Genomic DNA, 67,074 nt, shown 5'->3' with positions numbered 1-67,074 from the left:
CGCTGCCAGGGGCGCTGCCCCCGGACCCCCGTCCGTTGAGGGTTATAATTAGACTAGAAAAGCGATGTGGGTAGTGATAGATAATTGATACGTGTAATTGTTATACAGTTAATCGTGCACAACTCAAGAAAGGAATAACTATAAACGGCGAACGTAACCGCATTCAGGTGAGTTTCTAGCCCCATTCCTTGTTATGTTTTCGGGGCTGTGCGCATACTCGATGTGATTAGTAAATACACTTATCCTAAGTGATAAGTGTATGCTATATATGTATTATGTAAAATGTATGAATGATTTGTTGTCCGTACATGAACGATCTTCGGAATTGCATGTGCTGCCAGGAAATGGTTGTTGTTATATGTATGTTGTAAGATGAAGAATGAATGATGTATGTATGTGCGAAACCTACGATTTTGTATATATAAAGTATGTTAAGGAGTATGGAAGAAAGGGTACCGGACCCTAATAATATCCGAGGATGGAGGGTACCTGATCCTAATAATATCCAAGGATGAAGGGTGACGGACCCTAATAATATCCGAGGATGGAGGGCACCGGACCCTAATAATATCCGAGGTATGTAGGGCGAATGCTCTTTATAACATAAGGTTAGTTATGTATGTGTCTGAAATATTGATGGACAAGTTAAGTATGTAATGCGTACCTTTGGGCACGTGTATGTGTATGTAAAGTAAGTTATGTGATTAACTAGAACTCACTCAGCGTAGCTGACTTTTAGTATGCACGCAGGCAAATAGGTTGAGGCAGCTCGCGTGATTGAAGACACATGGCATGGAATCGAAGATACTGGCATCTCGAAGAAATGTTGTGATGTTTTAAAGACTATGTTTTGTTTTAAATGACTATGAATATTTATAAGACAAAATTTGGGGGTTATGTAATATATTATGGTTGAAGTTTTATATTCCGCGTAAAGTTTTAATTAACTCTGATTTGTAGAACTGTGTTTATGAGTAAATCCAACACCAAATGTAGGGCTACCGGTAACAGGGCCTTACAACAAGGCTCAACAGTGGCCGGCGACAAGGTGGTTATGAACGAGCTTTTGCGGGTCAAATTAATCCGATTAACCAAGGGGGTTTAGTTTGCGCAGGGTATAGGATGATGTAGGTGCGATGAATTGAATTTAAACAAACGATTACATGTATAATGAGTTCGTCATAGGGCCGGCTAGTATAAATCAAGAAACGTGAATAATAATTAATTGATTAAACATATTTAGAGTGTCGGTAAGCCGCAATAGGTAAGTATAAGACGATCGCTGATTCAGTTTGTATAATAGCTACGAAAATTGAGGTCCAAGACATTCGGATTGTTGATCTGGTTCTTAATACGGGTCATGGGTTTGGGTTAGGATACGAGTTAAAGGATCCTGATGGTGAATTAATAATATTATATAATATATCAAATTTGCATATTAGTCCCTAGACTAAAGAGGTGGATACATAATAGGATTAATGTATGGTTTAGGGTAAGAATCATAGATTTTTCAAAGTTTTTTTTATATTTAATAAATAAATATAATAATTAATTAAAATAAATTAGTAATTACTCGATAAACGCGACATTTTTTATTGAGAAAATTTCTCGAACATGAAACGGGTCGGGTAGTATAAACTGGTAAAACCGAGTTGTTACAGTCTCCCATGCTTTAGAGAATTTTATCCCTAAATTAAAGGTTTCCATAACAAGTCCATTAAGTTTTTGAGGAAATGAAAATTTTAAATAAAATTTAAAATTTTATCATAGTACAGAACATTGAGTAGTCAAAAGAACGCTCCAAATGTAAATTCGATAAGGATCACTTATATATAGGATGTACCAGCAGCGTATCCACCATGTCCTTTTCATATTTACGTTTTGTACCGTTATTCCAACCACTTTCAATTCTATATTATGTCACACAATATTACACATCATGATTTACATGCGAGGATTTGATAATTATGTTCCGGACCATAATTATTTTCATCGTCGGATGGTCCACATGATTCGTCCCTTCGTGTGGATTTACAAAACGATTGATTAAAAAAAACATGAATTTGGGGTAACAAAAGTTTTAAGAAGTTTTAATTTAGAACACTAGAAAGTCACCAATGTATAATTTCAAAAGTTATAATGGATTTTAATAAAGCAAGAAATTTTCTAAAACATCGCAAAAATTTAAGTATTTAAAGTTGAAGAAAGGATAAGTTATTACTAGTTAAGGGTAAGATAGAAGTAAACTTTAATAAAAAAATCTATTAAATAAAAGGGGCTTTATTCATAAAATAGAAGATAAATAGTTTAAACGGGGAAATAATTCAAGGCCATAAAGAGGCGTTGCAATACGTGATTAAGAAAAAGACAAAATAAGGTAAGGTAGATAAAGGGAACGGCAAAGGTCTTCATGATCGTTGAGTATCTTAATTGGCGTAACTTAAGGCACCATGAGGAGTTGCAGGAGTATGAGCAGTTGAGGTAGATTGATTCGGCATTGCTTGGAAAACTGGAGCTTGAACGGTTTGCAAGAGAGTAGTTTGGTGGAAATATGTCTGGTAAACTTGAGCTTGTGGTTGTGGGGTTTGGTAGTGTTGGGTTAAGTAAGGTTGACCTTGATTGATGGGAGGAGCTTGAGGGTCATAAGGTTGATGAGTTTGAGACTTGTGAGCATGGGTCAAGTAGTAGGGTGTAGTCGTAGATTGGGCTTGGTGAGCTTGGGTAAGTTGAAGGCACGCATTACGAAGGTGATTTGGGTTTCCACAATGGTAGCAACCACATGTATTAGGAACACCGGGTTGAGCAAGAGGGGTAGGTTGTTGTGGAACAGTTTGTGCAGTAGGCGGGACACGACAGGTGTTAGCAAGATGGCCATAACGGCTACATTGGGTGCAATGACGGCATAGGGATTTAACTGGGTGATGATGGTTGCAAATGGATCATAACGGGTAAGGACCGAGGTAAGGTTTCTTGTTTAAGGATACTTGCGGGTGGTTAGGATTTGTTGCAGCAAGGTTCTTACGTTTCTTGTTGTGAGGATGAATAGATGGTTTATAGTCACCAGCAGAGGTATTAGTGTCAAAAGTTGAATCGGTTGCATTGATGTTTTGAATTTGCGTCACTATCCTAGGGATCGCATCAGCTATCTCTTTGGCGATACAGGCAGCCATACGGTGGTTGTGAGAATTAAACGAATGATGTTGAGAATGACGTTGGTTTTTTGAATGAGACATTCTATAGGGACAAAAAATGAGGATTTATAAGATGAAGGATAAATTGAGGAATCATAAGAATAGTAAAATGTTTAACTATGTAGATAATTTTGCGTTAAGAAGTAAGGGGAATTACGTCATGAGGCTTAAAAGTAAAAGCTTATAAGATGAGGGGGTACGTTGCGTAAATAGTTATTAAATAATGTAGTCAATAAGATTAATGTGTGATGACTACATGAGGAGTTAAGTCAGTTTAAAATTTAGATTATTAAGTTTACAATAAACTAACGAAATATAAATTGTGGATGTTGGCCTCCCATGAGCTTTCCATGGCAATTTGAATGGCCCAACGCACTAATGAAAAACAACTGAGTTGGACAACCCATGAGCGTTGATTGTCCTAACTAATTAACGAATTAACAATGCAATGAAGTTTGTCGGCCCATTGAGCGTTACACGACGTTTTAACTGACCAAACTAAATAACGAACTATCGAAATAAAAATGGGTAATCTGAGTATCTTGTGAATCACCACGTTTGATTACTCCAACAAATATACGAAAACAAGTTAAGAAATGGATAATAGGAGTGCCCATAGGTTCCATGGATTTTTCACCCAACTAACCATTTAAATAACGAAACACAATAATCGGGAAAACCGAGTTTAGCCACGAATCACCGTGAATTCGGTTAAAAATATTATACGGATGCAACCACTAATGTGGTCACGGTTGACAGCCTAGGGTGTCGGTCATATGGCGTTTTGGGTCTCGCTTGGGTCCATGGGGTTGAGTATTGTGGTCAGGTTATCACCCAGGTAAGGAATAGCGTCTTAACTTTGGTTCTTGGAACCGTTTTCCCAGTGCCCAACTCATAGTTTCTCTTCCCCTTTCATTTATCGTAGGTACATACCACATAACCTAGCCTTAAGGTGTACGAGTGAAAACAACAGATGGGAATTCTTAAGGAATTTCCCGAAAATAAAAAGAAATCTAATTTTGAAAAGTTTTCTTTGAATGTTGAGGCATAGCCTCGGAGTTTGTGTGTGTGTGCATAACAATACAATAATTAATAAGTAATTATCTAGGAAAGCTGTAAACAATTTAAAATTGAACACATAAAGGTAAACAGATAGGCACGTATAGGGCTCTTACACATGGGTCTAAGGCAATTTCTAACGACCTATCTTAAATCTTCGGCTCTGATACCAATCTGTCACACCCCAACCTACGGCAGAAATGCCAGGGCATGAACTGATTGTCACAACACTCAAAGTACTATCATACGATATTTAAATGACAATTTATATTAATTAAATTAAGTTTTCAAATAAATCAAATACAACAAATACATAATCCAAAATGATCCTGATTAATTATTTTCTAACTTAAATTCTTCACTAAGTCTTCACCAACCTGCATTAGATTCCTACGATAACCTGCATATGCGTATAAAATATAATTTTGTCAACAACACATGTTGAGTGAGCAACACACCAGTTTAGTTGTACATATAGTATATATAACAAAATACATACCTGCAACAAGTCATATGAGAATAACAAATTAACCAAATGAGCAAGTATAACTGAGATAACGAGAAACACAAAGGCTAACGACTGGCGTATGATCATACTAGACTGAGATTATGTTGGACCTCTCTGAATGCGGAAGCATACAAAGCAAATAAGCACATAAACAAGTAAGGTATAAGTTGTTAACACATAAGACAATAGTTGTAGTTTTGAGTATAAGTATATATAAGAAATATAATTTACGCATATGCTCCCCAAACGTGAGAAAATTAGTAAAATAGGGGAATGTGGTACGCACCTCAAAGACGAACAAAAGACGATTTCGATAAAGAGAAGACGAGGAAAGCCACACGCGATCATTAAAGCCTAAAAGAAACGAGAGTAACGGATACGCTTAAGAAAAGTACAATATTTACTACGACGACTAGATAAACAATATTAAGTTAATATTATAATAATATAATATCATGTATAAGATAAAATAATTAGTTTGTTTAATAAAATATATATCTTGAAAATTATTACTTTTAATTTTTATAAATAGAAGTATATATATATATATATTTATATATATATATAGTTTACTTGATTTTTATATTTATACAAATATTAGTTTATAAGTTATATATATATACATATTGGCTTATACGTGTATACACGAAAATGAAAATGAGAGTTAAACGAGTATTAAAAAGTCGGTTTTTATTAAAATAGTCTTACTTGGTTATTATTATTATTATTATTATTATTACAAATGGATGAAAATTGAAAATTTGAAACTATTGAACTAAAACCGTAGATTTAGAAATCCACTGGGATAAAAGCCGTAGTTTACTCTTTTCTAATTTATGTATTATTTTTTATAATGCTAGTTTTTGTATTTTATTTGATTTAATCTACATTTATATAGGGTATTTTGGTCATTTTATTTAAACTTAACAGAAAATATACGTAACGAAGTTAGCCAAAACAACGCAAATAGATGAAAAATAGAAACCTTTGAGCATTCTCAGCCCATCCTCATATATTTGTGGGTGGAAACTGCACATTGTTTAGAGTGGTTGTGATTGGAGAAAAAATAAAATATAATTACTTATCAGTATATTTGGGAATACACTTTTCATTCCATTAATTTTATGTCTTTCTTTTGAAGTATTTATGTGTTGAGGAGAGATAAAAAGTAATAATAAATATATAAAAATTATTATTTAATTTATAATGAAAGAGAATATATAGTTATTTTTGTTGTAATTATAAAGATGAGATGATGAATGAAATGTGAATACTCTTAAACTTGTACTATTTTTACTCAACTAGTTATAGGGTCTTGGACGAAAAATATTTTTTTTTTATTGATAAATAGATCATGAAATCATGAATGTTAATAAGTCGAACTACTTTGCAATTCAAAATTAGGATAGACTTAACTTTTAATGTACTAATATGCACTTGTAAGCAAAGGAAGCAATGGGAAACATATATGTATTTAAGAATAAAAAGATATGCTTATTCACTATTATTTCATCATATTCATTTTTGTTACAACAAAACGATATGCTTATTCATTATTACTTTACCATATTCCTTTTTTTATATTAAAAGATGATAGTTAGCAAAAGCTAACCATCGTAACCGATATAACCTTACATAAAGATAATGGGATTTGGGAATTCACTTAGTACAAGACTAATATTCTTATTTCATCATACTCTGGAGTCCATTAAGTGGATTTTAGCTATTATATTGTTTATAGGCGATAAGTTGGTATAGCTATTAAGGGCTTAGCTCTCGGCATGCTTAACCCAAACCTCTCACTCATGTCTAAATCACATACCATTTGGTAGATCCCAGTTGAATGAATGAACCAAATTCGAAACAACCAAACCAATGTTAACTAATTCCAGATTCATTCCCGGACATCCTCTTCTACCGGATCCAAATGGGATAAGCTCAAAATCTTGTCCACGAAGGTCAACAACTTTGTCAAGAAATCTTTCTGGAAGAAACTCATCCCAATTATCGGACCAAACTTTGGAGTCACGTCCAAATGCCCAAAAGGTAACCAGAATTAGTGTCTTCTTGGGTATGTTATACCCATTAATCAGTACATCTTTTACAGATTTTAGTGGAACCAGTAATGGTGCCGTTGGGTATAATCGAAACGTTTCCTTGATTACCATGTGTAAGTAACATAACTTTGGCAGATCACTCTCATCCACAAATGTCTTGTCACCAACAACTTCTTTTAACTCATGTCTTTGCTTCTTCATAACTCGAGGATGTCGAATGAGTGCAGATAAAACCCATTCGATAGAAGTTGCTGAAGCATCAGCTGCACCAACTATCAGGTCAACTAGAACTGCTTTCAGGCTTGTCCTATCAATTGAATGGGATATGTCATCGGTCGTATTTGAATACTGGGAGTTTATTGACAGTATAGCGTCAGTAAAATCCCTTTGATTAGGTTCGTGAATCCTGGTATGAGTGTCTTGTTCGAGGTCAGCGATTATGGACTCGAGCATATCATCAAATGCCTTGCCTAACGACTTAGTACGCCGAGTCAAACCCTAGAACGAAAAATACAAAACAGATTAGAAAGTCACTAGATAGTACAAGTACTACAAAGTAGTTGTTTCCACGAACGATGTTACCTAATTATCGTACAGTTTTATTGTTTATCAACCTACGAACTGTACATTCTGGTGTTGCGATATATATTTCTCATTATAATACATTATTATGATTTATGACTATATGTTTTTGGCTCCTTTCATATACCATTATTGCTTTATGATAATATGCAGCATATTGGAACATTTAAAAAAGTTGATAACCTGTCAAAGCATGGTCATAACTTATTAGTACTCTGAATTTGGAAAAATAAAAAAACAAATTGGTGATCTTCAATTCCCAAACAACATCACTACCACCGCCACCCCTCCCACCACCACAACCACCGTCTTTGCCGCCTGATCGCCACTACCAGCACTGTCGCCAGCACCATTTTCGTCGCCAAAAGTTACCAGCACCGTCGCCATTGCAGTTGTTTTGTTTTTTTCCTTTTCTTTTTCTTTTTTTTTGTTGTTTTTTTGATAAAAAAATTTACTTTGAGATAAGAGTGTTTTTTTTATTTATATTTCATTCATATAATTTTTTGGATACCAAACAACATTAATTAATAATTCATTTAATTCCCATAGGTTAGCCAAACAAGACAGTAATGGTAATTATTCATTTCATTTCCTTATTTATTCCATTCATTCTTCATGCAAATTTGTGAATGAGATACAAAAGTTAGTAATTTATTGCAAATTTGTGGAGAGCTTGTTTGTCTCCATTTATTTTTTAATATTTGTTAAAGTTAGTTATAAGTAGAGAAGGGATAAAGTGTAATGATAAAGGGAAAATTCTTAAAATAGATATTTATGAAAACAAATTTCAAATTTTCTGTAATTTTTTCAAAAAATTTCAGAAATATGTATTATAAACTAATTGTGGCAAGTAGATTATGTTAACATACGAGTAGTTTGTAGAGCCAATTAAAACATGTCACGTGGCCATAAACTAACCTTAACGAGCACATTCACTAATCATTTAGTCCCCACGACTAAAGAAGTTGCATGTCTCATAATCAACTCCCACGAGTACTGCATAATCGTTTAGTCGCGACGACTAGATTACAACTTTTCGATACACGTGTAGTTTATTAAACTACCGTGACGAGTTATTTTGTTTATCAAATACATCGAACTGGTTAGTTTTACAAGAGAATGATTGGATTGGTTAGTTTGAAAGCTGAATTAGTCATATAACGAGTAGATATTGGTCACCGACTATTTCTTTATATAAACATTTTCTATACGAGAAGTTTATTACTAGTTAACTCGTCGCGACTAGTTTGATCTTACAATCTACACTTGGCTTCTCGTTTTAGCGGTAATCCGAAATATTTAAAAAATATATAAAAATATTATGTAATCCCTTATTTTTATGTCATATATAAAAAAATATTATGTCATGTCCTTATTTTGTGTGATTATCTATTTTTATGTCATTTTTCATAAAAATTATTATGTCATACACCCTATTTTTTTTGTGATCCATTATTTTTATATTATTTTTTATAAAAATTATTATCTCATGACCTATATTTTTTGTAAACCCTTATTTTTATATTATCTTTTATAAAAAAATATTATCTCATGTCCTATATTTTTTGCAATCCCTTATTTTTATTAAAATATACCACTAATGTTGTTTACATGCAAATTAAAGTTCATATGTAGATGGAAATTTGCGAATGAATTATTTAGATACGATTATTGGTTGTGTTCAATTTTTTTCAAAGTTGTATCAATTTTTTTTAATTATTTTAGTCTAGTAAATGATATATATTATATTTTTTAAATAAATCAGATTACTATTAAAATGAGAAGCCACGAGTAGAATGTAAGGTCAAATTAGTCGCGACGAGTTATGGTAACTACGATCATATTGGAAATGTTTATTCGGAGAACTAGTCGTTGACCAAGATCTATTCGTACTGACTAGTTGAGCTTTCAAACTAACCGGTCCAGTTAGTTTCTCGTAAAACTATCCGGTTCGATGTATTTGGTAAACAAAACAAATCGTCATGGTCAGTTTAAGAAATTACTCGTGTATCGAAAAGATTTAATCTACTCATCGCGACCAAATAATTTATGAAGTACTCCTGGGCCTTTATTACAAGGAATGCAACTTATTTAGTCGTTGCAATTAAATGATTATTGAGCATGCTCGTCACGGTTAGTTTTGGCTACATGGCATGTTTTAAATGAATCTGCAAAATACTCATGTGTTAACATAATATACTCATCACGACTAGTTTATTTTACATATTTATGGAACTCTTTGAAAATGATACTTAAAAAACTTGAAATTTGTTTTCATAAATACTTATTTTGGAAATTTTTCCAATAATAAATGTATATAAAAATATTATTCAACTAAACCGGAGAGAAATGCAGTGTATTTAGTGTAACTATAGATATGGAAATGAGGACGGACTAAAAATGCTCTTAGAGGCATGGAATCGCTTAATAATTTATTTCAAAATGAAAAGGTGTAACTGCATGCCTGATTATAAAATACATGTATTTCTTCTAACTAACACTAAGTACATAGTGAATGATCTCCCACTTGTAGATTATTGGTAGGAGGCTTTAGTTTTTTAGTGGAGACTCAAGTTCGATTTCTATTTGTGTAACGCTGGGTGAATATTGGCAACATAGGATTTGAGCTAGGCCTAGTGTTTTTTAGAATTTGATTTGAATTCGAAACATTCGACATTGAAACATTCAAAATTCGATTATTAAAATTCGCATTCGTTTTTTAAAAATTCGAATCGTATTTTAGTATAGTAATCAAATACAAATTTATAATTTATAATTTGATTCCATTCGAAATTCGAATTCAAATGAATATATATATATATTCGAATCGTATTTTAGTATAGTAATCGAATACGAAATTATGATTTATAATTCGATTCAATTCAAAATTCGAATTTAAATGAATATATATATATATTTATATGTATTCGAATCGTATTTTTGTATAGTAATCAAATACGAATTTATGATTTATTATTCGATTTCATTCGAAATTCGAATTCAAATGAATATATATATATATAATATAAACGAAAACCCAAAAATCCTAGGTGTCACGATGGTCGCTCCTCCTTTTTTGGAGTCACCAGATTTACTTGATTTTTAAATGGAGGCTTCTCATACATTTGACCCAAATTCACGGGTATGGGTCTTATCAAACCCAAATATTTCTTAAACGGGTTATAACATCTCATTAAATTAAAAACTAATCTCACCAAATATTTTATTTAAAAATCCTATAAAGTGGGGATATATCCAAAATTAATATCTGATTAATTTAAAAAAAATTATATATTATTTATAATTAAAAAAACAATTTTATAGTAAAAAAATAAACGGGTCTTGGGTCTTATCAAACTCATATAGCTTTTAAACCATATTATAACATCTCATTTATTTATGAAACAATTTATCATCAAACCATAAGTATATTATTAACTTTCATACAATAATAAAAATAATAAATCAAAAAATAAATAAATATTATAAACAAATAAAATAAAACAACCCCCGTAATACTGGGATAAAAACTAGTATATATATGTGTGTGTGTGTGTGAGTGTGCGCGTGTGCATGCGTGCACGCGCATTACAAAGTATTTAAACACAATAGCGCATATTATTATGTCTGGGTCAGGTTATTCTACAAAAATGAGAATGATAAGAAAGATTTGTGGCCACAAAATAAACATCCTCAAAAAAGTTATTAAAAAAATCATAACTCAAAATTCAAAAAAAATAAAGTACAAAAAAACAATAATGTTTCTCTCGTCTTTGTCGTTAAAAAAAATACATATATTGGATTTTAATAATCCAATCTTTGACATAGTGGTCGATATTAATCTCAACTTAAGAAATTTCCTAGGTTAATCCAACTTTCACTTTATTAGCCTCCACTAAGTCTCATCTTAGCAGGAACTAACCTAGTTAGTTTTAAGGCAAAATATGTCATTTCTTTAAGTTGAGGGGGACAAATGAAAAATGTAATTTAACTTAAAAACTCACAACCACGGCGAACCCACCACCGCTGCCACCACCACCGTGACCTCCGTCGCTGCCGCCACCACCACCACCCGCTGCCTCCCCCACCACCACCAGGTGGTGGTGGTAGAGGTGGTGGTGTCAACGACGGCGGTCGCGGTGATGGCGGCGCTACTAGTGGTGGTGAATTTTAAGTTAAATTACATTTTTCATCTGTCCCCTAAACTTGGAGAAATGACATATTTTGCCATAAAACTAACCGGGTTTGTTCTTGTTATGAAATGACTTAGTGGATGCCAATATAGTGGAATTTATGATTAACTAGAGAATTTGTTGAGTTGGGATTAATATTGGCCAATATGCCAAATTTTGGATTATTAAAATGCAATATCCAAAAAAAACACAATGTCGAGGAATATATATCATTATGCATTTTTGTTTATCAATGTGTTTTTTTGTTTATTTTCGTCATTGATTGTGTATTTTTTTCTTTGACATTATGTCTTTTTTATTTATTTATTCTTTTTGATATTGTGCCATATTATTGAACATGGTGTTATATTTTGTTTCACATCGTGTTATATTTTGCGATATGTTGTATCTTTTTTTTTATTTATAACTAGTTTCTCTACCAGGCGTGTTGCGCCGGGGCAGTTAGCAAAACCCGATCGTTGAATCGTGGACGTTGGTTAAATTCAAGCGTTACTATGATGAGTTACACGAATTCGGCCAATACCAGCTACGTTCGTTACGAGATCGACACTATTGGTAAAATTTGAGTGTTAAAACCCAAAAACCAAATTCGCCAAATTAACATATAAAAATACTAACATATAAAAAAAATATTGAAAATGATGTTTATTTGGTTTGTGTAAGACTAATATTTGTGACTTGCGATATCAAATTACGAAACCATTATATATTTTGTGGTCAAGTTAATAATTAAAGCCGACGAGAAACCGGACACGAAACGAGAGCTTCGGGAACACGCATTTAGCTTCAATGGGAGGAGATCTTCTAGTTATTTGTGTTTAGCTATAAATAGAACTTCAGTTTCTATTTATGTGTGTGTTGTATGTTGTAAATCACCACCCAAGGGGAGCTCTGTTGGAATCGATCTACCCAAGACACATATTAGAGTTGATGTGGCTAGTACGTATTGATCCAAGTCGGGTCATACCCAATAACAAGCTAGACAAACGCCATAATAATAATTATTAGATATGATCTAAGTAATGATTACCAGCACTTATATATTTAGGAAATTAGTTTTTTTTCTAAATATTTGCACTTGTGTGTTAAGTAAATTATGTGGATAATTTATATATGAGAAATGTTATTTGTGTGGATAAATAACATGTAAAGTTTAAAAGAAATAAACAAGATTGGATTTGGGTTTTGGGGGGAAACCCACCATGTGGGCCGACTCCCCCTCTCTCTATCTCTCCTATTGTTTCTTTCAAAACAATGCATGTGAATCCATTGGAGGATCACTTCTTGCATACATCTTTCTCTCTCATACACAAGTCACTCTCTCTTTCTCTCGTCCTCCTCTCGGCCGAGAAGAACAAAGAGCAAGAACAAGAGATTTGCATCAAGTGTTCGGACCCTAGCAACCTAGGCGTTTGTTGGTGCTTGTCGGGTATACAAGCTTGAGGTTTCCTTCTTTGGAAGCTCGTCATTCAACCTCATTCATCCCTTTCATTCTCGGATTTGAAGGTATGTATGTTAACACCCTATAGTTGTGTTTTGATAGTTAGATAATCGTATATGGATCCTGGATTGGGTTTAACATAAACGGGTTTATGTATTTGGTAATAACAAGATTTAAAACTTATATTTCCGCTGCGTTTAAATGGTTATTTTGGACTTTGATAATCTTGCTAAGACCCAACAATAGCATCAAGAGCCGCTTATACGATTACATGCTTCAAAATTGGGTTCTAAAGTGCTCGAGTTAGATGGTATCCTTTACCATATTGGCCGAGAACTTTAGGTATATTGGTTACCCCTTGTTTTTCCATGTTTGTACCATACATGCATGTGGCAAAAACTGGAAAAATTGGTCATTTGGTTGAATGTTTTGTTTTGGACAGAATCTGGGTTGTTTCAGCTCTAGCCGAAAACTCTTGGTTGGGAACCAAGGATTTCGGTCTAGCCGAAATCACCAATACCCGCGTTCTCGGTTGGCCGAGAACTCATGGTTGTAAACCATGGTTCTCGGTTGGCCGAAAACATGTTCTCGGTTGGACCGAGAACTGATGGTCAAGGACCACAGTTCTCGGTGTTGACCGAAAACAATTCTCGACGTTGATCGAGAACAATAGGTTCTCGGTGAACCAAAGTTTCCGGGCCGAAAACTCTGAAACTTTGGTCTTCTGGCCGAGAACTATGTGTTCTCTGTTTTAGGCCGAGAACTAAGGGTCAAGAGGAACCATTCTGGTCAAAGGTTGACCTGCTTGTGTGGATGTTCATGACCTAGCCATGACCTTGTGTATATTGAAGAAGACTGTTTGTGATTTATACATTTTGATGTAATATTCTTTATTCGGGTTTGTAATCTATTTATTCTTTCAAATGGTTTGTAATAATAAGTAGAATAGTTGTATTTCTTTTATTAGACAAAATGTATTAGAATATATTATGTAAAAGAAGATGCAACTACAACACTATTTTGGTCAAGCCCAAATGGAAGCCCAAGTAAAGAAAAAGGATCACAACAAGAAGTGAACGCTTGAAGCATAAGAATGCGGAGTCAAGTGGGAGTTCACCATCTTCTACCTTGTGTCATGCTCGTCCCTTAGGAGAGACCTATTGACCCACTTGTTTCGGTTAACAAGTGTTATTTATCTAGGTGGCTATGGTTATGGACATGTGTTTGTATTTTATGCTTGTATGGTTGTTTTATTTATTGTTCTATCATGTTTGGATGTTAACAATTAAAATCGACAACTAGCATAAAAGTGATTCCTTTGAAATTATTAAGTTATAAAATTGGTTTTATTAACTATTAATGATTTCATAATAAAATGGGTTTTATTAAAAGGAATTTGAAAATTGGTTTTCAAAGGTACCATATATTTGAATGCATGCAAATGGAAGGTACATTAAATAGTTTTCCAATCTAGAGTTTTGAAAACTAAATCCCTTTTAAAAACAAGTTGAACACCATCCTTTTATACGACACTTAAGTCACTTGTAGACTTGAATTGTGGTATAGGGTCACCTAACCACATTTGAGAAAACTTGTGACCTTAAGGTGGTTTTACAATACTTTTGGGATGAGGGTCACCTAACCACTTGTATGTGTAAACTCACACGTGTGTGTAAGTAGGACGACTTGATTTGAAAAACACGTGGATAGGGTCACCGACACATGGCATTCAAAGGTATTGATGGGATTAAACATGCCAACTAAACATATGATGTTTAAACCGATCCCATAAAACTAGAAGTTGCAAAGGGTTGCAATCGTCAATCTTTGACTACCTTGTTAATTATAATAGTGGGATAAAGGTCACCTAACTACTATTTGAATAAAACGTTGGATTCTAGATTTTAATCAATAATTGTCTTGGAGACATTAAAGGGTATTAACGATTAAAATTTATTGATATCGAAAATACTAATTTGAACTTTGTTAAATTCTTTTAATAGATGGCCGCAAGCAATCCACATAACGCTATTATCCCTCACGTGCATAATCTATCACTGAGATCCATTCTGGATAAGGATCGTCTAAACTTTAATAACTCTATGGACTAGTATAGAAACTTGAGAATTGTTCTCAAGCAAGAGAAAAAGTCCTATATTTTAGATGATCCTATTCCCGATGAACCCGATGTCAACAACTTGGATGCTTATGTGGATTGGCTGAAATACACCGAGGATTCGGTACAAGTTTCTTGCCTCATGTTGGGAACAATGATTCCCGAGATCCAAAAGGATTTCGAGAATCATGGGGCGTATGACATGATTACCCAGCTTAAGGAAATGTTCCTTACTCAAGCAAGGGTGGAGTGCTTCGAAACGGTTCGATCACTTCATGCATGTCATATGGAAGAAACCCAATCCGTGCTATCTTATGTGCCTAAGATGAAAAGCCACATTGATCGGCTTGAACGGATTAATTGTCCCGTCTCAAATGAGTTAGCCACGGATTTGTTCCTGAACGGCCTAACTAAAAGGTTTGAGACATTCGTTATGAACTATAACATGAACGGATGGGACAAAAGCATTGGTGAGCTTCACGCAATGCTTAAGACAGCCGAGGCTGGCATGGGTAAAAAGGTTTTACCCGTTCTTGCGATCAATGAAGGTGGCTCAAAGAAGAGGCATCACCCAGAACCCAAGGCAAAGGTTGCTATGGGTAAGGGGCAAGTCAAGAAGGGGTTCAAGGGAAAGGCAAAGGCGGAGCCAAAACCAAAGAAGCTAAAGGTTAGCGCTGAGGATCCGTGCTTTGGTTGTGGTGAGATAGGTCACTGGATGAGGAACTGTCCGACCTATCTCAAAGAGTTGAAAGCTAAGAGGGATGCGGGGCAAACCTCAAGTATAACTTTCATGATCCATATTGATCTTAATATTGTTTCTTCTAACACATGGGTATTGGATACCGGATGTGGAACTCATATCTGCAATTAATTGCAGGGGTTCAAAAGAAGAAATGATATGAAGAAAGGAGATATAAGTCTCTTCATGGGCAATGGAGCAAAGGTTGACGTCCAAGCCCGAGGAGATTATGTTTTAAAGCTTCCAAATGGATTGGAAGTCATTTTGAAAAACGTTTTGTATTCTCCTAGTTTGACTAGGAATATTATCTCTGTTTCTGTGTTAAGACAATTTGGTTATGATTTCAAGTTTGTAAACAATGGTTTTTATGTATTCATGAATGATGTGTTTTATTTTAAAGTAATGCCATTTAATGGCATTTATGAATTAGTTCATGATAACACAACCGTTGATAACTCGTTGTACCAACCTAGTACCAAAAGGCTCAAATTGGATTTGAGTAAAACATTTCTTTAGCATTGTCGCCTTGGTCACATAAACAAGGATCACATTCATACACTTCAAAAGAATGGTCTTTTGAAATCAAGTAATGATTCATTTGATGAGTGAGAATCTTTTTTATTGGTACAAATAACCAAAGAACCATTTAGTGGAACTAATGAAAGGGCGAAAGACTTATTAGGCATCATACATTCGGATGTATGTGGACCTTTTAGGACAATAACAAGAAATGGTGAAAGATACTTCATTACCTTTACCGACGATTATAGTTTCTATGGGTATGTGTTCTTGTTAAGACACAAAAATGAAGCCTTTGAAATGTTCAAAGTCTTCCAAAATGAAGTACAAATTCAACTCAACAAAACAATCAAGGTACTAAGTTCCGATAGAGGAGGTGAATACCTCAATGATGCGTTTCTAGAGCATCTTAGAAGTCGTGGGATTGTCTCACAACTTACTCCACCTGGAACACCACAACATAATGGTGTGTCTGAAAGGAGAAATCAAACTTTATTGGATATGGTTCGATCCATGATGGCTAAAAGCACATTACCTCTATCATTTTGAGGTTTCGCATTGATCTCTGCTGCCCGTATTCTAAATGTGGCACCAACCAAGAAAGTGGAAAGGACATCTTTTGAAATATGGCATGGAAGGGTTCCATCATTATCATGTTTAAGGGTATGGGGCTGTGAGGCTTATATTAAGATCTACACCCCAGACAAACTTGAAAGCCGATCCACTAAGTGTATCTTTGTAGGATAGCCCGAAGATTCGATGGGATATTACTTCTACAATCCAAATGAGCATAAAGAGTTTATAGCTCGCAAGGCTAAGTACTTGGGAAGAAGGTTCCTTATGGAAGGAACTGATAGAACTATGGAACTCGAGGAGGATCGAGAACCACAAGCCGATACACGTTTGGTTGACACTAGCGATCAACAAGAGGTTGTTGATAATGATCAATTGGTTGATCAACCCACACAAAATGTTCGCAAATCTGGTAGAATTAGCACCCCACCTGAAAGATATGGATTTTTCATGGATAGATGCTACGTGGTAGATTCAGATGAACCAACCACATACCAAGATGCAATGTCACAATCTGATTGTGATAAATGGCTGGAAGCCATGAACAATGAGATGCAATCCATGCATGACAACCAAGTATGAGACATGTTGCTCCACCTCTTAATTCCAAAATGGTTGGAAGTAAGTGGGTTTTCAAGAATAAAACCGATATGCATGGAAACTTGGATACTTATAAAGCTAGACTTGTAGCTAAGGGTTTCACTCAAACTCAAGGGGTTAATTATGATGAAACTTTTTCGCCCGTGGCGATGCTAAAGTCTATAAGGATATTGTTTTCCATAGCCGCATATTATGACTATGAGATATGGCAAATAGATGTCAAAACTGCTTTTCTAAATGGACACCTTGAGGAAGATATCTATATGGTTCAGCCTGAAGGTTTTGTCGATCCACAACATCCTAACAAAGTATGCAAGTTGAAGAAATCAATCTATGGATTGAAATAAGCATCTAGGAGTTGGAATCGTTGTTTTGATGATGAAGTTAAGAAATTTGGATTCATCAAAAACGCTGATGAAGCTTGTGTGTATAAGAAAGCTAGTTGGAGCATCATTACCTTTCTGGTATTATATATCGATGACATACTGTTATTTGGAAATGACATTCCAACCTTGGAAGGTGTGAAAGCCTGTCTTGGAAGCTGCTTTTCCATAAAAGATCTTGGTGAAGCCGCGTATATTCTAGGAATAAGGATCTATAGGGATAGATTAAGGCGGTTGATAGGTTTGAATCAAAGTGCATACATTAACAAAATCTCGAAAAGGTTGAAGATGGAAAACTCTAAGAAAGGTTTGGTACCTATTCAAAGAAGAACAATGTTAAGTGCTTCTCAATGTCCGAGCTCAAAGGATGAGCAAGACAAAATGAGTGGAATCCCATATGCATCTGCTATTGGATCCATCTTGTATGCCATGATTTGCACTAGACCGGATGTGTCATGTGCCTTGAACATGACAAATAGATACCAACAATATCCGGGAACTAGCCATTGGATGGAAGTTAAGAGCATATTGAAATACCTTAGGAGGACTAAGGATATGTTTCTGATATATGGCTCTGGTGAGGAAGAACTCGTTGTAAAGGGTTACACTTATGCGAGTTTCCAAACTGATCGAGATGATTCTCGATCACAATCGGGATATGTCTTCGTTCTCAATGGTGGTGCTGTCTCCTGGAAGAGCGCAAAACAAGACGTGGTTGCCTTGTCCACCACTGAATCTGAATACATCGCCGCCTCCTTGGCGTTCAAGAGGCTGCATGGATTAGAAAGTTCATTGCCAATCTAGGAGTGGTCCGTACCATTCAGGACCCTCTAGAAATCTTTTGTGACAACGAGGGTGCGATTGCTCAAATCAAGGAACCCCGTGCACATAAAAAGACTAAGCACATTGAGCGGAGATTCAACTACATAAGGGATGAAGTTGAAAAGGGAAAGATATGTATTCACAAAGTTCACACTGATCAAAACATTGCGGATCCACTCATGAAGCTTCTTGAAAGGCCGAAGCATGAGGGTCATACTTGCGCCTTAGGACTTCGATATTCTAGTGATTGGATTTGATCAGAATTTTGTATTTGGATATTGGAAGAATTTCATTTAGCTCAATCATATGGTTTTGGTTGTGGGCATTGTCTTGAGTTATGTTCCATTTTAGCATGTTTAAATCCATGAATAATTTAATTATTCTAAACGTCCGTAGTCGATCATAACTGTGGGAACAAATATGAAAGCAAGACTATTATGAACTTGGATTGGTAGATATTCATAAGGTATGAATATAGCACAGGGTTTGCTGCCAAGGTTCATAGATATTTATGGAATAAATATTGTACTGACCCGCCCTCAATTTTACTGCATGGAATCCTTGTGATTTGTGATCATAAGTAAACTTGAGTAAAGGCGAACTTCATAGCATCCTCCGACCTGAGATACATATTGGGTCTTGATATTCATCGACTGTTATACTTTGACTTAGTTTTTCGCTGCTCTGAATATGTCAGTACATAAGGCTAAGCTCAAGTATAATACAAGGTGATAGTGAGAGACGTATGTGGTCAATAAGGGATTTGTCCCTCTTATTCGTTGAGAGTTAAATGTCTAAGGCCTGATAAGTTAAATCAACAGAGAATGATCACTCTGTGTCTCTAGATTTAACATGACATTTGTGGCAAAAGGATAAATGATAGTTTCACCTAAATTATTTCAAGTATGAGACTTGAAAGGGATGATGTTATTGAATGGCACTTCGTCATGCGTATTAGGGATAGTAAACCGTTGTTAGGCGGTATTTGCTATTTGCATCAATCTTCTATGTATCCTGTGCAAGTGGGAGATTGTTGGAATCGATCTGTCCAAGACACATATTAGAGTTGATGTGGCTAGTACGTATTGATCCAAGTCGGGTCATACCCAATAACAAGCTAGACAAACGCAATGAAAATTATAATTAGATATGATCTAAGTAGTGATTATCAACACTTATATATTTGGGAAATTGGTTTTCTAAATATTTGCACTTGTGTGTGAAGTAAATTATGTGGATAATTTATATATGAGAAATGTTATTTATGTGGATAAATAACATGTAATGTTTAAAAGAAATAAACAAGATTGGATTTGGGTTTTGGGGGGAAACCCGCCATGTGGGCCGGCTTGCTCTCTGTCTCTCTCTCCTATTGTTTCTTTCAAAACAATGCATGTGAATCCATTGGAGGATCACTTCTTGCATACATCTTTCTCTCTCACACACAAGACACTCTCTTTTTCTCTCTTCCTCCTCTCGGCCGAGAAGAGCAAGAATAAGAGATTTGCATCAAGTGTTCGGACCCTAGCAACCTAGGCGTTTGTTGGTGCTTGTCGGGTATACAAACTTGAGGTTTCCTTCTTTGGAAGCTCGTCATTCAACCTCATTCATCCCTTTCATTCTCGGATTTGAAGGTATGTATGTTAACACCCTATGGTTGTGTTTTGATAGTTTGATAATCGTATATGGATCCTGGATTGGGTTTAACATAAACGGGTTTATGTATTTGGTAATAACAAGATTTAAAACTTATATTTCCGCTGCGTTTTCCTTAATAAATGGTTATTTTGGACTTTGATAATCTTGCTAAGACCCAACAAGCTCATCTTGGGTGGGTCGGTTCTTTGTTTTAATCTATCAATCTTTTAACCGACAACGAGATCGTCCATTATATTCTATCTTTATATTATCTTTTGTTCGGTCGTTTGATTTACCGCACCCGTCTCGACACGTTTATCGAGAGCAAAACCGTTCGGTGGTCGTTTTGGGACCTACAATTGGTATCAGAGCGGGTCGAATCTTATTATTCAAATTTGCTCTTGATATTCGGTTTCTATTTCCGCTATTACCCGAACCGAGACGTTAAAACCCGGTGAAATTGAAAATAAAGTTTGAAGATCTTGAAAATCAAGTGAGAAATAAGCGTGTTTGAAGCATTCTCCTTGTAGATCCGGATGTTCGGGATTTACAAGTGTCCTATCCGGGCGTTTCGGGGCCATTCAGTCACACGTCAAAATTCCGGCGAACAATTTTCTGAATTTGGTGTACGCCGGTAACCGTTGACGAAAGAAAGAAAGAAGAGTGATCAAATGTCGTTTTCCCGGCGGTGGTCACCGGAATTCGTTTTTCCGGTGGCCGAGAATAATATGAAAGATTGATAACAGAGGCTGCTGTGGTGTGGGTGGTTGCGGTGATTGTGTTTAAGTTAATGGAGGGTGTCGGCGGTGGCCAGAACCGCTTTGCCAGCGGCCGGTCACCGGAAACATTTTTCCGGACGTGTGAAGATGGCCGTGGCGGTGGTGATCGGATCTGATGGTGAACACGACAGCGAGCTTGAAGGCAATGGAGATCCGTCGGCGGTGAATGGTGGCCGGGTTTTCTTTTTCTCCAACGGCGGTCACAGGAACATTTTTCTGACGCCGGATGATGTTGGGTGTGGGGCATAATGTTGTGAAAGAAGATAGTGCTCGGCTGTGGGGGTTTTAATGGCTAAACAAAGTGACGGCGGTGAGGCTGGATGGCCGGAATATTTTTCCGGCAAAGGTAAAAAAAACACCGGCGTGTTTTTCCGGTCGTCGGAATCGGTTTCTCTGGCGCCGGCAGCTCGGTGGCGGCTGCTGGTGGTATTATAACATGTTTTATTTTGGTGTGCCCTGATATGGAGGTTTTAAAGACGTGGGCTTGGGCTTGGGATAGATGATTCTAATACATGTTATGGCCCAAAGGCTGATGGACTTTCTATTTATTTTAGTTTGGGCTGCTGGTTTTTGGGCTGAGTGTATGTGGGTTGGATCATATTTTGGCTGCCAGTTATGGGTGTTATTTGAGTTTACCAACAAAAGAAACTCAATATTTGCTCGGGTTTTCGTCGTTGTTGGACCGTGTTCAAAGCTTGTTATTTCTATGTTATTTTCGAGGCGTTCGAGAAGTTGAGGAACTTTGAACAAATTAGATACGAATTTGGACATAAAGAGGAAATAACAAGCTTTGTTCATTTGATCGATGTCCCCGGTAGTTCTTCTAGACCTATACTGCTTGAAGATCCAAGATGGATAAAGAAGCGATAACTCCTTCATGAATGAATTAGGTGGAGCATACTTTTAAGGGGTGATTGAAGAGGCTTCGGCTTTATCGAATTGACTCGTGAAGATGCGAGACACGGTTTGACAAAGTTTTGATATTGCAAGTCAAGGGGTGATTGTAAGACCAATATTTATGACTTGCGATATCAAATTACGAAACCATTATATATTTTAAGGTCAAGTTAATAATTAAAGGCGACGAGAAACCGGACACGAAACGAGATCGTCCATTATATTCTATCATTATATTACTTTTGTTCAGTCGTTTGATCGACACCCGTCTCGACACGTTTATCGAGAGCAAAACCGTTCGGTGGTCATCTGGGGACCTACAGTTGGCATATCTTGTCGGTGGTAAAACCCAAGCAATGTCGGTCTCAAGCATTTAGAAGGTAACTTGCCATGAATTCGGTCGCTTTTGATTGCGTACGTTACAATACCAGAACTAAAAAATGAAAAAAAATATATAAATAGAGGTGAACCAATAACCAAATATAATTATAAAAAATTTCGGGGGGGGGGGGGGTTGGTAGGTAAACTTGTGCATTGGTAAAACTCGAGGGTCATAGGCTTAAAATAAGGTCGCGAGTCTGAGCGAACTAGGTCTGTTTCTTTTAGGTTTGCTATGGTACCGGAACTAAAACAAAAAAAATGGCGTTTGGTCGGTTTCCATTACGTTTATTATGGTTATTAAATTCAAAATTAAAAAATAAATAAAAAAACGAAACTCACTGACCAATACGGTGCCGCCAAGTGGCCGAAGTTTCTATATATATATATTAGTAATAGTAATTGTATCTTTTGTTAATTTTCATCATTGTATCTTTTTTTCTTAACATTGTGTTTTTTCGTGGTTTTTTTGTTGGAACAGTAATGACGGGAAACATTTTGATTTTTAACACAAATACTTTTCACACTTCTAATTTTTGTTGAGACAAGTGTTACATGAAAATGCAATGATAGTGGTTACTACTTACGCGTCACAAGGATTAGGGGACCATCGCAATGGGAATTTTTTGAGACCATACAGGGTAGTAGTGAGCGTCACAAAAGTGGTGTTAGGGGACCATGTGAAAGAGATTTTTGAGATCGGCTAGAGAGATGGTAGGAACCTTCTTGAATGTGTTTCCATGCTTTGGGTGCTATAAATGATTTCTTAAATCTGTTTTGAGTACTTATCGCAACGGGGGTAGGGCACTCAAATTGGTTCTCCTTTTTATTGAAAAAGAGGAGATAAGCGAGAAGTACTTTAGGTTGGGGTGAGCAAATCTGTTATAACTGTTTAACCAAATCATAACCGATATAATTGAACCGATTTTAACCGATAATCGACATAATCAGTGGATTATTTTATAATTAATTAGTGAATTTTCAAAAACCACCAAATATGAGTCGATTTTGGTTAAGATAATTTTAAACCCGTCATATTCGAACCGACACATATATTTAACCAACAATATGTTTGAGGCTAACTTCCACCAAACTTATGGTTGGAATATACCCTTTTGATGGTTTTGGTTCAATGTTTTACTGAATTAACTTGAATTTTATTGTTGGATATATGTTGTCGTTTTTTTTAATACATGATATTAATATTATGAATTTTTATATTTTGTTGGACTATGCAATGCCACTTTTGTAATATTTGGTACCAAACTTTTAGACATGGATACATTGTTTTGGTTACGATTAACCAACCCAAACCGACTCGTTATAATCTTCAAAACCGCTTAACCGACACTGCCATAATAGATCGGTTATGGTTATGGATATCCATTAACCAACATATCGGTTATGTTTATGAGTTTGACTCAAAACCGCCCTAAATGAACCCCTACACACCCCTACTTTTGGTTATCTTGATAGTAGCTCCATATCGATTGACAGTGTTAAGAAGTTTACCTGTAGATCAAGAGGTGTTAGAATGGGCACGTAATCTCCAAGATTGAAGGTGCCAACCACTTCTGAAGCCTCGTGAACAATTTTCATAAATTCATCAATTCCTACATAATGTTTTCTACCAAAAAGCATCTTATATGTGGTCATCCCGATCAACCTACTCACCATCTCAGTTAGATTAACAGCCTCATTCTTCATTGAACAGCCTCTGATCTCTTGTATTGTCGCACCAACTTCCTCCCTTCGGATGTCGGCATGACCACTTATTTTGGCTGCACTTAACAGCTCCATCGTACACAATTTCCTTAATGCCCGCCAATGCGAACCATACTCGGCGTACGCCATTCCCTTAACTCCATAAGAGAAGTATTTTGATGCTTGGATTTTGGGACGGGAGGAAACATCCGCATCATGGTCTCCAAGAAAGAGTTGGGCTGCATCAGGCGACGAGAGAACGACGGTTTCAACGTTGCCTAAGCAGATGGACATGATGGGGCCGTGTTTTTTCGATAGTTTGTGGAGGGAACGGTGGGGGAGGTTTCCTAGTAAGTGGAGGCTTTCGATAATCGGCAACGGTGTTGGACCGGGTGGTAGGTTGTTGTTGCGATGGCGTTGGATGGTGTATCGTTTCCATAACGATATTGCGATGAGGATGAAGCTCAAGAATAAGAACCGACACATATATTTTACTGGCCCCTGCGCCAGTTTTCCCTTTAGCCTTACGCTTGAGTTGTGGCACCTCAGCTTCCTCCTCCACCTCTTCTTCCGCGAGCTCCAGCTCATAGTTCTCAAGCGCATCTACAATACGTGCAACAGAAATGTTAACCAAATTTGGTATTCTAAAGGCATAAGCATAAGTACAAAGGCCTACCAGGCGCATCGCTGTCAAAGCAAAATCCCAAATCAACAGGGATGAACATATCAGCGAAGCGATCGGGGAAGCCAACTTCCCCAGCGCCTAGCGCGACAGAGCCACCCTCCATATGCTCATCATAGGCGGCGTGGACGTACTCCTTGCTTACTGCATAAAACAAGAAAAATGATATCAGCAAAACGAATTATATTCGCGCAGAAATAATGCAATGAGCTAATAACTCACATAATCCATCAACTTGGATAACAGGCTCAGTCGCGCTGTCGGCCCACCTCCTGCTCATGCCAACCCCCACCAGCGCCTCCTCGCAAATATTCTTGGCGGGGGATGGTTCAGCAGTCAACTTATTAACCCATGCGCCAGTTGGGTTCTTAAGAACATTCACATCCGCGGGCGCAGAAGTGATCGCGCGCATGGTCATGCGGATGGGAATCACACCAGCCTTAATATAGAAAAATTTCTCAGACCAGTCATGAAGGCTCTTGAAGGAAACAGTGCAGCACTTGACCTTCTGACTGCGAGGAACGAATGAGAACCAAGAATCTTGGATTTTTGGCTTATAAAAAAATTGAAAGCGCCGAGGGGTTGGCTCCTCGCGCTGAGCTTTGCACATGAACTCAAAATGAGTCATGCGCACAAGTCCAAAAGGATGGACTTGGGATATGTGAATCCCATGAAATTGAAGCAGCGCACCCATAAACCTTGTCATCGGGAGACGAAGGTTGCAGTGAGTGAAAAAATGGCAATATAAGGAGATATAGCCGGTGGGCGGATCTGCCGCCGTTTGCCTGGCCGCCGGAAGCATACAGCCATACTCAGGGAGAAAACCCTGAGAGGCGATGAGACTGTCAAAATCAGACTGTCTCAATTTACAGGGAATCTCATCCCACATCTTTACTGTCTTGCCCTTCCCCACCTCCTCCGACGAGGCCTCAGCAGCCCGTTTTCCCTTGCCGGTCTTCTTCAAAGTGGACATGACTAGTGATTTTACACGGCGTTTGCTTGGGGAGATTGTGGTGTCTGGGTTATCAGACATACAACTGTGAAATCAAACAGAGGTTACTTCAAGAACGGAAATCGGAATAAAAATGGAAGGAAAGGAAAGCTCTGAAATAACAATGAAGATGAAGAATAACAACTCAAAAGGCTTGCTTTTATAGGCCCAGGAGAGAGAGAAACAGGTACTGATCAGAGTTCACGCGCCCCCACTCGCAGGTGCAGGCGAACGCGAGCGCGACACGTGTTCCTGACACTGTGTGAGGGGACATGAAAGGGAACGAAACAGGTACTGATCAGAGTTCACGCGCCCCCACTCGCAGGTGCAGGCCAACACGAGCGTGACACGTGTTCCTGACACTGTGTGAGGGGACATGAAAGGCAACTGTAGCACCTCGAGCACACGAAAAGTCTGACACGTCTCCATCTCTGACGCATGTCAGCACCAACAAACCGCGTACATGGACGATTCATTTCAACCACAAGGATAGAATTTCGCGCAACGATGAGAAATAAAAAAGGAAAAGACAAAACCCTATTAAAAGAGAACTATTAAGTCTAATATCTATCTTACCTCGCTCACGCGAGACAAGACACACATTAGACTGGGTGGGCTTGAAGAGGTATGTACCCGCCTTAACATCGAGCGGGGCAGGTCAACCCACAAGATATAGACAAGAGGCTTGAAATCAAGATATCATGAAGGCACAAAGCCAAAACCTATGCGCACGGCACATATCACATATGCTCATGCATCACATATGCTCACGCATATCATATATGCTCACGCATCACATATGCTCACGCGTATCACATGCTCGCGCACCATATATGCTCACGCATATCACATCTGCGCGTGGCGCATATCGCATGCTCACGCATCATATATGCTCACGCATATCACATCTGCGCGTGGCGCATATCACATATGCTTGCGCATATCACATCTGCGCATGAAACATCTGCGCGTGAGAATAAAGAGAAGACTTCGCGCATCCTCAGGATAGGCGCATATCACACGTGCACATAATCAACCTCGTCCTTATCCAAATCAGGATAAGGACAACCTTGATTGTGCTCGTCAGACAACCTTCCAGAAGGTATCCTTTAAGGAATAAGAATATGCTGATGTTGACAGCTGCCAATGAAAGGTGGACAACTCAGCAAAACCCATGTGCTACCACGTGATTGCACATGGGTCAGGTAAAATGCCTGGGTCAGAGAATAATCAATGAAAAAGCACCAGGTGTCCTAAGGACACGTGGCGCAAAGCAATAGGAGGAGGCCAAAAAGGCCCTAATGGGATCTGAGCCCAATCATTGGAAACCCTAACACTATAAATACCACACCACCTCCACAAGGGAAGGTAAGCAAGAAAATACATTCCAATTCCTTACTCACTCTCAGATTATTATTATCTTCTCCTACAATCTCTTATTCTCACACCGGAGGGTTACCCCAAAGAGGACCCATCTGTACCTTTCTGAGGGGTAAGTTCACGGTGCTGCTCGTTTTGTAGGTGGAAGAACTCATACTCCGGAGAACCATCGGTGAAATAGCATACTCATACCCGAGGAAAGTTGATCGTCTACCAGTGAGCCGATCCACGTTTCTTCATTGGCGCCATCACCTGTTACAACGGCAACAAAATCACCATCTCATCAGTTCTCTCTGAAAAACTTCACCATGGTTTCTGGTGTTCGAAACAGCGATCAAGTTCTGGAGGATATTGAGCGTGAGGATGTTAATGATGGACAGCAGTTTCTGAGGGTGCCGCGTGATTCTGCGCGCACCACCAGTAACCATCCCTTCATCACAACTCCTCATAGCCAGACTGAAACTCCTCCAGACGATCTCACGTTCCAAAATTTGACCGGCGCGAAACAAAAAGGACCAATGGGTCCAGAAGATGAAACAAATGACCCTAAAGAATGGCTCATAAACGAACAACGGCGTTTAATGGACAAATACAATGAGCTGGTCAAACACAAAAAGTTAGCCGACCTAACACAAAGGCTTGCGTTTGATAAGAAAACCATTCAAGGAACAACAAAAAGGGCGCGCGCGCCGGAAGATGGTCACTCTGTTCACACTGAACACGCTGATTTTAGTGATGAAGAAGTGCACAGCATGAGGAAGACGCGAGATACTCATGCAGGAGGCTCACAGCTCCGCGCGCACATGAACATGGCGCCTGGAGCCAAAGCCGATCTGGATCTATACACACCGTACAACCCACCAGCGAGAGGGCAAGTGGACGTAACCACACCGTACAGGCCAGCCATTGTGACATCTGCCCCGATCCGACCCGACCCAGGTACCCGTTTCCCTTATCCGATCTCTTTCTTTTATGATTTAATATTTATTTATACTTATATTTTACTTTTAATAATAATAATATATTTTCCTTCCCGCCTCTTTCTCTCTCTTTCTTTCCGCCGTCCCCTCCCTCTTCCTTCTTATCTCTTTCCGCCTTCTTTTCCCTCTTGTCGCCGTCCCGCCCTTAAGCCTTGTTTCTCTCTCCTTACTCTTTGCTGTCCTTTGTTCCTTCCCGCCTAAGGTTGTCTGTGCAGCTCCACGCGCCAGATCCCTTACAAGGAATCCTGCGTGAAGACCACCTGTTTCAGCGATACGCGAGATGAACTCTTCTCGCAGCACGCTAAGAATTGTAATTCTTCTCGCAGCGCGCGAGGGACGGTAGTTCTTCCCGCGACGCGCTAAGGATTTGTAGTTCTTCTCGCAGCACGCTAAGAATCGTAGTTCATCCCTCGACGCGCGAAGAATTATAGTTCTTCCCGCGGCGCGCTAGGAATTTTAGTTCCTACCGCGGCGCGCTAAGAAATGTAATTCTTCCCGCGGCGCGCTTAGAAATATAGTTCTTTCCGCGACGCGTTAAGGTTAGTTCTGTCTGCCTTCGCGCTCGCGCTCTCTTGACCTTTTGTGTCAGCCTTCTCACGCTAAACCCTTTGAGTTTTCTTCTGTTGAATCTAGCCATTTGCTTTTGTGTTGTCTTATCTTTTGAGCTGTTGACCTAATCTGCTTTATGTCTGAAAAGTTACTTTCGGCGCAGCATGCGCACCAACCCCATTGGTTGACAGATAAAGTGACTGACATAATCTTTTGAGAATCTGCTTTTGCCATGCTTGACCAGTACCTTTTTCTGAACCGCCCATGCCTTTTTACTGTTCCCTGACAGCTTTATCTTGCCTCTGCAGCTGCCATATCTTTTGATATCTTTTGCTTTTGGAATCTTTTACTTTTTGAGATCTTTTCCCCTTTTTCTAGGGATTGTGTTCCCTAGGGTTTCTCTATAAATAATAGTATTATTTTCCTAACACTACACACACAAAACACTTAATCTCTCCTGTCCTCCTCCTTGCTCTCTCTGCCGCCTCCCTCTCTGCCTCCGTCTTCCTCCCTGTTCTGCCCTGTTTTCCGGTAATATATTATATATAATAACTTACTTATTAATTATGCTAACTTATAATCAAGACTTAAAACAAATCATTAAAACAATAATCTTATTTATAGGTTAACTTGTGCTTGTTTAAAGTTGGTTCTTGCTTTATCTTACACCGCATCGTTTATCAAGTGAGTAATCTCGTACCTAATCCCTTTTTGCTTTTAATGTTTTGGGATGATCATGTGTTCATACAAACTTAGAGTCTTAAACTTGTTTATGAACTTTAGTCGCGCAGTATCCCATGTGTTGAGGACGTAGACTTGGCTGTTTATTTGTATGTGTGGATCATTAACCGTCTTGTCGGTCTATTCCGCAGTTTTCATGGTACCATTAGATGAACACGGGAGAACTATCGTTTATGATTTTCTCTTTTGTTTACACATGCACAGTTTGTTTTGTTTGTGAGCTCAATTGTGAGCACTGACAGTCTTATGAATCTTAGAGTTGGTCCCGATCAGATTACACCCTTGTTGAAAACCAGACATACACATGTTGCGCGCAGATTTATTGTTATCTATGTATTGTATTAAACTTGATTTCTCACCAACACGCAAGTGTTTGACGTTTTATTTTAACACATATTCAGGTTTGCAGTAGCTGTTTTGGAGCTTGTGGACACGTAGGAAGTTTTCTTTATTTTTGACCTAGATTAAAATGTATCAAGACAAGTTATTGCTATTCGAATATTATGATTTATAATATATTGATTTATGATGATTTATGTTATCTTATTTTTGCTTTGCGCGTGCGCGAATGAATGTATTTATTAAATATTGACACCCAATAGTGTCACGAGTAATGAAACAATATGTGGCGCCCCGATGTATAATCCGCCTTTGGTCGGGGTGTTACAGATTGGTATCAGAGCTCGTTGACTTTAGGATAGGTGGTTAGACGTAACGGCCTAGAATACCTAAGAGTCCCCTCTCGCGCATGAGAGAAATCTCATGTTTGCGCGCTTATTGTTAATTACTCGTTATTTATGAATATGCTCGCGCTTGCGCAGTATATGATTTTATGTTTTATTTCGCGATATTTCGATTTTTGCTGAATTTCGATTTTTACTGATTTTACCTACATATTCGTTTGTTGGATTTGAAAATCCGAAAAGTCATGGTAATACATGAATAGTTGATTTTCAATTTTCATTTACGATTATGTTCTGAGGTTGGAGACTTGAAAAGTCATGGTGATACATGAATTGTCAACCTCCAATACTCATTTTCTTGTATATTTTATATTGAAGATTGAAAAGTCATGGTGATACATGAATCGTCAATCTCCAATACTCGTTTACTAGTCATTTTAAATTGGGAATTCGGAAAGTCATGGTGATACATGAATTGCCGATTCTTGGTTCGAGTTTGTTACCTTTATTAAGTCTGCATTTAGGGTCATTTATTTTACTTTGGACAGTAACTGACTCCGTGAAACCAAGCTTTATAAGATTAAAACTTTGCGCTAAAACCAAGATATTAACTAAAATTAAAATTTTTATAGAATGCCTCCGCTATCTCGCCGATTTCAGAGAAGAGAAGCCTCGCGCATGCGTAGACAGCAACGTTCCCAGGAAATGGCCGCCGCGATAGCCCAAGCCTTGAGCCAAAACAATACCTCCAGTTATAACATTAAGTCCTTTAACGCGGGTAACCCTCCAAAGTTCACAGGTCTTGAAGGAGCCACCGTGATGCTCCAATGGCTCGAAAAGATTGAAAACACTTTCCTCCATACCCAATGCCCCTCAGACAGACGAACCCTGTATGCTTCCAGTGTCCTGGAATCTAGAGCGCTTACATGGTGGAATGGAGTAGCTCATGCGCGTGGCGCAGAGGCTGCTTCTAGCATGACATGGGAGGAATTCAAGGAAATTCTGACGTGAGAATTCTGCCCTCCCAACGAAATTAAGCGCCTAGAGGAGGAATTCTGGAACTTGAAGCAATACAGCGGTGAAGCGCGCGAGTACGCGACGCGCTTCCATGAACTAAGCCTGCTTGTCCCTCACCTTGTTACCCCTTCCCGCCGAGCCATAGAGAAATTCCTTGGGGGTCTCCCCATGGGAATTCAAGATTCTGTATGGGCCAGGAACCCAGTAACCCTCTCTGACGCCATTGAGTTGGCCGCTGTGCTCAGCGACAACCATGTCAGAGCAGGAACCCTGTTCCTGCGGGGAGCTGAGAAGACCAAACTCACCAAGACTGCCCCTGAACCAACAGAAACCAAACCTGAACCCTCAAACCGTAACAACCTCAAGCGCAGACGCAAGGCCTATGCGCTTACCAACCCGCCCATTGTCCAGCAACCCGCATACCAACCTCCAGTTTACACGCCTAACCCACTATCAGCCTACCCAACTCCCCCTATAGTCCACAACTATGCCTTAACTAATCCAGCACTCCCTGCCCCGCCAACTAAGAAACCTTACACAGGAAACCATCCCTTTTGCCCAACCTGTAGATTTCACCACCCAACCCAAACCCCGTGTCGACTTTGTACCCGATGTGGCCGTACTGGTCACCTTGCAGAAAACTGTAGAGTCCTTCTCGCCAATCCAATTGCGTCAACACCACCAGTCTACCCGCAGAACCCACAACCAACCTACCAAAACCCACGACCCAGATCGTGCTTTAACTGCGGTGATCCCAGTCATTTCCGGAACGCGTGCCCGAGACTACAAGTGCAAATCACACAAGCGAATCCGGTGAACCAGATTTCGAACCAAGTGACGCGTGGACGAGCTTTTAACATAACCGCGCACCAAGCGCAAGCGAATAATGACGTAGTTAATGGTACATTTTTGCTTAACGGATTTTATGCTTCTGTACTTTTTGATACTGGCGCCGATCGAAGTTTTATCTCTCGCGCCTTCGAGCAGAAGCTTGCGCGACCGCGCAACGATTTAAAAGAAGATTTTTCAGTTGAATTGGCTAACGGTGAAACTGTTTTAATTAACTCGGTGATTAAAGATTGTACGCTTAACCTTAACGAAAACGATTTTCTAATCGACCTCATCCCTATGCCTCTTGGAAGCTTTGATGTTATCATTGGTATGGACTGGCTTACGCATAATCGCGCCGAAGTTATTTGCGCCAAGAAGATGATTCGCATACCTCGAGAAAATGGTGATCTTCATATTTACGGCGAGAAACCCTCCCGCGGTCTTAAACTTATGTCTTGCGCCGAAGCCCGAAGGCTCATGCGGAAGAAGTGTGTTGCATTCTTAGCCCACGTGGTTAAACCTGCTGAAGAGAAGAAGCTTCGCGATATCCTTGTTGTGCGTGATTTTCCTGAAGTTTTTCCTGATGATCTTCCTGGTATCCCTCCCGCTCGTGAAGTCGAGTTTCGTGTTGATCTTGTCCCTGGTGCTTCCCCCGTAGCTAAATCTCCTTATCGTCTTGCACCCGCTGAGATGCAAGAATTGGCAAGCCAACTTCAAGAGTTGACAGCTAAAGGATTCATTCGCCCTAGCTCTTCGCCCTGGGGTGCTCCGGTGTTGTTCGTTAAAAAGAAAGATGGATCGTTTCGCATGTGTATTGATTACCGCGAGTTGAACAAACTCACCATTAAAAACCGGTATCCCTTACCGCGTATTGACGACCTCTTTGATCAACTCCAAGCTGCCTCTTGTTTCTCGAAGATTGATCTCCGCTCTGGCTATCACCAGTTGCGCATCCGCGATGAAGATGTTCCGAAGACTGCTTTTCGAACTCGTTATGGCCATTTTGAATTCTTGGTCATGTCCTTCGGTTTAACCAACGCACCCGCCGTTTTCATGGATCTAATGAATCGGGTGTGTAGGCCTTTCTTGGACCGTTTTGTGATTGTGTTTATCGATGATGTTCTGGTGTATTCTAAGACCAAGGCCGAGCACGAGCAACATCTCCGATTGGTATTGCAAAAGCTTAGAGTTGAGCAACTCTATGCTAAGCTTTCCAAGTGTGAATTTTGGTCGGATGAAGTACAGTTTCTTGGTCATGTTGTAAACAAGATGGGTATTCATGTCGACCCATCCAAGATTGAAGCAATCAAGAACTGGATTACGCCATCTACTCCTACCGAGATCCGTTCCTTTCTGGGCTTAGCTGGTTATTACCGGCGCTTCATTTCGAACTTCTCGAAGATCGCTTTGCCTTTAACAGCTCTAACGCACAAAGGTAAACCGTATATTTGGGGCTCGAAGCAAGAAGAAGCCTTTCTAACGCTCAAGCGTCTGTTGTGTGAAGCTCCTGTTCTTGCGTTACCTGAGGGTAATGATGATTTTGTCGTGTACTGCGATGCCTCCAACCAAGGTCTCGGTTGTGTTCTTATGCAACGAGGCAAGGTTATCGCTTACGCATCAAGGCAACTCAAGGTTCATGAAAAGAATTATACAACTCACGATCTCGAACTTGGTGCAGTGGTATTTGCCTTGAAGATCTGGAGACACTACCTTTATGGTACTAAGTGTATCCTCTACACTGACCATAAAAGCCTTCAGCATATCTTTGATCAAAAGGAACTTAACATGAGGCAACGCCGATGGAACGAACTCATCAGCGATTACGATTGTGAGATCCGGTATCATCCTGGTAAGGCTAATGTGGTAGCCGACGCGCTCAGCCGAAAACCCTGCCAGCTTAACTGTATCTTGCCGCGCACCCAGCTTCACTTCGCGCCGATTCAAAGCAACCTTGAATCGCGTATTCGTGACGCGCAGCGCGCATCCATCAGTAATGGTAACCTTCGCGCCGAGTTAGCGTGTGGCGCGGAAGCACTCTTTGTCCCTAATCTGAGTGGAATTCTCTGCTATCTCAATCGCATCTGGATTCCCTTTGATGAGAATCTTCGCGCTGATATCCTGAGTGAAGCGCACAAATCTCGGTATTCTATTCATCCTGGCACTGATAAGATGTACAAGGATTTGCGCATTACTTATTGGTGGCCCGGTATGAAAAAGGATATTGCTGTGTTCGTAGCTAGATGTCTGACCTGTTCTAAAGTGAAAGCTGAACACCAACGCCCATCTGGTTTGCTCGAACAACCAGAAATTCCTACGTGGAAATGGGAATGTGTAGCAATGGACTTTATTACCAAGTTACCTTTGACAGCAAGTAAACATGATAGCATTTGGGTAATAGTGGATCGTTTGACTAAGTCTGCTCACTTCCTGCCCATTCGTGAAAACTACCGTGTTGAGCAACTCGCGCAGCTTTATGTCAAGGAAATTGTCTGCCGCCATGGTACTCCTTTGAGCATCATATCCGATCGCGATGGCCGTTTTATATCTCGCTTTTGGAAATCTCTCTAATCTGCACTAGGAACTCGCTTGGACATGAGTACGGCATATCATCCTCAGACCGACGGACAGTCTGAGCGAACTATTCAAACTCTTGAGGATATGCTCCGATCTTGTGTTCTTGATTTTGGAGGTAATTGGGATTCACACCTGCCTTTGATTGAGTTCTCTTATAATAACAGCTATCATTCCAGTATCGGTATGGCCCCATTTGAAGCACTTTACGGTCGTAAGTGCCGCTCCCCGATTTGTTGGAGCGAAGTGGGTGAAGCTCAAATCACAGGACCCGAACTTGTTCAAGAGACAACCGATAAAATCGCCAAGATCCGTGATCATCTGCTGACTGCCAGAAGCCGACAGAAGAGTTACGCAGATCGTAGACGGAAGCCTCTCGAATTTCAAGTTGGTGATCTTGTTCTCCTCAAGGTGTCGCCCTGGAAGGGTGTTGTCCGCTTTGGGAAGAAAGGTAAGCTTGCTCCTCGTTATGTTGGTCCATTTAAGATTCTCGCGCGTGTAGGAAAAGTTGCCTATAGACTTGACCTGCCGCCCGCGCTCAGTAATGTGCATCCAACGTTCCATGTATCCAATCTCAAGAAGTGTTTAGCTGACGAGAACCTTCACATTCCACTTGATGAAGTTCAAGTTGATGAATCTATGCATTTCGTTGAGAAGCCTGTTGAGATTATGGATCGCGAGGTTAAGCAAACCAAGCGCAGTCGTATCCCTATCGTGAAAGTTCGCTGGGAGTCCAAGCGCGGAGCCGAGTTTACATGGGAAAGGGAAGATCAAATGAAGATCAAGTACCCGCACCTGTTCTCTGCGCAACCTACTTCGAGATAAATTTCGGGACGAAATTTCTTAAAGTAGGGGAGACTGTGACATCTGCCCCGATCCGACCCGACCCAGGTACCCGTTTCCCTTATCCGATCTCTTTCTTTTATGATTTAATATTTATTTATACTTATATTTTACTTTTAATAATAATAATATATTTTCCTTCCCGCCTCTTTCTCTCTCTTTCTTTCCGCCGTCCCCTCCCTCTTCCTTCTTATCTCTTTCCGCCTTCTTTTCCCTCTTGTCGCCGTCCCGCCCTTAAGCCTTAAGCCTTGTTTCTCTCTCCTTACTCTTTGCTGTCCTTTGTTCCTTCCCGCCTAAGGTTGTCTGCGCAGCTCCACGCGCCAGATCCCTTACAAGGAATCCTGCGTGAAGACCACCTGTTTCAGCGATACGCGAGATGAACTCTTCTCGCAGCACGCTAAGAATTGTAATTCTTCTCGCAGCGCGCGAGGGACGGTAGTTCTTCCCGCGACGCGCTAAGGATTTGTAGTTCTTCTCGCAGCACGCTAAGAATCGTAGTTCATCCCTCGACGCGCGAAGAATTATAGTTCTTCCCGCGGCGCGCTAGGAATTTTAGTTCCTACCGCGGCGCGCTAAGAAATGTAATTCTTCCCGCGGCGCGCTTAGAAATATAGTTCTTTCCGCGACGCGTTAAGGTTAGTTCTGTCTGCCTTCGCGCTCGCGCTCTCTTGACCTTTTGTGTCAGCCTTCTCGCGCTAAACCCTTTGAGTTTTCTTCTGTTGAATCTAGCCATTTGCTTTTGTGTTGTCTTATCTTTTGAGCTGTTGACCTAATCTGCTTTATGTCTGAAAAGTTACTTTCGGCGCAGCATGCGCACCAACCCCATTGGTTGACAGATAAAGTGACTGACATAATCTTTTGAGAATCTGCTTTTGCCATGCTTGACCAGTACCTTTTTCTGAACCGCCCATGCCTTTTTACTGTTCCCTGACAGCTTTATCTTGCCTTTGCAGCTGCCATATCTTTTGATATCTTTTGCTTTTGGAATCTTTTACTTTTTGAGATCTTTTCCCCTTTTTCTAGGGATTGTGTTCCCTAGGGTTTCTCTATAAATAATAGTATTATTTTCCTAACACTACACACACAAAACACTTAATCTCTCCTGTCCTCCTCCTTGCTCTCTCTGCCGCCTCCCTCTCTGCCTCCGTCTTCCTCCCTGTTCTGCCCTGTTTTCCGGTAATATATTATATATAATAACTTACTTATTAATTATGCTAACTTATAATCAAGACTTAAAACAAATCATTAAAACAATAATCTTATTTATAGGTTAACTTGTGCTTGTTTAAAGTTGGTTCTTGCTTTATCTTACACCGCATCGTTTATCAAGTGAGTAATCTCGTACCTAATCCCTTTTTGCTTTTAATGTTTTGGGATGATCATGTGTTCATACAAACTTAGAGTCTTAAACTTGTTTATGAACTTTAGTCGCGCAGTATCCCATGTGTTGAGGACGTAGACTTGGCTGTTTATTTGTATGTGTGGATCATTAACCGTCTTGTCGGTCTATTCCGCAGTTTTCATGGTACCATTAGATGAACACGGGAGAACTATCGTTTATGATTTTCTCTTTTGTTTACACATGCACAGTTTGTTTTGTTTGTGAGCTCAATTGTGAGCACTGGCAGTCTTATGAATCTTAGAGTTGGTCCCGATCAGATTACACCCTTGTTGAAAACCAGACATACACATGTTGCGCGCAGATTTATTGTTATCTATGTATTGTATTAAACTTGATTTCTCACCAACACGCAAGTGTTTGACGTTTTATTTTAACACATGTTCAGGTTTGCAGTAGCTGTTTTGGAGCTTGTGGACACGTAGGAAGTTTTCTTTATTTTTGACCTAGATTAAAATGTATCAAGACAAGTTATTGCTGTTCGAATATTATGATTTATAATATATTGATTTATGATGATTTATGTTATCTTATTTTTGCTTTGCGCGTGCGCGAATGAATGTATTTATTAAATATTGACACCCAATAGTGTCACGAGTAATGAAACAATATGTGGCGCCCCGATGTATAATCCGCCTTTGGTCGGGGTGTTACAGCCATCTTGGTGAAGCATTCAAAATTCACTGAGCGCATCGCGAAGGCTCCCATTCAACACAAAACCAAGATGCCAAGTGGGTTGGGCAAGTACGATGGCACAACAGATCCAGACGATTTCTTACAAGGTTTTTATAACACTGGAAACCTAGAAAGCTGGACGATGCCAACATGGTGTCACATGTTTGCTCGCTGCCTCACGGGCGCGGCGCGTGTCTGGTTCGAAAGCTTGCCGACTGGGCAAATCGATGGGTTCGAAAAGCTATTGGAGAAGTTCCAAGCTCACTTCGTACAGCAGCGCCGACACATGCGCGACCCTGATGACATCATGCACTGCGTGCGCAGGAATGATGAAACGATTAAAGACTACATAACTCGTTTCAATCAGGAATCTCTTGCAATTGGAGGTATCACTGAGCAACTCTTGCGCGTGGCCTTTATACAAGGTGCGCGCAGTGATCAACTCCGCAGAGCTCTCGTGAGCAGAGATGGCATGCCAACCACTTGGGCCAAGCTAATGGAAGCATCGCGAGTCTTCGCGCGAAATGAAAAACAAATTGCCCAAGATAGAGCAAGAGAAAGAGGGCACCAAGCAGAAGCACCGCGCAACAACGAAAGGAGGGGCAAACAAAACTCTGTGTGGTCCAGGTTGCAACAAACCAGTTTTTCTCCCGCAGAAAAGCAGGCGCAACCAAGCTCACCCCAGCCCCAAAAAGACAGTCGTAATCGCGGAGAGGGTGACAAGAGGGAGGGGGCAGAGAGCCTAACAGACCTCTACCAAGAATATGGACTCCCCTCACTAAAACGCCTTCACAAGTGTTAAGCACAGAGAATGTCCAGTTTAAAAGCCCCAAGCCACTACACTATAAGGGACCACCAAACAGTGGCAAGTATTGTGAGTTTCACAAGTCCACAGGGCACAACACCGATGCATGCCACCATTTGAAGGATGCGATTGAAAGAGATGTGAAATCAGGCAAGTTGGCTCACCTGGTGAAAAACCCAAGACCAGAGAATGAACAACCAGATGGAGCCTCATCCAGCAAAAAGTTCAAAAGAATCTGTGTAGCCGAGGGAGGAAGGCAAGGGCAAAGATCGAGAAAGAGAAGCGCGCAAGTCCAAGGAGATTGGCGCGAGCAACAAGTAATCTTCCCAAGAATCAGGGGAGGCCCTTCTATCAGCAGTCCTCTAGTCATCACTACACACATTGCTCATTATGAAGTGTCAAAAGTCCTGGTGGACACTGGCAGTGAATCAGACATCATGTATGAGCAATGTTTCAGGAAGTTGGATCCAGCAGACCAAGCAAGGCTCGAAATTGTGAATGCACCAATCTCGGGTGTTTCAAATGAAATCATTCACCCCTTAGGTCAGATACAATTTGAACTAACTATGGGGGATGAGAAACACAAGCGAGCTGAAATTGTCAACTTCTTGGTCTTGCCCACCACTTCATGCCACAATATGATCTTGGGTAGAGGAACGATTGCCCAATTCAACGCCATACCGTCGCCAGCGCACGGCGCGTTGGGGTTCCCAACACCAACAGGTGTAACATTTGTATACCGAGATCATTTGTGCGCAGTGACAAGTATTCCGCGGGAAGGGAGAATGAAACTTCCAATGGCAAACAACGCGCCAGAGGAATGGATTCTCAACCCAAAATTCCCAGAGCAAACAATCACAATTGGAGCTACGATATCAGACGACACAAGGTTGAGAATGAAAAGATTGCTCACAACGTATATGTCGGTCTTCGCGTGGCAACATTCTGATATGACTGGGGTTCCGCGAGACCTGGCGCAACATTCTCTCAACACGTTCAAGTCCGTAGAGCCAATTGCCATGAATGGGGGATGAGAAGGAAAAGGCCATGAATGAGCAAGTAGAGGATCTACTGCGCGCAAACATCATCCGCCCAATACGATACCAGACATGGGTAGCCAATCCTGTGATGGTAAAGAAGAGCAACGGGTCATGGAGGATGTGCATTGACTTTAAAGACCTCAACAAAGCATGTCCAAAAGATTGTTACCCCCTCCCAAACATTGACGCGAAGGTGGACTCCGTGGCGCCATTTAAGCTCAAATGTTTTCTGGATGCCTATAAGGGCTATCACCAAATTCAAATGGCACCACAAGACGAGGACAAGACTGCCTTCAGAACCGACAAGGGTGTTTTTTGTTACACAAAAATGCCCTTTGGTTTGAAGAATGCGGGAGCCACCTACCAAAGCCTCATGGACGCGGTTTTCAACGAGCAAATTGGAAGAAACCTAGAAGTCTACGTGGATGATTTGGTGATCAAAAGCCGGGAGGAAAAACAAATGCTCAAAGACATCGAAGAAACCCTTTGGCGCCTAAAGGAAGTAAACATGAAGCTCAACCCGAGCAAATGCACATTTGGCGTAGAAGAAGGGAAATTTCTCGGTGTAATGGTCACCAAGGATGGTTTCAAGGTGAACCCAGAGAAGGTGGAGGCTATCCTTGACATGCCCTCACCATCCACCATGAAAGAAGTTCTAAAGTTGAATGGTAGATTGGTATCAATCAACAGGTTCCTAGCGAACCATGCAAGCAAATCTACCCCATTCGTTAACACATTGAGAAATTGCCTAAAGAAAAGCCAATTCAAGTGGACGCCTGAGGCCGAGCAAGCTTTCAGTGAGATAAAAGAATGTCTGATAAATCTGCCTGCGCTCACAGCTCCACTTCCTGGCGAAACTCTAACATTGTACCTGTCAGCAGGAGAGCGCGCCATCGGCGCAGTGTTGTTGGTGGATCGCAAGGGAATCCAAACACCAATCTATTATGTGAGTCGGGTGCTGACAGATCCTGAGACGCGCTACTCCATCATGGAAAAGTTAGTTTTGTCACTAACACACGCGTCGCGCAAGCTTCATAGATATTTCAATGGTCATCCTATTGAAGTTCTGACTGGTTACAACATCCAGCAAGTCTTGCGGCGTCCCGCGCTCTCAGGAAGGCTGACAAAATGGGCGCTGGAATTAGGAGAGCACACGATCGCCTATAAGCCCCGTCCAGCAATAAAGGGACAAGTCTTAGCTGATTTCATCGCAGAAATCCCTGAAGGAAAAATTGAAGAGGCTCAGCGTGAGGTAGACCCTCCGCGAGCCAATAATGAAGAAAATGTTTGGAGATTATTCACTGATGGAGCTTCAAACAATGAAGGGTCCGGCGCAGGCCTCAAGCTGGTGGATCCAGAAAGTCATGAGTATACTTACGCAATCAGGTTGGATTTCAAGAGCACCAACAATGAAGCTGAGTATGAAGCCCTACTGGCTGGTCTGCGCATCGCGCACAAGTTCGGAGTTAAAAAGCTAGAGGCCCATGTTGATTCATACTTGGTAGCAGCACAGGTCAATGGCCTTTATGATGCCAAGGAGAACACCATGCCTCTGTATCTAGAGCAGGCGAAAAAGCTCATCGAGCAATTTGACTTCTTCAGAATCATACATATTCCGCGCAGTGAAAACAAGTCTGCTGACGCGCTGAGTAAGATGGCATCAACCAGTTTCGATCACTTTGGCAAAGATGTCAGGGTAGAAGTAATGAGCAACCCGTCGGTGGGAGCGAAGTCTGTCCTTGTAATTCATACAACCCCTTCATCATGGATAACTCCAATAATGGAATTCTTGAAGGAGGGAAAGGTACCGGACGATCGCGCACAGGCGAGGAAGATAAGACACAAGTCGCAGAACTATGAACTGCTTGATGGTACATTATATCGACGCTCTTATCTTGGACCGCTCATGAAATGCCTAGATGCTGAGGAAGCAAGCTATGTGATCAGAGAGATACACGAAGGAATCTGTGGAATACATGCTGGCCCGCGCATGGGGGTTGCCAAGGCAATGAGCGCAGGTTACTATTGGCCAGGCATGTACTTGGACGCGTTAAAAGAGATCCAAAAATGCAAAGCGTGTCAGAGCTATGCGCCAAACACCATGCGGCCAAAGAACAACTTGATTCCGGTGACCTCCGCATGGCCTTTCCACAAATGGGCAATCGATATTGTGGGTCCCCTACCGCAAGCGCAAGGGCGAGTAATATTTTTGGTAGTGGCAGTAGACTATTTCACAAAATGGGTTGAAGCCAAGCCACTAGCAAAAATCACAGCCGAGGCGATGAAGCAATTTATCTGGGGCCACATCATATGCCGTTTTGGCCTGCCCATGGAAATTGTGAGCGACAATGGCAAACAATTCACCGACAGGAAGATATCCAGCTGGCTCAAGGAATTGCACATCAACCAAATCTTCACTTCAGTATACCACCCTCAGGGGAATGGCCAAGTGGAGCGCACGAACCAAAGCTTGCTAAATGGGCTGAAGAAAAGGTTGGAGGGAGAATCCCATTCATGGGTCGAGGAGCTACCTAATGTCCTGTGGGCGCACAGGACATTAAGCAAAACCAGCAATGGCGAATCCCCGTTCAGCCTAACCTATGGAACGGAGGCTATGATTCCAGCAGAAATTGGATGCCCATCCCATAGAGTGCTCATGATGAGTAAGATTGATAACGAGCGCGAAAGAAGGTTGGATCTCAACTTACTTGAAGGGCGCAGAGAAGCGGCTATCATCAGTGAAGCCAAATACAAGAAAAAACTAGAAAAGTATTACAATCAGCGCGTGAAAGAATGCCACTTCAAGAAGAATGATTTTGTCCTTCGAAACAATGAAGCTAGCCGCGCGATACCCCCGGGAAAGATGTCCCCCAATTGGGAGGGACCTTATCAAGTCTCGGAAGAATTGGGAAAAGGCGCATACGCTTTAAAAGATTTGAATGGAAAGAAGATCCCGCGCGCATGGAACGCAGCACAGCTTAGAAAATGTTTCATGTAAAAATTGTCAAGTTTGTAATCAAGGCTTTTTAAGCCATTATGAATAATGATACGCGCTATCTTCTCTTAATGTGTGTTCTATTACCTTTTGCATACATGTTTCACACTTCCCTTTATTAATTTTGAGCAATATGACAACATTGTACTGACATCAAAACAAAAATAAAACGAAGTAAAACATACATGCGCGAGCTTCAAGCTCAAACGCGTTAACGAGTTTTAACTCTAAAACGTCAGGGCCTTAGCCCAATAATATGAGCCTTAGCTCAGGGCCTTAGCCCAATAATACGAGCCTTAGCTCAAATCACTCACAAGATCCATCCTACATGCTGCGCAGCTAGACCATAAAAATACCTAAGCACAACTAAGGCAAAGCACATGCCAAAACATAGTTGTTAAGGTCTCAGGTCGAGGTCGCGCATGGAATTGTATTGGATATCAGAGTAACACATACTGACATGTAAAGGCTAAAAAACTCATAATTCCCTATAATAAATGCGCGATAACGTCGCGCAAAAGAGGAATAATGAAACGCCAAGGCACGTGTCAACATAGTCAGGATATTGCAAAATCACTTAAAATATGACAAGGATTAAGTAAAATAATTTCCTTACAACCTTGTTCTTATTTCAACGTGCAAGCATATCTTATATTCAACAAGCAAACATGCAATATAAAGAGATGAATGGGGAATGCGCAAGATGCGAATAAGGGAAAAACAAAATTTCATTCCAAAACATAGAAGGTTACAAATTTACAAAATGATGAGATATAAACTGCAAATAAAAAAAAAACATGAAGGGCTTCTCAAGTCTCTATGTCGACGTCAGCCTCTTCATCGCCCTCATCATTACCTCCCTCAGCATCTGGCGCAGCCCGCTCCTCGTCATCTCCAAACTTGCCATAGTCAAGCTGTTCGTCTTGAATGGAGTCGTCTTCTATCACAATAGTGTCAGGAGCGGGTCCTTAGGCCACGCCAGAGCCGCTAGCAGAGGCAGCATTGCCCGCGCCATCATCGCCGCCACCAGCCCCTTCACACTCGTCAAGTAATTTCTTTAGAGTGCCAAGATCGGGCTGATCAGCAAGCAAGGCTATCTGCAAAGCATAAGGAAAAGTGTGAGTACAAAAAGACTAGGAAAATAAGTCAAGGTAAACTCATTAAGGTTAAAATACCTGCTCAAGGATGGGAATGGGAGTATTCAAATACTTCTCCCCCACCTCGGCCATGTCCGCGCAGACAACGTCGAGCTGATAAGGGTAGTCGGATGGGTTCTTCTTCAGCATGCTATATTCACAGCCATCCTTAAACCCTTCAGCTCGACCCACCAAGCGCGAGGCAGCGTTGCAATCCATCACAAGGGTCTGAAACTCGTCTGAGTATTTCATCGCATAAGCGCAACGAGTCATACCCTGTGAGACTAGCCATTGGCGATCCTGCGCGAGGGAAGAAACAGACGTCTCAAGAGCAGGAATCTGAGAGTTTAACAACTCAACAGTTTCCTTGGTCTGTTTCAGCTCCTCTCTGTCGGACGCTGCTGCCGCCAATGCCTCTTTCCTTTCCGCTCGCGCAGCATCGAGCGCTTCTTGGCTAGACGCTGCCATCGCCAGGGCTTCATCCTTCTCTGCCCGCGCGGCCTCAAGCTCCTTCTTCAGGCGCGCAACCTCACTCTCTAATGAAGATTTGTCAGTGATAGACTGCACAAGCGCTTGGTCACGCGCCTCTGCATCCAGCTCCAAGTCGCGCACTTCGCCGCGCATACTTGGCCGCGTCCGCCTCTGCTGCCTGCAGCTTCTCCCGCGCAGCCTGCAGCTCATGCCCGCGCTTCACGAAGGCAGCGTTGGCACTTGCTCGGTTCTCGCTGAGTTCTGCTTGGAGTTTCTCAGCTCTCTCTCGAGCGTCAGAAAGATTCCAAGCAGATACCTTAGACTCTTGCTTGGCCTCCGCAAGAGCATCACACACCTTTACATAATCATAGCGAAGCTCTTGGGAGGCAGCAAAGAACGCTGACCCAGCGAAAAGATGGTCGTTGAGCAAGTCCACGCGGGCGCGCTCCTCCTGAAACCTCCTTTCAGCTGGAGGCACGGAGTGAGCCCAGAAGTCTTCACACACCCCCATGGACTGAAATGAGCTATCCTCAGTAATATTCCATCTCGGGCGGTATACGTGATCGGCTTCCTACAAACACAAAGCAACGTTCTAGTCATCTAAACACTAATATGGAAGTCCGCGCAGCGGAGCAAAACGAACTTATACCTGCGGGGAGCAAGCAGAAAAGTCAGCGCCAGCCCCATGAGAAGACTGCGCCACGAAATCTCGTGGCGCTACAGGGCTTGCGCGGCCGCCATCGGAGTCTTCAAAATGGGCCTCCTCATCTTCCTCTGTAACAGGCCTTTTCTCCTGCGACCTGGAAAAATCAAAACCAGTCTCGCGAGGAGGGCTGCGCGCAGGAGGAGGTGAGGGAGGTCTCGACGCCGCGAGATCAGCGCGTAAAACAGCCTCCTGCTCCTTAGTAATCCCAATGAGGGGAGATTCAGTGCTTGCAGGAGCAGGAGCAGAACCAACGGTGCTGGCGCCGGCGCCAGCAGTGCCGCCAGCAGCTTGTGTGCCAGCTATAATGCCTATGAAAAAACCAACAAAGAGAAATGATTCAAGACTTGATCTAAAAAGAAAAAAGTCAGAAAATAAAAGCGCAATATATACCTTGGCGCACCAGGGGACTTCAAAGCAAAACAGGGCAAAACAGGGGACTTCAAAGCAACCTTCGGCGCAGCCTCGGTACCTTGTTGCGCCTGAGGTTGATCCACCAAGGTCGCCGGCTCTACAAACATTTGAGTGAGCAAAGATTCATTAATAACTCTATCGGAATCACGCTCATAAAACCATAAAGTATAAACAAAGTATACCTGTTGAAGAGGAAACAGCAGGCGCAGCGCCGCTTCCCTTTTCCGCCGCGCGAAGAGAGGAGGTGGCGGCACCATACCTCGTGTGGACAGGAGGACTGCCCACACCTAGAGGCAAAGAAGACAAGGAAAACTTGGAGGTAAACCCCTAGGTTTTCTCAAGTCCCTTCGCTTGAGCAGGAGGATCCTGAGCAACAGGGGCATCATTTTTCTTCTGTTTTTTACTGGCCCCTGCGCCAGTTTTCCCTTTAGCCTTACGCTTGAGTTGTGGCACCTCAGCTTCCTCCTCCACCTCTTCTTCCGCGAGCTCCAGCTCATAGTTCTCAAGCGCATCTACAATACGTGCAACAGAAATGTTAACCAAATTTGGTATTCTAAAGGCATAAGCATAAGTACAAAGGCCTACCAGGCGCATCGCTGTCAAAGCAAAATCCCAAATCAACAGGGATGAACATATCAGCGAAGCGATCGGGGAAGCCAACTTCCCCAGCGCCTAGCGCGACAGAGCCACCCTCCATATGCTCATCATAGGCGGCGTGGACGTACTCCTTGCTTACTGCATAAAACAAGAAAAATGATATCAGCAAAACGAATTATATTCGCGCAGAAATAATGCAATGAGCTAATAACTCACATAATCCATCAACTTGGATAACAGGCTCAGTCGCGCTGTCGGCCCACCTCCTTCTCATGCCAACCCCCACCAGCGCCTCCTCGCAAATATTCTTGGCGGGGGATGATTCAGCAGTCAACTTATTAACCCATGCGCCAGTTGGGTTCTTAAGAACATTCACATCCGCGGGCGCAGAAGTGATCGCGCGCATGGTCATGCGGATGGGAATCACACCAGCCTTAATATAGAAAAATTTCTCAGACCAGTCATGAAGGCTCTTGAAGGAAACAGTGCAGCACTTGACCTTCTGACTGCGAGGAACGAATGAGAACCAAGAATCTTGGATTTTTGGCTTATAAAAAAATTGAAAGCGCCGAGGGGTTGGCTCCTCGCGCTGAGCTTTGCACATGAACTCAAAATGAGTTATGCGCACAAGTCCAAAAGGATGGACTTGGGATATGTGAATCCCATGAAATTGAAGCAGCGCACCCATAAACCTTGTCATCGGGAGACGAAGGTTGCAGTGAGTGAAAAAATGGCAATATAAGGAGATATAGCCGGTGGGCGGATCTGCCGCCGTTTGCCCGGCCGCCGGAAGCATACAGCCATACTCAGGGAGAAAACCCTGAGAGGCGATGAGACTGTCAAAATCAGACTGTCTCAATTTACAGGGAATCTCATCCCACCTCTTTACTGTCTTGCCCTTCCCCACCTCCTCCGACGAGGCCTCAGCAGCCCGTTTTCCCTTGCCGGTCTTCTTCAAAGTGGACATGACTAATGATTTTACACGGCGTTTGCTTGGGGAGATTGTGGTGTCTGGGTTATCAGACATACAACTGTGAAATCAAACAGAGGTTACTTCAAGAACGGAAATCGGAATAAAAATGGAAGGAAAGGAAAGCTCTGAAATAACAATGAAGATGAAGAATAACAACTCAAAAGGCTTGCTTTTATAGGCCCAGGAGAGAGAGAAACGGGTACTGATCAGAGTTCACGCGCCCCCACTCGCAGGTGCAGGCCAACGCGAGCGCGACACGTGTTCCTGACACTGTGTGAGGGGACATGAAAGGGAACGAAACAGGTACTGATCAGAGTTCACGCGCCCCCACTCGCAGGTGCAGGCCAACACGAGCGCGACACGTGTTCCTGACACTGTGTGAGGGGACATGAAAGGCAACTGTAGCACCTCGAGCACACGAAAAGTCTGACACGTCTCCATCTCTGACGCATGTCAGCACCAACCAACCGCGTACATGGACGATTCATTTCAACCACAAGGATAGAATTTCGCGCAACGATGAGAAATAAAAAAGGAAAAGACAAAACCTTATTATAAGAGAACTATTAAGTCTAATATCTATCTTACCTCGCTCGCGCGAGACAAGACACACATTAGACTGGGGGGGCTTGAAGAGGTATGTACCCGCCTTAACATCGAGCGGGGCAGGTCAACCCACAAGATATAGACAAGAGGCTTGAAATCAAGATATCATGAAGGCACAAAGCCAAAACCTATGCGCACGGCGCATATCACATATGCTCACGCATCACATATGCTCACGCATATCATATATGCTCACGCATCACATATGCTCACGCGTATCACATGCTCGCGCACCATATATGCTCACGCATATCACATCTGCGCGTGGCGCATCTGCGCGTGGCGCATATCGCATGCTCACGCATCATATATGCTCACGCATATCACATCTGCGCGTGGCGCATATCACATATGCTTGCGCATATCACATCTGCGCATGAAACATCTGCGCGTGAGAATAAAGAGAAGACTTCGCGCATCCTCAGGATAGGCGCATATCACACGTGCACATAATCAACCTCGTCCTTATCCAAATCAGGATAAGGACAACCTTGATTGTGCTCGTCAGACAACCTTCCAGAAGGTATCCTTTAAGGAATAAGAATATGCTGATGTTGACAGCTGCCAATGAAAGGTGGACAACTCAGCAAAACCCATGTGCTACCACATGATTGCACATGGGTCAGGTAAAATTCCTGGGTCAGAGAATAATCAATGAAAAAGCACCAGGTGTCCTAAGGACACGTGGCGCAAAGCAATAGGAGGAGGCCAAAAAGGCCCTAATGGGATCTGAGCCCAATCATTGGAAACCCTAACACTATAAATACCACACCACCTCCACAAGGGGAGGTAAGCAAGAAAATACATTCCAATTCCTTACTCACTCTCAGATTATTATTATCTTCTCCTACAATCTCTTATTCTCACACCGGAGGGTTACCCCAAAGAGGACCCCTCTGTCCCTTTCTGAGGGGTAAGTTCACGGTGCTGCTCGTTTTGTAGGTGGAAGAACTCATACTCCGGAGAACCATCGGTGAAATAGCATACTCATACCCGAGGAAAGTTGATCGTCTACCAGTGAGCCGATCCACGTTTCTTCACTTTTGGTTTGTCTCACAACATAATAGATGAGTATTGAGTAGTAATGATTTATTTATATAGTGCACAAATGACACATTATTCCAACACCAAACCAAAAAAGTCTAAATGGGAATTCGGTTGGGGGCCCAACCACGTTTTACACTTGAAGATCCTAATATGATGGTCAACATTATATACGTATATACATTTTCAATTAAGTGTGCATCACTTTCTCCTTAACATGTTTAGTGTGCATTACTGTTTATGACATTAAAGCTCAAATACAATACAACAGGTTACTTGAAACAAAAAAATAAAACCCGATAACCAAGAAAATAAATTAGTTAATGTGTTGCGGCGGGTGCAGTGGCACCAATTTAGTTGTTAGGTTCGTTACAACACCTGTAAACGCCCAAAATATAACGAGACCTCAGCCGTTATCAAGTATGTTCGTTACGTTATCGACGTTAATCCAAAAAATAAATTTGTTAACACCTATAATAGTACACACTCATATAATTTATGATGTCAAAAAATAACATATTTAAAACAAAGTTTATTAAGTTTTCAAAACCCGATGCATAATGACGTTATCGTCGTTATGGTGCTTGATATTTTTTTGACTAAGTATATTATGGTTTAAATTTCATTGAAGACAGAATTACAAATTTTGTCCTTTAAAAAAAGCCAAATTACGGTTCGTGTCCTTTTCTAAGTTTCCTTGCAGGCGGTGTACTTTAAACTTTTTTTTCCTACAAGTTATGTCCTTTACGCTAACTGGGTTAGAAAAACTCTGTTAGATCACATCACATGAGAAGCATGTGAGGGTAGTTTTGTCTTTTTGCCTACCCTGCAACTTCTTCTTCTTCAGCGCATCTGATAGCATCAAACCCTAACATCAATGGAGAAACACATTCAAATCTTCTTACACAAGATCTCAATCCTATCAATCACCATTGCCACATTAATATTATTAATCTTCCTCTTCCAATTCCAATTCCAATTCCAATTCCCACAAACCTACAATTCACCAAACCCTAACCCTAACCACCATCCCAAATCCTCCTGCGCCGCCGGCCGCCGTCCAACCACCACCATCCACCGCAAAAACCACCACCTCTGGTCCACCGCCACGTGGCGCAAATCCGTCCATTCATTCTCCACCATCTTCCACCACCTCCAAACCCTAGCTCTTGTTTCTAATCACACATACGCCGTTGTTATGTCTGCTTTTCCGGCGGGTACAGCGGCTCAATCTCCCGGATGATACACCCTTGGGAGATCAACTTCTGGCGGTGGTCCATGGGAACATCAGGAAACATTGCAACCACAAGAGGGTATATTGACTTGGCCTTGCGAAGACCCTTGGCTAGAGCCACCACACCTTTCCAGTAGTCACCGTTTCCGGCCAAGAAGGTGACGTAGGCACGGCGTGGCAGGGTCTTGGTCTTGACAAGACCGGATGAGAGTCCGTTGGAGGCGGTTCTAGGAACTGGTGGAGCCATGGGTTAGTGGTTGGTGATTGGTGTGTGAAGAGTGAGATATGGTGTTTGTGGTTGTGGTTTGTTGAGAATATTCAAGTGTGTTTTGGAATGGTTTGTTGGTGAAGAAGAAGTTGCAGGGTAGGCAAAAAGACAAAACTACCCTCACATGCTTCTCACGTGATGGGATTTAACAGAGTTTTTCTAACCCAGTTAGCGTAAAGGACATAACTTGTAGGAAAAAAAAGTTTAAAGTACACCGCCTGCAAGGAAACTTAGAAAAGGACACGAACCATAATTTGGCTTTTTTTAAAGGACAAAATTTGTAATTCTGTCTTCATTGAAACATAATAATAGCTTGCATAACATCTCTATTATTTTCGAAGTTAAAATATCTATGAAAAGTTAGGTTCATTACTCTTACGATATTAAACCTATAAATATTTTTTTGTTAATGTATAGAATAGTAGTGACACTCGTATAGTTCATGATACCACAAAACAACATATTCATAGCGAAGTTTATTCGATCGGTAAAACCCAGGCGTTGTAGCGACGAATATACACGAATTCCGTCAGTAACAGTCGCGTTTGTTTTAGTCGGTATCCTCTATGATCGTTAATGTAACATAACTTATAAACGGTTGATAAAACCTAGGTGTTGGGGCAACGAATTAATACGAATTTAGTCGATATCGGTTAGATTTAAAGAAACATATAACTGTACTGGTGTGAACCTAACGGTAAATCAAATAAAGGACGGTTTGTTATGGCACCGATTTTAACCATAGGTGCTCATATTAAAAGAAAAAAAAAGAAGAAAGAAAGAAAGAAAGATAAAAGGTTGACGCCGACAAACCAATGGTCGTCACATTGCCAGCGAGACTTTGGGGCACTAAAGTTAGGTTTTTATGTATGAAATGAAAGGTTTAAAGTAGAGGTGGCAAATGGGTTGGGTTGGGTCAAAACGGGTCACTTAAAAAAAGAATTGTTTTGGTTCGGGTCGGAACGGGTTAGGGTCAACAGGTTCGGGTTATAACGGGTCAAGGTTGGAACGGGTCAAAACGGGTTTGGGTCAAAACCCGTTTAAGCGATTTTTCAGTTCGTTTCAGCGCGTAACAGATCGTTTAAGCGATTTTTCAGTTCGTTTCAGCACATAACAGCTCGCTTAAGCGATTTTTCAGTTCGTTTCAGCGCGTAACAGCTCGTTTAAGCGATTTTTCTGTTCGTTCCAGCGCGTAGCAGCTCGTTTAAGCGATTTTTCAGTTCGTTTCAGCGCGTAACAGCTCGTTTAAGCGATTTTTCAGTGTATTTCAAGCCGCAACAGCTCGTTTAAGCGATTTTTCAGTTCGTTCCAGCGCGTAACAGCTCGTTTAAGCGATTTTTCGGTTCGTTTCAGCGCGTAACAGCTCGTTTAAGCGATTTTTCAGTGTATTTCAGCGCGTAACAGCTCGTTTAAGCGATTTTTCAGTTTGTTTTAGCTCTTAATAGCTCGTTTAAGCAATTTTTCAGTTCGTTTCATCGCGTAACAGCTCGTTTAAGCGATTTTTCAGTTCGTTTCAGCGCGTAACAGCTCGTTTAAGCGATTTTTCAGTTCGTTTCAGCGCGTAACAGCTCGTTTACGCGATTTTCCAGTTCGTTTCAGCGCGTAACAGCTCGTTTAAGCGATTTAAAAGTTCGTTTCAGCGTGTAACAGCTCGTTTAAGCGATTTTTCAGTTCGTTTCCGCGCGTAACAGCTCGTTTAAGCGATTTTTCAGTTCGTTTCAGCGCGTAACAGCTCGTTTAAGCGATTATTCAATTCGTTTCAGCGCGTAACAGCTCGTTTTAGCGATTTTTTAGTTCGTTTCATCGCGTAACAGCTCGTTTAAGCGATTTTTCCGTTCTTTTCAGCGCGTAACAGCTCGTTTAAGTGATTTTTCAGTTTGTTTTATCGCGTACAAGCTCGTTTAAGCGATTTTTCAGTTTGTTTCAGCGCGTAACAGCTCGTTTTAGCGATTTTTTAGTTCGTTTCATCGCGTAACAACTCGTTTAAGTGATTTTTCAGTTCTTTTCAGCGCGTAACAGCTCGTTTAAGCGATTTTTCAGTTCGTTTCAGCGCGTAACAGCTCGTTTAAGCGACTTTTCAGTTCGTTTCAGCACGTAACAGATCGTTTAAGCGATTTTTCAGTTCGTTTCATCGCGTAACAGCTCGTTTATGCGATTTTTCAGTTCGTTTCAGCACGTAATAGCTCGTTTAAGCGATTTTTCAGTTCGTTTCAGCACGTAACAGCTTGTTTAAGCAATTTTTTAGTTCGTTTCAGCATGTAACAGCTCGTTTAAGCGATTTTTCAGTTCGTTTCAGCACGTAACAGCTCGTTTAAGCAATTTTTCAGTTCGTTTCAGCACGTAACAGCTTGTTTAAGCAATTTTTTAGTTCGTTTCAGCACGTAACAGCTCGTTTAAGCGATTTTTCAGTTCGTTTTAGCATGTAACAGCTTGTTTAAGCGATTTTTCAGTTCATTTCAGTACGTAACAGCTCGTTTAAGCGATTTTTCAGTTCGTTTTAGCATCAAATAGCTCGTTTAAGCGATTTTTCAGTTCGTTTCAGCACTTAACAGCTTGCTTTAGCGATTTTTCAGTTCCTTTCATCACTTAACAGCTTGTTTCAGCATGTTTTTGTTTCGTTGTTGTCGACATTTCAGTTTTGGTTAATTTGTCGATTTTTTTTTGAACGAGGATAACGGACGAAACGTTTTAGTTTTTTTACATTTTTTGTTTTTGTTTTATTTTTTGAGTTATGATTTTTTTATTAATTTTTTTGAATATTTTTTGATGATTTCTATTAAGATCAAAATCCCTCAAAAAAAATTCAAAAAAAACAAATAAAAAATCATAACTTAAAATATAAACAAATAACGAAAAAAGTAAAAAAACCAAAATATTTTCATCGTTAACCTCGTTCATAAAAAAAAAAAAACCGACAAATTAACCGAAACCGAAATGTCGACGAAAACGAATCAAAAACCTTAATCGACCCGTCTAGTGCGAAAACTCGAAAGAAACCGAAACCCAACCCGTCCAGTGCTAAAACTCGTGTCGGCACGAAAGCTGATCCGAGCCGAAACCTAAACCGTTATCGTTCCAATCTAAAACCCCTTTCAACCCAAACATGTCACTTTTCCTTAATACACTAACCCACATCGACCCATGTAGTTAAATTTGTCAACCCATTTTGACCCAAAAATAAGAATGTGGAATTTCAAGTGACCCATTTTGACCCATTTAATTAAAACCTATGACCCAATTCAACCCATTTGAATTTTAAAACAACCCAAAATTGACCTATTTAGAATGGTTTGGGTCAAGGTTGCCACCCCTAGTTTAAAGTCTTAAAAAGATGATTGAGGAATAACGAACAGTGTTATGAACTGTTATCTTTTTTTTTACTACCACTGTGAAACTCTTTTTAATGCACATGGGTACTACGGCAATTGATTTGCTTAACTGTTAAAGCTATGATGATGGTCAGTCTCCCTTGATGCCATTTGTATTATGTAAGGATAGCTGGAATTAGATGGTTATCCATGAACATTTTCTCCGTCAAAGCAGCGAACATCTCTCTCTCCATATGAATCCTAAACAACACTTAATTATATCAAGTGTAAAGGAAAATCACTTTATATATATTGTTAAAAGAGATTATAGGAATTGTTATCATGAATACGTTTTTTTATCAAAACTCACGGATCCGACGGATTTAGGTACAAAGTTCACTGGTTTTGTCAAATGTCAGACACGTGGCATAATCCTATTGGTTGGCAAAAATCCATCGGCACGAGCCCAAAGGTGTCGCCTCCGACCATTTGAGTGAGAATTTTTAATTTTTTCAAAAATTTTAAGTTAAGTTGGGTTCCTCTTAAAAAAAAGATTATTTTGAGAATTTTTCTCTTTTAGTTGACTCACACTAGACATCTTTAATCATTTGGAATTCTTTAAATAAATATTAGCTATGCATCAAGATGTTATACTACTAGATTTGAAAAGTATTTAGGTTTATATCACATTAGCACTTAATTGATTCGTCAAAGTTATCATACACCACTATTACAAAATCGGGCTTCAGTGACACACAAAAATCATCACCGTAGGTAACTAGTGACGATTTTTTTTCTGCTAAATGTCACCAAAGGTCGCGCCATTGTAGATGTTGTTTGGTGACACACAAAATCGTCACTGTGTCATATAAAAATCAGTCACTGTAGAGTAGAGGTGTCACTATAGACCAGTGATTTTTGTTTCAATTTTATCAAAATATTGTCAATATAACCCTTTTCAGTGACACATTTTTTTCTGGTTAGTGGCATTATATCAACAATTGGTCACATGAAATTTTTTTCAATGTGACGTTTTGCTTGAAATTTGTCACATTACACTATGTTCAGCATGACTAATAGTTGGTATTTGATCACAATTAGAAACTAAGTTGTTAATCTAAGTTGTGACTATTACATACCTTCCAGTGACATAACACCAATGAAAATGTGACCTAAAACGTTTAATATAAATTTGTTCTTATTTTAAGTGTCATTGTTGTGTATCCTTTAATCACACTAACTTTAAAAATTCCTTGTTACATTTCCATTTAGTGACATATATTACGTAGTTACATGACCATAACACACTTGTTTTCACACTATTATTAAATAAATTTGAGTTTTTTTTTGTATTTTAGTGACAAATAATTTTGAACAGTGTGACTATATGTAGTTAGTTATCACACAATTGTTAATCTAATTTGTGACTATTACATACCTTCTAGTGACATAACACCAATGAAAACGTGACCTAAAACGTTTAATATAAATTTGTCTTATTTTAAGTGTCACTGTTGTGTATCCTTTAGTCACACTAAATTTTAAAATTTCTTGTTACATATAGTACTTAGTTACATGACCCTAACACACTTTGTGACATACGTCAAATTCGGGTCTCGATTTGTATTCGTTTTGTAACCTTTTATTATGTAAACCGACCCGTTTTGTAAACGAAACTTATAATATATAAAATATTGGATTTTTATGTTACTAAATCATTCTCGTTGATTCAATTTGAAAAACCCCTTTTACAGATTCGAAAACGCCTTTAAAACGACAAAATTACATCAAAAACGAACTTCCAGGACGCGTAACGAACCACACAAGACGAGCTGGGCCAACCCACCAACCTGAGCACGCCGCGCCGCGCGGCCAGGGCAAGAGGTGAGGTCGCACGGCGCCTATTGACCCCTGCAGCATATTACGGATTTTCCCTTTTGTTTTGTGCTTTGCTTGTTTGTTTAACCGATCTATTTACATGCAAACATGAAAGAGAACCTTGCAAAGAAGCTTTGACCTTTACCCTATATATACACACCCATCTCCTCCATTTTTACACTTGCTCATACTCCAAATTCTCTCTCAATTCTTAAGATTCAATGGTTGTCCTTCATATTCTTGGTAGTTTGACTTCCCAAGTCAAATTAACCATAGTCTTTCATTTTAAGCAACTTGTTAATACTTGAAGCATATGACACAACATATATATAATAAACACCCCTTGTTACAGGACATCAATTGGTGGGCGCTTGGGAGGCAAGCAGAAGAAATGTAACCTACTATTTAACAAAGTCTCTATATAATCGAGAGTATTCCTTTTGGTCTATGTTGATTCGGTAACTGGCTTTAACTTTTCTTATGCATGTCCCTTAGTCATCTACAAGTTTTGATGGTAGCAGCTTACATTATGTATAACTTAAAGGTTCATTTCACTTTCCAATTTTAGTTGCAGGTCGGGTAGGCCAGGTAAAGAGTCCAAATGAGTTCAGGTCAAAATGTGCGATAATAGTTGCAGATCGAGGGCTAGCTGGGTAATGAGTTCCAAAGACAAGTTGGGTTGCACATTATTTTACTAAAAAAAGGGAGTTTAGAGTGACTATGATTTGGTAAAGAACATATTATTGTATGGTTGGATTATGATTTTATTATTATGAAGCCAACACATAATATTACTTTATATTTTATTTATTTAATAAACTTTGATATGATGAACTTTCTGTCTAATATGTAATGCACAATCTGCATGCTACATGGTTTTGACGTGGGCCGGCGCAACGCCCGCGGGTCGCAATACTAGTGATAATTTAAAATGTGACCAAAAATGAATTATAATCACATGAATTTGATTGCATTTCACATTTAGTGACATTTGAGTAATAAGTATAATAATGGATAATATATAAATGAAACGATAAAAAAATATTAATAAAATAAAATGAAATTCTTCTACATATACATAAATTTTTAAACGGGAGTAATTATAAATATGCATCCTAATCTAAATCTAACTAGTTGAATTAATTAAGTCTGCTTAGCTGCTGCATTAGTACTACTCCTGGTGAACTTAGATTTAAGATATTCAACTGGACATATTCTACTATGCCTTTTATATTCTAGGTGTTTTTTTGACCTTTGAATCTTTCGTTGATTCCGCTGTTGACCATCAACATCTTTAGTTGTGGTCCCATTTGTAAATTCGTTGACCTTCTGATTTTCAATTTGTTGATAATCCTTTGTCAACACCATTTAAAAAGGAAAAAAACACATAAGTTGTTTGAAATAGTTTAATAATTTAAATACCATTATATAAAGTAATTACAGAAACTCACATCAATAATGCAAAGATCCTTCAGCCAAGGAACAAAATTGCCAGTTGCTTCCCCGACTGTCCGCGCATCAGGGATTTCATGAGGTTAAAATGTTGCATCTTGTATCGGTTGGTCAATCGAAACTTTGTAGCAGTCCTCTTGGGCTGGGCCATTGTGACATGTTTGTAGACCTTCGGACAAGTAAATCCAACAAAAACGACAATGTTTCTCTTGGACACAATTGCTAGTCGACACTTGATAATCTATAATATTTATTTTCATCATATCTTAAAGAAAAAAGGAAAAAAATACAAAGACATATTTGTAAAAGTACATATCCGTTCTCCTTTTGGTGAAGGAGTATTTAATGGCACAGGTGAGCTTTCCACGTTTTTTTACGGTTTTGGAATATTCCTAAATAACAATTTATAATTCCCATAGTTAATTAATGAATATTGTAAATTATTAAAGTATTCAAAGAATAACTTACTTGATTGACTTTCTCATGTGTACAATGTTTCCTTTTGAGTGTAGCAGAAGTAGCTCGGTCATTCTTACTGGACAAAGTTGTAGTTTTTTCAGTTGGAATCCACCTGATTGACTTGAAGACTGATTTACAGGACCTGTCTCATTGCCCTGATCAACTACTCATATTTAAAGTACAATGTTATACTACAATTGAATTAATCAAAATAATATTGAAATAAAATAATAAGTTACTAGAGTTATGTTAATCTTTGTGAACTGTTTTAGTTGAAGTATATCATCAGTTTGAATCTTTTGGGACCCACTTGAATGACTCGGAGACTGCTTTTCATGAGCACAATGGATTAGCATGTTTAAACTACAGTCTTTATATAGACAGATTCACTTACTTGCAGTTGATTTGGTTTTGTCCCCACCTGAATAGCAAGGCTGGATAGTAACGCTCTCATATCAGCTTGTCGTTTATCAAGGGCATTTTTCATCAACATAAATTCTTCACCTTGTTTCTGTCTTTCTTGTCTCTCTTTTTTCCTTTTCATCTCTCTCAGACTGGACCATAAGTTGAAGCTCCTTTATTTGTTCTTTCTGTGACACCTGGCCAAAAATTAGCCTAAACCGCGACTAATATAATCTTGGTTAGCAATAAAATTACGCCATTATGAGAAAAATCTCCTTTATTAGTGATCTAGATGTTTCAAAGTCAACAAAAAGTGCAAAAATTGCCACGTAACGAGCCTGATGTGGAATAACCTCGGGTAACGAGACAAAACGTAAATAAATCCTTAACGAGGCTAAATGATCTCAAAAATTAAAACACATATTAAAGTAGTCGAGACAATGTATAAACTTAATTTTAGAAGGCTCGAATCGCAAAAATTGCAATATAAGTAACCGAGTGTCGGTGGACGACCCAGTAAGGACCCAACGTCAACTATTTCCAAAAATTAGTTTCTTAGGCTTGTATTATTTAGAATCCAATTTCGTTCAAAGTCTAACAAAAATTATTAAAAACGGAATTCGTTTGATCAGCTAAAATTCATTAGACGTTAAAACGGAAACTTAAGATTATTGTTTAAAAACCCACATTTTTCCCATCCCCATGACACCTCACCCCTCCACCTCTCTTTCTCCCAATCACAACCACCACCTCTCATCCCCAATGATTACTCCTAATCATGAGGTTGATGTGTTGGATCAATCATCATCACACACTTGTTTAACAACTCACCACACAATCTCATTCTTTCTCTCTAAATACACACACACACACACAATTCACACACACCCACATTCAAATTTCAAATCACAAACACACACTCATATTCAAGTAAGATTAAGATCAAAAGAAGATCAATTAATCTAGGAAGAAATTAGGAGGGAAAATCATCACATACACATCCACTACACATTCAATCTCATCTACAAATTATCAAGAACAACAAGTAAGTTTTAAATTAAGGTTGATTACTAGATTGAGATGCATAAGATTAGTTGTTCTCGAGTTTGATTGAGGCTTGAAAGTTTGAAAATATGGACGGTGATGTATGTATGTGTGGACCGTATGTATATGTAAGGGGGAAGATCAAACCCATTTACACATACATATGTTCATCTTAAGAATAATATATTGATTTGCTAAGTTTGATTATAAGTGTTATTGAATCTCTTGATTGTTTTCTATAAATAAACTTGATATTAGGATTTGATATTAGAATAGATTTGGATTGATTATTGATCAATAGTTTGATAATATGGACATGGATTATTGTGAAATTGTTGTTAGAGATAATCAAAACAAGAGTATGTTCATAAGTGGAAAATTGGGGATTTTTGGGTTTTGGATTTATTATGGATTTTGGATGGATTGATGAATCAAAAGTAATATGGAATAACTTAATTGAAAGTAAGAGAGGTTATATGCTAGAATTAATAGTTGTAACTTGAAGATTAACAAAGATTGTAAAAATTACTAAATAAGGAAACTTTAATTTAAGAAAAGTTGAAATTTGGATTTTGATGTGAATACTTGTGATGAATGTGATCAATACGTGATTAATGGCAACTTAAACCTAAGATAGGATGCATGATTAAAGGATTGATTAGCTAACATAATAATTGAATTAGCAAACAACTTATCAAAAATGGAAACTTTGTTGCTTAGTTAATTAAAAGATCAAAATTGGATAGAACACTTAGGATGCACGAGACCCTATCAAACTAATTGAATGAAGAAAATTTAGAATTGTACTTAATCAAAGTGGAAAGATTGAATTAGATAGAATTATCAAAAATTAAAAGTTACTATAATAGGAAACTTTATTAGTTAAACACTTAGGAAATTCATGATTTGATTGGTTAATGAACTACTTGAACTTATACATAAATGATATTATGATTTGAACCTGGAAATTTAGGTATTAATATGATATTTGTTCATATAAAAATAACAAGCTTAACTAGTAACATTGTTAAGGTAATCTAAAATACGAACTAGGAACCGAAAAAAACTCGATTAAAGTATCTTATGTACATACATGGTCAAAACTGCTATTTATGGTGAATTATATGTTATTATATGTGTGTTTATTTCATAGGATGATTAGTATAGACTTGTGTAATTTATTTGACTTGTCGGTAACTTAAACGGTTGAAAAATCAGCTTTTTAAGCAAAACCGACACAACTATTAGGGACTGTTTTAGAACAGCCCCTAAAGTGGTAAAACACTCATGTATAACATAACTTAATACATGAGAAAAGGAAAAGATGACAAAACTTAGTCTTAAACGGTTCGTGTCGCGAAAACCGACACGAAAACGTTAAAAAGTTGCTATTCTAAGAAAATATTAACAAAAATGAAAATAATATATTTTCACAAGTTAACTTGTAAAACTTGACTAATATTTATGTAACAAGTATATTTTTCATTATTTATAAGTTGAATTTTAAACGAAAAACCGAATTAAAGCATTTTAAGCACAAAACTGACGAAACCGTCAAGTTTTGTGAAAAATAAAAGATTAATATTTTCTTGAAAAATTCCAGCAACTGAATCTTAAGTTATTTTCTTATATTTTAGTTGTTTATTTATTAATTTAGTTAATTAATAGCTAACGGAAAACCGAACTATGTGTACTCGCTTATGTGTTTATGTGATTATGTAAATACTAGAATAACACTTATAAAATAAAAAGGAGTTTTGTATAAAAACTAAAATCAAGTTTTTATTAACAAAACGTGTTCTAATATAGGACACGGGATTTTCGGAAAGGCTACAAGACAGTGAGTTTCTCTATCGAACCCTCTCGATTTTTAACTGGAAATGTTTTCAAAACGATATTTAATTTTGTTTTGGGGAAAAGCTTATTCTTTATTACATATTGATTTCGTTGATGTTTTATAAAGGCATTTTATTTTACAAATTGGTGTATAATGCGGGATGAGTCTAGTTGGCTAAATAACTGTTAACCGAATTAGTAAGGGCACAGAAATATGGGTAGATCTATCGGGGTGACGCCCCCCCACTTCCATTCGCATTGGGTTAAAAGTGGGTATATTTTGAGTATGGTATGTTTCGAGTTATCAACTAAGATGTCATACGCAATGTTGTATTCTTTGCTCGTCTACAACAGCTCAATTTGTTTAAGAAATGAAATGCCTATTGATTTGTGATGTAATGACGGTAGATCATTACAAACGGTTGGGCGTTATAATGGTGGTAAGCCATTATACACGGATATTTTGGATATAATTCGGGGTGTAGTGACGATTACACACGATTTGATATCGGACTTGTTAATTATTTGGATTATGTTTTCAATTCATATATATATATATATATATATATGGACTATTTTGATATAAAGGTAAACTCACCAATACATTGTGTTGATCGATATTTTAATATGCTTTTCAGGTAATTAAATGAAGTATGGAAGCTTCGCGAAGAGCGCGGGAAAAATTGGGACGTGTGTTTGAATGAAAAATGTTGACTTTATGTTGAACTTGTAATTTGAATAAAATCGTGTATTATGACACATGTAATAACTCTGATGGTCAAATAAAGTTCAACTAAGCATCTATTTAGGTAATGTTTAAAAAATAAAACATTTACCATTTTTTCTTCAAGAGTAGCATATCCACCTCTTCCCAACTGGTGGTTGTAACGCGACTTCGTACAAGCTTCCTTCCTTAAGATCGATGAATCCTTCATGAAAATTAAATCTCACATATGTCAATTCTTAATCTCACATATTTTCAAATGTAGCTTAAATCTTATAAACATTTACCTTGAATTTGTCGGATTGTGTATACGCAACAAAGCTGTCACAGACTCACAGTGATCTTGGTTAAGGATTATTGTCCGAAACCGTCTTGGAATTTTAGCTAACTTCTCTGGTTTGCCTAGGTTGGGGTGTATGCCCCGTTTATACACCCTACTTCTAAAGCTTCTTAAGAGCTAACCGAGACGAGTCATTACAACTTTTGTTTTGTCTTCGTTTACTTCGTAATAACGCTGACATAACAATTAAAATTAGAATGGAATATAATGTTTGCAAACAAATAATTGATCAAGCATTTGACCGTAATCTCTTCCCACAACTTATCCCTTAGTTCTTTGGATGCTTCCCTCCATGTAAGAAAACTGAAATTCACTTTCTCCCTGACAATATCTCCTAAGAAACTCACGAATTCAAATCTGTACTTTCCACTCAACCTGCCAAACGCATCGAACTTGACTTTATGTTTTTTCCCACTAGAATTTATGTAGGCACTTCGCATCTTTGGCAGTCTGGTCAATCCCCTTTCTTTTTATCTTTGGCATCATTGACTTTATGTTTATTCTCGTTATCTGAGGGACTCATATCAGAGTCACTCGAATCATCATGAGATTCTTCATTATACAGGTCTTCCAATGCATAATTCCCTTCATATATTCCTTCCAATTCCATGACCCACGACACAAAGTAACATGCAAATGAGAGTTGTTGATTGCAAATAAACATATATACAAATCGTCACATGCATTGATAGTTGTTGAACATATATAAATCATCACAAACCTTAGTAGAAGAAGATGATTTGCTTGATGACAAATTTGCGTATTTCTGAAAATCGTCAATCGAGTTCTAGAACAGAAACCGCCAACAGATGTGAAATGAATCATTATGAGCATGTTTCCATAAAAATAGGAGTGTAATTTGTTCATGGCGGCAATGTGAAATTTTCAATTTTAGTTAATTTTTAATTAAAGAATGATTAACGACACCAATTTGAATCCTATTAATACTAAACAGTCATTTTTAAGCTAGATTTGAAAATTTTCGAGGGAAGATTTTGAGAAATTTGAAATTACCGTCGTCCATTCAGTTTCAGGCTGTCATTAATTATCATTATCTTTTTATAATTTGTTTTTAATCCGCTAAATAAACCTACTCATAATGTTACTCTTATAAATACATAATGTAAATTTATATAGCGAAATTCCGACTGACCCCAATCATTTTTTATTACCGACCCTACTATATTTTTATTACCGACCCCATTCTTCCTATTGGCATTTAGTTTTTAAGAATATTAGCTAACATTTAAAAAAAAATTAAATTTACAAAAAAATAACACAAATAGAAGTACTTATAATTCTATAATTAGGAGTTGGACTTAAGTATTTAACCAAATCTAATTCCAAAATAAATTGATCCATTAATTAAAAACATGGCCTTTTAACCATTTAATTAACCCAAATCCAACCTCCAGTTGTTTAAAAAATAAGTCATTTGTTATCCGACCCGACCCGATATTTAACAAATCCGAATATAATCAACTTTTAGCTCGACATTTAACAAATCCGATTAGGGATAATAGATTCCAATTGGGATAACAAAGTCCAATTGGGTATAATAGAGTCCAATTGGGAAGAAAGAGTCCAATTAGGGACTACAGATTCCAATGGGGTATAACATAGTCCAATTAGGGGGTAACATTGTCCAATTGAGGATAAAAGAGTCCAATTGTGGGTAAAAGTGTTCAATTGGGGATAAGAAAGTCCAATTGGGATAACATAGTCCTATTAGGGATAATAATGTCCCATTGGAGATAATAGAGTCCAATTGTGGATAAAAGTGCCCAATTAGGGATAGCAAAGTCCAATTGGGATAACATAGTCCTATTAGGGATAACAAAGTCCAATTGGAGATAATAGAGTCCAATTGTGGATAACAGTGTCCAATTGGGAATAACAAAGTCCAATTGGGATAACATAGTCCTATTAGGGATAACAAAGTCCAATTAGGATAACATAGTTCTATTAGGGATAATAGTGTCCAATTGGGGATAAAAGAGTCCAATTGGGTATAACAAAGTCCAATTTGTGATAATAGAGTCCAATTGGGGATAACAAAGTCCAGTTGGGTATAACAAAGTCCAATTGGGATAACATAGTCCGATTGAGGATAATTGTGTCCAACTGGAGATAATATAGTCCAATTGGGGATAATAGGGTCCAATGTAGCAATGTCCAGTTGGGTATAATAGAGTCCAACTGGTATAACTGAGTCCAATTAGGGATAACAAATTCCAATGGGGTAAAACATAGTTCAATTGGGGATAACAGTGTCCAATTGGGGATAACAGTATCCAATTGGGGATAACAACGTCCAATTGGGGATAACAGTATCCAATTAGGGATAATAGAGTTCAATTGTGGATAATAGTGTCCAATTGGGAAAACAGAGTCAAATTGGGGATACCAAAGTCTGATTGGGTATAATAGAGTCCAATTGGATAACAGAGTCCAATCGGACTCTATTATCCCTGATTAGACTCTATTATCCCAATATGACTCTGTTATCCCAATCGGACTCTTTTATCCCTGATCGGACTCTATTATCCCCAATTAGACTCTATTATCCCCAATCGGGTCAAAATGGGTTGACAAATTTAAAGAGATGAGTGGATGGGGGTTAGTGTCTCAAGGAAAAAGAATGTTCGGGTTTAAACGGGTTTTGGATTGAAATGAGTTCGGTTTGGGTTTATTATTTTTTTATTTAAATTTTGTCAAAAATAATAATAAAAAAGTCATAACTCATAATATAAACCAAAAATAAAAAAAAACGAAAAAAACTAAAACGTTTCCTCCGTTGTCGTCATTAAAAAAAAATAAACAAATAAAAAAACTCGACCCTAACACGTTCCGACCCATGACCCGTTTCCAACCAAATCTAAACACAACTCACGTAGGTTCGACCTAACTGATAAACATATGACAACGTAGGTTCGACTTTTGTGAGAAATACAAAGTAAGGTATGCATTATTTCCTTCCGTTTGATTAGTAGAGTAATTATGTTAATTTACTAATTGATAAGAATAATTACTTAATTTGGTTTCATTATGAGTAGAATAGGTATGTTGTTCGATTAATTGATAAGAATAATTACTTATTTGGTTTAATAATGAATAGAATAGGTATGTTGTTCGATTAATTGATAAGAATAATTACTTATTTGGTTGAATTATGTTTACAATGGTGATTTCAAAGATGGACAAGTTTTGGATGGAAACAAATAGAAACAAAAAGCTTTATATGGATGGAGTTCTAAGTTTTATAGATTATGCAGTCACCAACTTAAAGAAATCGAGCAATAATGTCACACCCCGTTAAGCGAATTGCGGAAGCGTAAAACGGAAATGCAACAGATATAACTGGTATCAAATACATTGTTCATAAAGAAACATTACTAACTAATTTACAATATATTATATCGTTCTAACTTCTTTTACAAACTAGGTGATACAATCAAACCGGTTCTTCAATTACTTTACTTGTAACTCAAATGCCCATGACATCAATCACCAATCAGACACGTAACGCACAGGAAATTACCTCTCATATCTGATTACCTGAAAAGCATGTTAAAATAGGTCAACTACGAATAGTTGGTGAGTTTCATAAGTTTAATGAAATCAGTTCTGCGTACCACACAGTCATAGTTTGTATGTACGCGCGTATGTAAAAATATGTATTTACGTTTGTATAAATATGTACAGCCATATCCTTGTGTGTGCATATGCACACATGTAAGTTTATAATATAAATTCGAAATTTCGGTAAAATCGTGATTGTTTGTTCGTACTACCTGTTTCCAATTTCCGTGTTTAACCAACCACTGTGGACCCCCTTCCTCCCACAACGGTTCCACATAAACTCAACCACTGTGGCCCCCCTTCAGCCCACAACGGTTCCGTGTTAACATCAACCACTGTGGTCCCCCTTCCACCCACAATGATTCCACGTAAACTCAAACATTATATAGTGTACACGCAAATATTTAGTATATTCTACACATAGTATTTCCTACGGCTAATCACATAGCATGTATATAGACACATATACACATATAGTATTTATCACGTATCACCAAATACTGTGGCTCCCCATCCGCCCACAATACGCATAATCACATTATTTTCTTAACATTCATGTCATAATCAAGTTAGTTCGTTTAATAAGTTGCAGCAGAACTTGGCTCATAGGCCATACTCAACTTTAGTTTATAAGTTGCAGCAGAACTTGGCTCATAGGCCATACTCAACTTTAGTTTAGTAAGTTGCAGCAGAACTTGGCTCATAGGCCATACTCAACTTTAGTTTATAAGTTGCAGCAGAACTTGGCTCATAGGCCATACTCAACTTTAGTTTAGTAAGTTGCAGCAGAACTTGGCTCATAGGCCATACTCAACTTTAGTTTGTTACTATTGTGGCCACCCTTCCGCCCACAATAGCCCCATAAACATCATAGACCACGTTATCCCCATGGCCATTACAGACCATGTTGTTTCCCAAATTTGTTATGTTTAACATTACACAACGTGTTTGTATAAACATGTTGTCACGTGTAATTTCATTATGTTTTGCAATTCGTATTATCTCCGCTCAATATATCAATCAACGATAATAATCATCTTTCATCAGCACGTAGTCAATCATTATGTTTGTAGGGACTTTTCATATATAAATGTTTAGATATTTTATATCCTGATCCGTTTTCAGATAGATAACGTGTATAAACATGCTTTCCACCCCAAAAGTTCGTAAAATAGTTTAAAGAGTGGGGTCATGAAACTCACCTTATCGTAGTTCGCACAGAAATTACGTATCAGTAAGTCAGATGCCTCGTTTATAGCCTGATTCCTATAAACGGTATCGTATCGTTAATACTAGTACAGTGTTCAAGCTAAGTCGGGCCGTATAGATAATCTGGGTATAGCTGTTAGGCCCAGAACATGACCATAGTCCTAGATTGTGACGTTGTATACTATGAAATGTTTAAAACTGGATTTGGCTCAGTTTCACCGTTTCCTGAGCCTAGCTCAGTTGATCGTTTATACGTTTCGGGATTAGGTAAGATCACATAAAACTTAAGTAAATATATTGATTGATAAAATAATTTGATTTATGAAAGAATTTTAAGGTTTCGGTGTCTGGTTTGATCGCAAGGTTTGTTTCCGTTTTCATACGGGTTTGATTATACAAAACGCGCATAATTCACCCGAATTTTCCGGAATTCTCGTAAAAAGTTCGTTTTTATCAATATCATTCAAAAACATGATATTTGACCACTTTTGACATTTTGACATACCAGTCAGTCCGTTAAACACAAAACTGCCGGTTTCGTTAAAACAATTATAATTTAAATCTTTGATTAATCATAACTAAATATGTACTTATATATAAATTATGTAAATTTTTGTAAAAATACATTAAGACATGGAGAATTTTATAAAAATATTTTCAGAAACTTTATGATTATTTATTTATTTATAAAAATTCATTTAATAGGTTATAATCGTGTAATAAATGGCCCGTTTATATCAAACGACCTCCGAAAAATCCGATAATTTTTACAAATGGCCTCAATGTTATTACATAGTCCCTGCAAAATTTCCAGAACCTAACTCTTTTGACAAAATGCCTTTTTGTGCGTTTTTCGGCTGTTAAAATTCGGTTAAGCCATGATTGCACAAACCATACTTAGGCGTTTCCAATGATTCCCAAACTTTACCAGTGATCTTACCATCACATATTAAACTCCAAAACCAAGTTTCATAAATTTTCAACATGTTTAGCTATTTTTCCCAAATAAACACTCATAAACGGAAATAAATTC

The 67,074-nt window shown here is 39.2% G+C and overlaps 1 pseudogene across 1 annotated transcript; it reads right to left on the bottom strand.

Moving 5' to 3' along the window:
* Nucleotides 1-6,376: 6,376 nt before the first annotated feature.
* Nucleotides 6,377-24,665, bottom strand: LOC143584480 (cytochrome P450 CYP736A12 pseudogene; annotated as a pseudogene). The gene is made up of 2 exons (XR_013144369.1): nucleotides 23,988-24,665; nucleotides 6,377-7,313 (listed from the first exon to the last, which is right to left on the bottom strand). The product of XR_013144369.1 is annotated as a cytochrome P450 CYP736A12 pseudogene (transcript).
* Between the last annotated feature and the right edge of the window lie 42,409 nt (nucleotides 24,666-67,074).

Source organism: Bidens hawaiensis, unplaced genomic scaffold (genome assembly GCF_021521415.1).
Source record: "Bidens hawaiensis isolate Kalapana, Puna unplaced genomic scaffold, B.hawaiensis_p1.1 tig00033136_1, whole genome shotgun sequence".
Taxonomy (NCBI): Eukaryota; Viridiplantae; Streptophyta; class Magnoliopsida; order Asterales; family Asteraceae; genus Bidens; species Bidens hawaiensis.
The sequence above is the reverse complement of the archived record's forward strand: the minus strand, read 5'-3'. Positions and strand labels throughout refer to the sequence as shown.